We start from the raw sequence: 70,088 nt of genomic DNA on the forward strand, positions 1-70,088 counted from the left end.
GTTGCTCTGTTTTTTTTGTTTGTTTGTTTGTTTTTTTTGGTTGTTATTGTCTTTATTGTCTGTGTTCTTCTGTCCCGCTGTTTGTGAATGTGTAAAAAAATTTTGAAACTTGCATAAATAAATACATTAAAAAAAAAGAAAAAAAAAGAAAGAAGAAACGAGTCAGGGATGCATAGCAAGCACAACAAGACACCAGCAGCCCAGACCTTTCACCAACTGAAGACATTTGCAGCACCATAAAACATGACAGAGAAGAGCTGGGACTATGTGAAAGGGTGAAGTGCTGCAGTAAAGTTGCAATGGTCCTATCTTTTATACAGTCTATGGTTCACTCTATTCGATTACCCTTTTCTCATGTTTTTGTTAGTTAGGGAGATAAGACATTGTTATTTGGTTTTATTCTTTTCATAAATAAGTTTTGTACATCCTTTAGATACGGTCCCTTTTGTTTGTTGTTTTGGGGTCCACCCCGAAGCTGTAGTTCGCTCCTTTCCTTTGTTAGAATTCAATCACTGTGAAAAAAAATCACCATCAAAATTGTACTGGTTGTGTGATGTGCTGCTTGGGGTCAGACAGGGGTGGATCACCCTTATATTATGGTCTGGCCACCCTTAGACAGGCCATAACACTAACTAAAATGAAAATTAAAACTAGACTTATAACTGGCTGGCTGGTGTCCTTACCAGTGTCCTTGGGTCTGAACTGTGGGCTCCTCTTTCCAGGTGTTCGTACTGCCTGAGTGGCACCAAGGTGTGCTGTCTTGCCTCTTTTGGGTTTTCTGCATGTTTCTGGCTCAACATGCAAGTATCCACTTCTTGACGTTCGCTGTTGGTTGCAGCCACTTGAGGTTTTTGGGCTCATTTGGGTTCTCAACACTGGGCGACTTTGATGGGAGTGAAAGCATCCTCACAACATAAATCACCACACTACCTGCTTTTGTTTCAGGTTTTTTCTTTATCCTTGTTAACATGTTTGGGTACTGGGTTTACCTGTAATGCATTTTGTGCTCCAAAAGCTGTTATTTTGTGCAGCTGTGCTCCAAAAGCTGTAAGCATGACCTTTCTTATCATTAGATTGTGCCACACCAGCACCTGAGAGAAAAGCTTTGAGTTTGATTTTGTGTTTGTGTTTTGCAGGCACTCAGGAGAATAAGTCATGATGTTTCTTGTGTTTGTCATGTTAGTATCTCAGTGCTTGTCAATCACCAGTCAACAGTGTCACCACTGTGAACAACATCCTGCGACTGTTTGAGCCAAAACCTTCGAGAAGTCCCTGCAGCTGCTTCAAAACTCATCACTGAGCTCGATCTCTCTTTTAACACGCTGGAGACAACAATGAAAGATGACTTTCTTTCATATGCTGCTTTGAGGGCTTTGCTGATGAAGTTCAGCCAAAACAGGAAACATGCAGCAGGAGACAGTAACTTGTTAAAATGTTATAAAAGGTACAATTAAAGATTTTCACCCTACAGGGTTGTCAATGATCCAAGGATAAATGTCTAATTTGGTCAAAAGTTTATAAGCCATTTCTGGAGAGACTGCAGTGGAAATGTTGTCACTTTTGGACTTTGCTACCTGCAGCTAAACATTTGCAGCTAAATCATTTATTTAAAAGCAGAAGCTGCAACTGATCGAGTGAATGTTTGTCTGAAAACTTAAACTGAACTCCAAGCGTACCATTGCTCCAGCTTACCATCTTTACCTGAGTGAATCAGTTTGTTGAACAATCTAAATGATTCAGAAACTTCTGTGACATCAACTTAACTAAGGCTCATTACAAATTTCACAAAACACTGCTGAATACTTTTAATATTTTTTTTATTAGTTATTTTTGTTTTGTTGTTATTTTGATTTTAATAAAACAAAATAACATAAAGAATCAAATTGTTTCTTTGTTTTTTTAAATTTAATTTATTTTACAAATAAATTAATAATAATATTAATAATAATAACAACAAATTAGTGCTGTCAGCGTAAACGTCATTAGTTAAAATGACATTAACGCTGACAGCACTAATTTGTTGTTCCAGAGAGCAAGCCAAACACTGGTCTAGAAAAGGACGATCTCTAGTAGTGCTGCACTACTAGTAGATTTTGTTTTAACCTCCTAGGACCTGGTGTCCACATATGTGGACATAACATTTATGAGACCAAAATACAAAATTTTGCTCTTCAAAAACCTGATATCCACTTATGAGGGAGGACATTACACTGCCCCTGTTCAATCGAACTTTAAAATGAATGTCCTCATATGTGGATCTCATTTTTTTGAGAAACAAAAAAAAGATAGTCCGAATCTGATGTCTTTGTTTTCACATTCATCAGGTCCCAATCAACCCAAATGGCACAGAGAAATTAAAAATGCATGCCATGAAAGAGTTCAGGTCTTAGGATGTTAAAAATGTCCCTGCTGATGAGACCAGTGAATGTGGGGCGACAGTGGCAAGAAAAAACTCCCTCCTGGAGGAAGAAATCTTGGGAGGACCAGGCTCTCTGGGAGGACCCTCCCTCCTGAGGGCAATACTTACCAGTACTTGTCCTCCAGTGTGCGATGGTGGGCTGGGACGAGTGTTGTTTCTTCTCAGCATGATGATGACCTTCCTTCCATTTCCTGTTTCAGAACTGAGAATGAAGACAAAACTGGTTAACAAGGTAACAGGACATTTAAAAATTCTCTCACTTCAGGATGAGATGCTGTGTCTTCTTACGTTTCTCTTGTAAAACAGCATGTAGGCCGAGTGCTGCTGTTCCTCACAAGCTGCCGATCCGGTTGTGTGGAGCACCTGTGCGTCATTATAGGTGAGCCAGCGATCTGATGTAGAGTGCTGACTCTCCTCAGGATGGACAGAACTACAGATGTAGTGTCCTGAAATCACATTAAGACAAATGAATCCAACTTCTGGAAGTCAGCTGATTCAAGCAAACAGTGATTTTGACTTAGTGCGTCTTAGAACATCAAAAGCTTTTGTGTGTGAGTCCTTCACTGAAAAGTAGAAAGTTTTCATTTTCTGTTTGTAACAAGTCTGTTGTTTTACCTGACTCTGTGCCTCCATAATGATTGATGATGCTGACAAGACTATAACAGCCACCACCCTGAGAAGGAACAAATCCAAAGAGTGTTAGTTTCACAAAGTCTCACATCAGAGCCATAATTAAGCTGATTTGCTGAGGCTACGTCCACACTAATGCGTTTTCGTTTGAAAACACATCGTTTTCTCTCCGCTTTGACCTCCCGTCCACACTGAGATGGCGTTTTCCTCAAGGAAAAACACAGCATCTTGAAAACGCTCTCGAAAACGCACACATTTCAAAACGGAGTTGTCCCGTCGCAGTGTGGACACTCGAAAACGCAGACTTTCTAAAACGATGACGCATTTTAGTCATGTGATGCAGTCATGTGAGCAATTAAACAAAGATAGCCGAGTGCATTATACAGCGGTTGTTTTGATTGCTCTCAACTTTGACAGCCCTAAAAAAGATTAATATCAGTTTGTACATGCTCCGGATAGCTTTTCTTCAAATTCTGTAATCCTCACTCACTTTTGCGCATGCGCAGGACTGGAACGTAAGCGTTTTCGGCCGTTTCAATGCAGACGCACAACTATTTGAAAATGACTGAAAACACTAGTGTGGACACGGAGTTTTCAAATCTATCAGGGCTAGTGTGGACGTAGCCTGAGACGTTCTGCAGTCTGTTTTTACCTGATTGGATGGCACCACCAAGTCCCTCTGCAGCCTGACGGGGTCATCCACCTTCTTAATGTTGTAGGTTTGTGTAAAGCCAAACCTCTTCAGATGCAAGATCAGGACTCTGGCAGAAAAGAAAAAAAAAAAACACAAACAAGGTAGAAAATAAGAAGAATGAGTGTCAAACACAAACAGAAGATGGGAGAAAACGACTGCTCAAGTATTGTCTCGAAAAACTCTGATATTTGATGCGCCACAGTTTGGAAACCTGGTCAGTCGATCAATTCTGATGTGACCTTACTCACCTTGGCAGTGTATCAAAAGACGACTTCAGTTCTGAGGCCGTCCCTCCACAATCACAGCGAAATTCTATTTCTTGTTCCTGAACAACAGCACAGAGAAAACAGGCTTTATGGTAGAAAGAAATCTCAACATATGCACACACACATACGCACAAACACTAACAAAAAAGGTGTGTTAAGATCGCTGACACTACAACTCTATTGGAATTTGTGATCTTACCTTCAAGTATGTCTCTAACATGTTTATAATAGACCCCTCTGGAACAAGGTCAAGAGACAAGCTGGTGAAGTCCTCGTGCTGTGATGATTGGTGACCACAGCTACACATTTCAGGAGTAACGTAGTTAAAGTAAAGATCAGGTAGGTGGAAAAGAGGTATATGAAAATATTGCAACCAGCTCTGCGTTTCTGAAAGACAGGCTTACCTCTTGCATGTCCTCATGTTTTCCATTTTAAAAATGTGATGCTCTTCTACTGGGCAGGTATAACTTTGGCCCAGGAGAGCTGCGTTCCTCTCCAGGTGAGGTGCGAGCCTTTTGACCTCATTGAGGAACAATGTTAGGAATTCATGAGCGTCCTGAAAGAAAAGCAGAGAGATTTAAAACAGTACATCAAAATCAGAAGGTAAAGCAAAAAAACAAAATGTCCAAATAGCTGACGCACTTTCTGTGCACTGCCGGTGTATTCAGGAGCTTGACTGCTGAATGCCTTCTTAAAAGCTCTTAGGTGGTGATCTTTAAGGCCATAATCTGTTGACTCATGACAGTCCCTGACATCAATGAGCCTTCTGTAGAAAGGAAAGGGTAAACAGACATTTCTGCTGTTAGATCTCTTTGTTCTTCAGGTTTTTGAAGAAAGTAGAAGGTTGACGTAGCGCACCTTAAGAGCTGAGCTTCTGGATCTGTGCTCCACAAAACCTCCTGACGCCTGATGTCTCTTATGAACTCCTCAATGTTGAGGAGGCTCTGCAGGCAGGAGTTCATGTAGCAGGTGTTTCCGATGTTTGGAAACCTGACACACACGCACAACGTTTACAGTATCAGTGTAAAAGAATTCATTTTCTCCACTTTGACAAAGTGAGCTTTGGTCTTTGTGCACCACGTGTACTCACCCGAAGCAGTCTATAGTCCCAGTTTGACTTTCTATTATTTCTCCACCGCATGCTACACTGCTCCAAAAAGGTAAAAACACAAACACAAAATTAGGAAAGATGTCAGGATGCTGAGCAGTGTATGTGCATGGATGCATGAGCTTTGAAGTTGAAACATTTTGGAGGACGTCTTTCTCTTACCTGTTAAACACATGCTCCCATCCACTCTCTTGGTCCAGAAGCTCCATAATCCAAGTGTCCCAACTCAGGTCTGCTGGGATCGTTTCCGTGGTGCTTCTTACCTGATATAAATATATAGGACATAGCTGTGTGCCTCATTGCTCTTAATTGCTCTCATTTAACTGTGATGAGTAAATGCTTGATGACAGTGACTCTTTCCATAAAACATACCTTCCCGGATTTAAAAAGAGTCTTCACAGTGTTGCTCTCTGCCTCTGCATCGCTGTCAGTTTGCTGCAGAGGACGAACAAACATAAGTTTATTAAAAAGTACATTTTAAAGAGAATGTGTATTTCATATGTTTTGTGTAAAAGCAAACCGAGGAACAGCAGAAGATGTGTCTCCATTTTCTCTTCTTTTGGCCATTTTCAGGGTTAGCTGGTGTGGCAGCAACAGAAGCATCCGGGATGCTGATGAGGACAAAAGTGTAAATGTTGTGGAAATTTATAAGAAGGAGTACATTTTGCTAATATAGATTGCTAATAAAAGTGAATAACTGTAATGGAATACCAACATGAACAAAATCATGTATTTTATACATTTACACTCTACATTTTCAAACGCTAATCTCTGCATCCATATAAATTATAGACAAGACTAGAAGGAGTAAAAAAGATGTAAATACACAAGGTGGAAGAAAAATGCCAATAAAAGGGAAATAAAAGAGCTCCAACTCAACCACTGCTATAAATATCTCCAGCAGCATTAAAGACTGGCGCATTTCTTTACCTCTGATGAGACGTAGAAGGAATTTCCTTCTCTGCCACGTTTTGTTTGTGTAATTTCTGTTTAGAAACAAGAAAAGCAACATCAGTAATGGCATAAAACAAACATACCAAGTGGGTCTCTCCATGAAAAGTGTCCAGTTAGAGAATTTGGTATTATTTCATATTATTTATCACTTTAGTGAGCTGTCAGCTCATGAAGCAGATATAGGAATATCTTTAAATAAAATAAAAACAATTTATTCATGCCTTAAATTGAGTTTTAAAGTTTGTCCTATGAAATACAAAATCCTTCATTTGGTTCTGATCAAAATTCAGTTTTTACAGAAATCATCCATGAAGCTTCAAAAATGCTTATTCACCATAAAAAATATTTAGAGAAACATCCTGCAAGTCTCTTCGAACTTACCTTTCTGTGAAAAAAAAACGTTTAAACATCTTTGAACTTAATTTGAGGACATGGCTGTGTGCTAAATTGCTCTTAATTCTTCTCATTTAACTGTGATGAGTAAATGCTTGATGACAGTGACTCTTTCCATAAAACATACCTTCCAGAATTTAAAAAGAAACCAGCGACACTTTTTTTGTGTCTTCACAGTGTTGCTCTCTGCCTCTGCATCGCTGTCAGTTTGCTGCAGAGTACGAACAAACATACGTTTATTAAAAAAGTAAAGTCACTTTAAATTAACAAGTGCAATTTAAAGAGAATGTGCATTTCATATGTTTTGTGTAAAAGCAAACCGAGGAACAGCAGAGGTGTCTCCATTTTCTCTTCTTCTTTTGACCATTTTCAGTAACAGGAGCATCCGGGATGCTGATGAGGACAAAAGTGTAAATGTTATTTTTCAAAGTGCAAATTTTTAACAAGGAGTACATGCTGGAGATTGCAGATAAAAATTAATAACTGTAATGGAACAAAATCATGTATTTTGTACATTTACACTCTACATTTTCAAACGCTAATCTCTGAATCAATATAAATTATAGACAAGACTAGAAGGAGTAAAAAAGATGTAAATACACAAGGTGGAAGAAAAATGCCAATAAAAGGGAAATAAAAGAGCTCCAACTCAACCACTGCTATAAATATCTCCAGCAGCATTAAAGACTGGCGCATTTCTTTACCTCTGATGAGACGTAGAAGGAATTTCCTTCTCTGCCACGTTTTGTTTGTGTGATTTCTGTTTAGAAACAAGAAAAGCAACATCAGTAATGGCATAAAACAAAGTATATGGTATGAAAATACAAAATCCTTCATTTGGATTCAAAATTCAGTTTTTACAGAAATCATCCAAGAAGCTTCCTTAAAAGTTTCAAAAATGCTTGTTTACCATAAGAAAATATTCATAGAAATGTGCTGCGAGTCTCTTCAAACTTACCTTTCTGTGAAAAAGAAGTTTAAACATCTTTGGACTTGATGTGATCGCAGCCAAAATCTCCTCAGCTTTGCAAAAGTTCAACTGAAAACAAGCAGTCAAAGGTTGTATATTTATAAACTTTCAGCATAGAACGTTCATACCCTGAACAGCAAACATCATCATTATGATGTATGGGGCAAATTTGCATATTTTGGAATGTATGCTCATTTGAACTGTATGGTGCTCGTCTCCAAGCAACTGCTACACAAAACAGGTCAAGTCAAGTGGCTTTTATTGTCATTTTAACCACGTGCAGAGGTGCTGTACAGAGTGAAACGAGACAGCGTTCCTCCGAGACCCTGGTGCTATATATGACATATACGGACAAACCCAGGACTACATAAAGTGCAGTGTGCATAAATTGCAAAAATAAACAAGACAAAACAGTGCAAAACGTGACAGAACAGGACGAAACAGACACAAGACAATGGAAATGTGCAAAATGCTGAGTATTGTGCAAAAGTAACTTGGTGTCTGTATGTATGTATATGAGTGTGAGATACTGCAGATAAGTGCTTGGTAGTGACATGTGTGAAGGTGTGCGTGTGCCAGTGCAGTCACTGAGTGTTCAGGGGTCTGACGGCTTGTGGGAAGAAACTTTTCCGTAGTTTGGTAGCGAGGGCCCGGATGTTGTGGGACCTCTTTCCAGAAGGCAGCAGGGTGAAGAGTGTGTTTGAAGGCTGTGTGGGGTCCTCCAGCAAGCGGGTGTTATAAGGAGGGGAGAGGGGCTCCAATGACCTTCTTAGCTGCTCTCACAATCCGTTGTAGGGTACTGCGATCCAATACGCTGCAGTTACCATACCAGACAGTGATGCAGCTACTTAGGATGCTCTCATTAGTCCCACTGTAAAAGGTGGTGAGAATGGATGGTGGGAGATGGGCTTTCCTCAGCTTCTGCATGAAGTAGAGACGCTGCTGGGCCTTCTTGGTTATGGAGCTGGTGTTGAGGGAGCAGGAGTGGTTCTCCGCCAGGTGGACACCAAGAAATCTGGTGCTCTTGACGACCTCCACAGAGGATCCATTCATGTTAAGTGGGCAGTGATCCCACTGTGCTCTCCTGAAGTCAACGATCTCTTTTGTTTTGTTTTGGTGTGCTGGGGGAGCAGCACAGCAAAGAAGGACTCATCCAGGCTGGAGAAACTGATCAGGAGGGCTAGCTCTGTGGTCGGCATGAAGCTGGACACTCTGGTGACAGTGGCAGAGAAAAGGACATTAAAGAAACTGATGGACATTATGAACAATGCTGGGCATCCTCTGCACATGGCCATTAACAACCAGAAGAGTCTGTTCAGTGACAGGTTGCTTCTCCCAAAGACAAGAACTAACAGACTTAAAAACTCCTTTGTCCCACACGCCATCAGACTGTTTAACTCCTCTCTGGAGGGGAGAGGGAGGGGAAACAGGAGGACAAAGGAGGGGGGAACAACTAAGCTGTAGTGCCTCTTCACCTCACTGTGCAATACCTTTTGTGCAATACTTTTGTAAATAGTCAACAGTGCAATAGACTCAATACTTGAAATGTGCAATTCACTTGTATTTTTATTTTTTATTCCTATTTATTCTATTTATCCCCTTCGTATATGCTGCTGTTCCTCACAAGCTGCAGATCCAGTTGTGTGCAGCACCTGTGCATCATTATAGGTGAGCCAAGGATCTGATGTAGAGTGTGGACTCTCCTCAGGATGGACAGAATTACAGATGCAGCAGCTGTTTCCGATGTATGGAAACCTGACACACAAACAAAAGTTTACAGTATCAGTGTAAAATAATTCATTTTGTCCAGGTTGAGAAGGTGAGCTTTGGTCCTTGTGCACCACGTGTACTCACCTGAAGCCGTCTCTAGTCTGAATTTTATTTTCCATTATTTATCCACCGCCCAAATGTTTCACTACGCTACTGCAAAAAGGTAAAAACACAAACACACAATTAGACGCTGAGCACTAGATGTGCATGTATGCTAGTGATGTGTCGAGTAATGGAGGGGGCGTTTCCGCGATGCACGTATCGAGGCTTGCTTCATTTATGGGAGGAGCTGAAAATGATGACGTCCGAAGCCTCGCTGCCCGGCTGTACCACGTGACTGGTTCATGAAGTGGTTCGAACTTTGCCGCGAGATGTGACAGCGATACAAACCCCTCAGACTTCAATCAAAATGTGGGTGTTTGATGGAGAGCTGCGGTTAGTGAGAGTTGGAGACAGCTGGGAGGCAGTTTGGAGGTTTATGAGAGTGAGGAGAGAAACTCAGGAGAGAATGGAGCCAGCTAAGAAGAGGAGGATGTCCTCCCCTGTGTGGGAACATTTTGATCTTATTCCTCCCAACAAGGTATTTCTACAGAAGATGTATTTTCATAATACTGATGGTGCAATACAATTTAAGTTAAGCTGTATTTACTTTTGTACAAGGTGAAGTGTTTGCTATGTGCCAGGGAGCTGGGATATAACAACAACACCTCATCCATGCTTAGGCACTACAGAGCTTTGCATGAGAATAAGGGGAACAGCGATTGTTGAGCAAGACCAGGTGAGCCATCAAATGCCATGATAATAATAGCATGCCGTAATGTTACTAAATGATATAACAATATTATACAAACTGTAATAAGTTACGTGTGTGATATTTATATTTGTGCTTTGTTTTTATTGTCTTTCCTCAGGAGAACAATCTCAAATAGATGAAAACCTGGTTAGCATGGTGATTGAGGACTCCCAGCCATTTAGCATTGTGGAGGACAAAGGATTTATAAGATTTGTTAAATCATTAAATCCTAGCTATGTTCTCCCCACTAAAAAGGTCATAAAAGCAGTGAAAATTTAGTTTTTACTGAATAAAATATGGGCAGGACTGACGCCTCAGTGTGTAGCTGTCCATACCTCAACGTTACAAAAGCACAACCACTGTCCACACCCCAACCACACCTCACCTCACAGTAAATGATCATTTCCATTTTAAGCATTTCCAAATAATCATTTTCCATACTGCCAGTATAAATATACACAGTATACTGCATCACTACAATATACATGTTTTACACACTCCTTTTGTTGTTGACATTTACAGGCTGTGTGCAAAAGGCCACACTCTTCAAATTCATGCCAACTAATATTTTTACGTCCAGTAGGTGTCCTACTAGAGCAAATAAAGCTTCAAGAAGCTTTGCGCTGGGGTGAACCAATTGGATGAAAAGCTTCAATGCTTCATCTGCCCATCACTAATGTATGCATGAGCTTTGAAATGTAAACATTTTGGGGGACGTTATTCTCTTACTTATTAAACACATGCTCCCATCCACTCTCTTGGTCCAGAAGCTCCATAATCCAAGTGTCCCAACTCAGGTCTGATGGCATTTTTTCAGTGGTGTTTTTAACCTCTTGGGAACTTTCACTACATTCCTTACTTGATGCAGAAAGAAGAAACGAGTCCATATCCAACCTTCAGAGCAGAGGCGATTAAGATCGGTATGGGTGTCACAGGTGTACCAGTCCGCCTTTTCTTCCAGGGCGAGAGGGGTTGCCATTCTTGTTCGCAGAACTATTCCTTTTATATTCAAAACTCAGATATGTGATCCAGGTGGGAGGTTCATACTTGTTACAGGTACAGTCAACTCCACCCCTGTAGTCCTCTTGAACATCTATGCCCCTAATTTTGACAACCCTGACTTCTTTAGTAAAATATTCAATCTTGTCTCACAATACAATGACCATAATATCATTATCGGTGGTGATTTTAATTGTTATTTCGGTCCATTGTTGGATAGGTCTTCTGCGTCCCTGGCCCCAACCTTGAGAGCTGTTTCTGTACTCAATACTCTTACTAAATCTTTGGACTTGGTTGACATTTGGAGGCACCAGCATCCGTTAGAAAAGCAATACTCTTTCTTCTCCCCTGTCCATGGCAGCTTCAGTAGAATTGACTATTTTCTTATTGATTCCAGGCTTATTTCGAAAGTGGTTAGTTCCACTTATCACAGTATTTTAGTTTCGGACCACGCACCTCTCTCAACGGTAATTGACTTCAACCTATATACCCCCCAATACAATTGGAAATTTAACCCCTCTTTATATCTAAATGACTCTTTTACGGTTTACCTATCTACTAAAATCGCAGAATTTTTACAATTTAATGATAATGGTGTAGTTTCAGACTCTGTTTTGTGGGAGTCCTTTAAAGTCGTTATTAGAGGCCATATTATTGCTTATCAAGCTTCTCAGAAGAGGGACAAACTCAGGCTGCGTACTAATATTGAGGCAGAGCTGTCTGTGTTGGAGGAGAAGTATCGCGATACCGGGGCTGCTGACACACTTAATACCATTCTCAAATTGAAATATGACTACAACCACATGTTGGGGGAGCAGGTCATGAATTGTATTCGTCGATTAAAACAGAAGCATTTTGAGCTTGGTGAAAAGGCTGACAAGGTGCTTTCCAGACAGCTGAAGGGCATTCAAGCTGAAAGGGCGATACACAGAATTCTCTCTGCAACTGGCCAGTTGCTGTCCGATCACAAGCAGATAAATGACAGATTTCGCAGTTTTTATTGTCAGTTATACACATCTAGTACTACGGCCACAGTTGCTGAAATCACTAATTTTCTTAATGCTTTAGACATCCCGACTCTTCCTGAGGCTGCACGGGGCTTACTCGATGCAGACTTTACGCTGGAGGAAATTAGAAATGCAATCTGCTCCTTTCCTAATGGAAAAGCATGTGGTCCGGACGGTTTCGGGATAGAGCTTTATAAGACACATATTGACGTTATCGCTCCCCTGCTACTTCGGATGGTAAATTGCGCAGTGTTAAACGGCTCATTCCCTCATTCTTTCTACGATGCCCATATATGTCTCCTCCTGAAAAAAGACAGAGACGAAACTAATGTTTCTTCCTATCGTCCCCTAAGTCTTCTCAACTCAGACCAAAAGATAATTGCTAAAGTCCTAACCAACCGGTTAAATAAGCACATAGGCTCTATAATTCATCCTGACCAATCGGGTTTTATCCCCAATAGATTCTCTTTTTCTAATACTAGATGTCTCTTAAATGCGATGTACTCAACGACACTGCCCAATTCTGCGGTGATTTCACTCGATGCCCAGCAGGCTTTCGACCAAGTGGAATGGAGTTATTTGTTTGCTACTCTTGAAAAATTTGGTTTTGGGTCGAATTTTTTGAATATGATTAAGTTGCTTTACGCTTGCCCTCGTTCCTCGGTCCTTACCAACCATGAGAGGTCGCTCCCGTTCCTCTTACACCGTGGGACAAGGCAGGGTTGTTGCCTCTCTCCAATGCTTTTTGCTTTAGCTCTTGAGCCGTTGGCCATTGCCATCAGAGCCAATTCCCATATCTCTGGTATAAATTGTGGCACGTCAGAGTACACCATCGGTCTGTATGCAGATGATATCATATTGGCTCTTTCAGATTTAAAGATCTCCCTTCCTCCACTTCTTAAGCTGATTGACAGCTTTGGCCACCTATCAGGGTTCACCATAAATTGGAAGAAGTCTGTTCTTATGCCGCTGTCGTCTGGTCTGGGCCCTGATTTCCTGTCTAGTTTGCCCTTTAAGGTCTCCCAGGATTACTTTTCATACCTGGGTATTAACATCCCTAGGAACTCAAAACTCCTCTTCAGGCTTAATTATTCGGTTCTAACTGATGAGCTCAAGTGTAAACTTCTCCCACTTTCAATGATTGGCCGTATCAATATAATCAAAATGGTTGTGCTCCCTAAATTCATGTACCTATTCCAGAACGTTCCTATTTTTCTCAGGTCTTCCTTTTTCAAAGCGTTGGATGCCATTATCATGCCTTTCGTTTGGGCCTACAAGCCCCCCCGCATCTCGAAGTCTCACTTGCAAAAGCCCTCGGACGAGGGTGGTCTGGGCCTTCCAGTTTTCAGACATTATTACTGGGCCTGTAATGCCAGAGCCTGGGTCTTCTGGAATCTGCCTATAGTTGGTGATGCTGTGGGATGCAGGTCCAGCCCTAAATGGCTCGAATTGGAGCTTAGCACTGCTATCGAGCACACTGGAGCATCCTTGCCAGCTATCTTATTTTCAAAATCGGTTATTAAAAGTGCATGTGATGACTTTATTCTTTGCAACTCCGTAAAAATATTGAATCAAATTAAGAGAATCTTGAACCTCCCGGTAGTGTCAACTTTTGCCCCGATCTGCCACAATCCTAGCTTTACGCCTAGTACAATGGATGCTGCTTTCAAACAATGGCCTGTCAAAGGGTTAATTGCTATAAAGGATCTTTATATTGACAATCATTTTGCCTCTTTTGCTCAGCTTCAGACAAAGTACAATCTCCCTACAAGTCATTTTTTTCGGTACTTACAAATTAGGAATTATGTCAAGCAAGCATTCTCAAATTTAGATACCATCCCCATACAGCATGTCTTTTACAATATGATGAACGAACCTCCCACCTCAAAACACTTAATTTCTCGGCTTGTCAACCTTTTTTCTTCGGCAGCCCCCTCTTGCCATATTAAAGAGGCTTGGACAAGGGACACTGGTTTGGTTATCTCTGACGATCTATGGGCTGAAGTGTTAAGTCGGATAAAACTATGCTCTGTTAACGCCCGGCTTCAGTTAATTCAATTTAAGGTTGTCCATAGACTGCACTATTCCAAAACCAAATTGAACAAGATTTTTCCTAACGTTTCCCCCAAATGTGATAAATGTAAACTTGTGGACGGTACTCTTGGGCATCTTTTTTGGTCCTGTTCTACGCTTACAGCCTTTTGGACTAGTATTTTTAGTTTCTATAGCACTGTTTATGATAGGCAACTGTATCCTGACTGTCTTATGGTGATCCTGGGCTGCTCCGGCGACTCCTTGGCACTTCCCTTTGCTGTTCAACAGGCCCTCATGTTTGGTATGGTGATTGCCAAACGTTTGATTCTGGGGGAGTGGAAATCTGCCTCCCCTCCCTGCTTCAAGAGGTGGCTCGAGGAGATGGTCTCCTGTCTATACCTGGAAGAAATTCGGTTCTCTACGTCTGATTCCATGGAGAAGTTCAGGAAGATATGGGGGCCCTTTATAGACCACATTAAGAAGGACAGTCCACGCCCTGGGTCCTGACCACATTGTTTTAACTGCTTTCATTCTGAGCTGTTGCCCATAACTGTTTTTGCATGATTGTTATCAGCTCCTCCTAGCGATCTTTGGATTTGATCTTGTGGATTGGACTCACTAGATTGTGAGTTGTTTGACATGTATACCAGTTGCTTTGTTTGCTTCTCTGCTGTTTTTAATAAGTGCTGGCCTTGTACCCTGTTGTGTGGTTTGTTGCTCTGTTTTTTTTGTTTGTTTGTTTGTTTTTTTTGGTTGTTATTGTCTTTATTGTCTGTGTTCTTCTGTCCCGCTGTTTGTGAATGTGTAAAAAAATTTTGAAACTTGCATAAATAAATACATTAAAAAAAAAGAAAAAAAAAGAAAGAAGAAACGAGTCAGGGATGCATAGCAAGCACAACAAGACACCAGCAGCCCAGACCTTTCACCAACTGAAGACATTTGCAGCACCATAAAACATGACAGAGAAGAGCTGGGACTATGTGAAAGGGTGAAGTGCTGCAGTAAAGTTGCAATGGTCCTATCTTTTATACAGTCTATAGTTCACTCTATTCGATTACCCTTTTCTCATGTTTTTGTTAGTTAGGGAGATAAGACATTGTTATTTGGTTTTATTCTTTTCATAAATAAGTTTTGTACATCCTTTAGATACGGTCCCTTTTGTTTGTTGTTTTGGGGTCCACCCCGAAGCTGTAGTTCGCTCCTTTCCTTTGTTAGAATTCAATCACTGTGAAAAAAAATCACCATCAAAATTGTACTGGTTGTGTGATGTGCTGCTTGGGGTCAGACAGGGGTGGATCACCCTTATATTATGGTCTGGCCACCCTTAGACAGGCCATAACACTAACTAAAATGAAAATTAAAACTAGACTTATAACTGGCTGGCTGGTGTCCTTACCAGTGTCCTTGGGTCTGAACTGTGGGCTCCTCTTTCCAGGTGTTCGTACTGCCTGAGTGGCACCAAGGTGTGCTGTCTTGCCTCTTTTGGGTTTTCTGCATGTTTCTGGCTCAACATGCAAGTATCCACTTCTTGACGTTCGCTGTTGGTTGCAGCCACTTGAGGTTTTTGGGCTCATTTGGGTTCTCAACACTGGGCGACTTTGATGGGAGTGAAAGCATCCTCACAACATAAATCACCACACTACCTGCTTTTGTTTCAGGTTTTTTCTTTATCCTTGTTAACATGTTTGGGTACTGGGTTTACCTGTAATGCATTTTGTGCTCCAAAAGCTGTTATTTTGTGCAGCTGTGCTCCAAAAGCTGTAAGCATGACCTTTCTTATCATTAGATTGTGCCACACCAGCACCTGAGAGAAAAGCTTTGAGTTTGATTTTGTGTTTGTGTTTTGCAGGCACTCAGGAGAATAAGTCATGATGTTTCTTGTGTTTGTCATGTTAGTATCTCAGTGCTTGTCAATCACCAGTCAACAGTGTCACCACTGTGAACAACATCCTGCGACTGTTTGAGCCAAAACCTTCGAGAAGTCCCTGCAGCTGCTTCAAAACTCATCACTGAGCTCGATCTCTCTTTTAACACGCTGGAGACAACAATGAAAGATGACTTTCTTTCATATGCTGCTTTGAGGGCTTTGCTGATGAAGTTCAGCCAAAACAGGAAACATGCAGCAGGAGACAGTAACTTGTTAAAATGTTATAAAAGGTACAATTAAAGATTTTCACCCTACAGGGTTGTCAATGATCCAAGGATAAATGTCTAATTTGGTCAAAAGTTTATAAGCCATTTCTGGAGAGACTGCAGTGGAAATGTTGTCACTTTTGGACTTTGCTACCTGCAGCTAAACATTTACAGCTAAATCATTTATTTAAAAGCAGAAGCTGCAACTGATCGAGTGAATGTTTGTCTGAAAACTTAAACTGAACTCCAAGCGTACCATTGCTCCAGCTTACCATCTTTACCTGAGTGAATCAGTTTGTTGAACAATCTAAATGATTCAGAAACTTCTGTGACATCAACTTAACTAAGGCTCATTACAAATTTCACAAAACACTGCTGAATACTTTTAATATTTTTTTTATTAGTTATTTTTGTTTTGTTGTTATTTTGATTTTAATAAAACAAAATAACATAAAGAATCAAATTGTTTCTTTGTTTTTTTAAATTTAATTTATTTTACAAATAAATTAATAATAATATTAATAATAATAACAACAAATTAGTGCTGTCAGCGTAAACGTCATTAGTTAAAATGACGTTAACGCTGACAGCACTAATTTGTTGTTCCAGAGAGCAAGCCAAACACTGGTCTAGAAAAGGACGATCTCTAGTAGTGCTGCACTACTAGTAGATTTTGTTTTAACCTCCTAGGACCTGGTGTCCACATATGTGGACATAACATTTATGAGACCAAAATACAAAATTTTGCTCTTCAAAAACCTGATATCCACTTATGAGGGAGGACATTACACTGCCCCTGTTCAATCGAACTTTAAAATGAATGTCCTCATATGTGGATCTCATTTTTTTGAGAAACAAAAAAAAGATAGTCCGAATCTGATGTCTTTGTTTTCACATTCATCAGGTCCCAATCAACCCAAATGGCACAGAGAAATTAAAAATGCATGCCATGAAAGAGTTCAGGTCTTAGGATGTTAAAAATGTCCCTGCTGATGAGACCAGTGAATGTGGGGCGACAGTGGCAAGAAAAAACTCCCTCCTGGAGGAAGAAATCTTGGGAGGACCAGGCTCTCTGGGAGGACCCTCCCTCCTGAGGGCAATACTTACCAGTACTTGTCCTCCAGTGTGCGATGGTGGGCTGGGACGAGTGTTGTTTCTTCTCAGCATGATGATGACCTTCCTTCCATTTCCTGTTTCAGAACTGAGAATGAAGACAAAACTGGTTAACAAGGTAACAGGACATTTAAAAATTCTCTCACTTCAGGATGAGATGCTGTGTCTTCTTACGTTTCTCTTGTAAAACAGCATGTAGGCCGAGTGCTGCTGTTCCTCACAAGCTGCCGATCCGGTTGTGTGGAGCACCTGTGCGTCATTATAGGTGAGCCAGCGATCTGATGTAGAGTGCTGACTCTCCTCAGGATGGACAGAACTACAGATGTAGTGTCCTGAAATCACATTAAGACAAATGAATCCAACTTCTGGAAGTCAGCTGATTCAAGCAAACAGTGATTTTGACTTAGTGCGTCTTAGAACATCAAAAGCTTTTGTGTGTGAGTCCTTCACTGAAAAGTAGAAAGTTTTCATTTTCTGTTTGTAACAAGTCTGTTGTTTTACCTGACTCTGTGCCTCCATAATGATTGATGATGCTGACAAGACTATAACAGCCACCACCCTGAGAAGGAACAAATCCAAAGAGTGTTAGTTTCACAAAGTCTCACATCAGAGCCATAATTAAGCTGATTTGCTGAGGCTACGTCCACACTAATGCGTTTTCGTTTGAAAACACATCGTTTTCTCTCCGCTTTGACCTCCCGTCCACACTGAGATGGCGTTTTCCTCAAGGAAAAACACAGCATCTTGAAAACGCTCTCGAAAACGCACACATTTCAAAACGGAGTTGTCCCGTCGCAGTGTGGACACTCGAAAACGCAGACTTTCTAAAACGATGACGCATTTTAGTCATGTGATGCAGTCATGTGAGCAATTAAACAAAGATAGCCGAGTGCATTATACAGCGGTTGTTTTGATTGCTCTCAACTTTGACAGCCCTAAAAAAGATTAATATCAGTTTGTACATGCTCCGGATAGCTTTTCTTCAAATTCTGTAATCCTCACTCACTTTTGCGCATGCGCAGGACTGGAACGTAAGCGTTTTCGGCCGTTTCAATGCAGACGCACAACTATTTGAAAATGACTGAAAACACTAGTGTGGACACGGAGTTTTCAAATCTATCAGGGCTAGTGTGGACGTAGCCTGAGACGTTCTGCAGTCTGTTTTTACCTGATTGGATGGCACCACCAAGTCCCTCTGCAGCCTGACGGGGTCATCCACCTTCTTAATGTTGTAGGTTTGTGTAAAGCCAAACCTCTTCAGATGCAAGATCAGGACTCTGGCAGAAAAGAAAAAAAAAAAACACAAACAAGGTAGAAAATAAGAAGAATGAGTGTCAAACACAAACAGAAGATGGGAGAAAACGACTGCTCAAGTATTGTCTCGAAAAACTCTGATATTTGATGCGCCACAGTTTGGAAACCTGGTCAGTCGATCAATTCTGATGTGACCTTACTCACCTTGGCAGTGTATCAAAAGACGACTTCAGTTCTGAGGCCGTCCCTCCACAATCACAGCGAAATTCTATTTCTTGTTCCTGAACAACAGCACAGAGAAAACAGGCTTTATGGTAGAAAGAAATCTCAACATATGCACACACACATACGCACAAACACTAACAAAAAAGGTGTGTTAAGATCGCTGACACTACAACTCTATTGGAATTTGTGATCTTACCTTCAAGTATGTCTCTAACATGTTTATAATAGACCCCTCTGGAACAAGGTCAAGAGACAAGCTGGTGAAGTCCTCGTGCTGTGATGATTGGTGACCACAGCTACACATTTCAGGAGTAACGTAGTTAAAGTAAAGATCAGGTAGGTGGAAAAGAGGTATATGAAAATATTGCAACCAGCTCTGCGTTTCTGAAAGACAGGCTTACCTCTTGCATGTCCTCATGTTTTCCATTTTAAAAATGTGATGCTCTTCTACTGGGCAGGTATAACTTTGGCCCAGGAGAGCTGCGTTCCTCTCCAGGTGAGGTGCGAGCCTTTTGACCTCATTGAGGAACAATGTTAGGAATTCATGAGCGTCCTGAAAGAAAAGCAGAGAGATTTAAAACAGTACATCAAAATCAGAAGGTAAAGCAAAAAAACAAAATGTCCAAATAGCTGACGCACTTTCTGTGCACTGCCGGTGTATTCAGGAGCTTGACTGCTGAATGCCTTCTTAAAAGCTCTTAGGTGGTGATCTTTAAGGCCATAATCTGTTGACTCATGACAGTCCCTGACATCAATGAGCCTTCTGTAGAAAGGAAAGGGTAAACAGACATTTCTGCTGTTAGATCTCTTTGTTCTTCAGGTTTTTGAAGAAAGTAGAAGGTTGACGTAGCGCACCTTAAGAGCTGAGCTTCTGGATCTGTGCTCCACAAAACCTCCTGACGCCTGATGTCTCTTATGAACTCCTCAATGTTGAGGAGGCTCTGCAGGCAGGAGTTCATGTAGCAGGTGTTTCCGATGTTTGGAAACCTGACACACACGCACAACGTTTACAGTATCAGTGTAAAAGAATTCATTTTCTCCACTTTGACAAAGTGAGCTTTGGTCTTTGTGCACCACGTGTACTCACCCGAAGCAGTCTATAGTCCCAGTTTGACTTTCTATTATTTCTCCACCGCATGCTACACTGCTCCAAAAAGGTAAAAACACAAACACAAAATTAGGAAAGATGTCAGGATGCTGAGCAGTGTATGTGCATGGATGCATGAGCTTTGAAGTTGAAACATTTTGGAGGACGTCTTTCTCTTACCTGTTAAACACATGCTCCCATCCACTCTCTTGGTCCAGAAGCTCCATAATCCAAGTGTCCCAACTCAGGTCTGCTGGGATCGTTTCCGTGGTGCTTCTTACCTGATATAAATATATAGGACATAGCTGTGTGCCTCATTGCTCTTAATTGCTCTCATTTAACTGTGATGAGTAAATGCTTGATGACAGTGACTCTTTCCATAAAACATACCTTCCCGGATTTAAAAAGAGTCTTCACAGTGTTGCTCTCTGCCTCTGCATCGCTGTCAGTTTGCTGCAGAGGACGAACAAACATAAGTTTATTAAAAAGTACATTTTAAAGAGAATGTGTATTTCATATGTTTTGTGTAAAAGCAAACCGAGGAACAGCAGAAGATGTGTCTCCATTTTCTCTTCTTTTGGCCATTTTCAGGGTTAGCTGGTGTGGCAGCAACAGAAGCATCCGGGATGCTGATGAGGACAAAAGTGTAAATGTTGTGGAAATTTATAAGAAGGAGTACATTTTGCTAATACAGATTGCTAATAAAAGTGAATAACTGTAATGGAATACCAACATGAACAAAATCATGTATTTTATACATTTACACTCTACATTTTCAAACGCTAATCTCTGCATCCATATAAATAATAGACAAGACTAGAAGGAGTAAAAAAGATGTAAATACACAAGGTGGAAGAAAAATGCCAATGAAAGGGAAATAAAAGAGCTCCAACCAAACCACTGCTATAAATATCTCCAGCAGCATTAAAGACTGGCGCATTTCTTTACCTCTGATGAGACGTAGAAGGAATTTCCTTCTCTGCCACGTTTTGTTTGTGTAATTTCTGTTTAGAAACAAGAAAAGCAACATCAGTAATGGCATAAAACAAACATACCAAGTGGGTCTCTCCATGAAAAGTGTCCAGTTAGAGAATTTGGTATTATTTCATATTATTTATCACTTTAGTGAGCTGTCAGCTCATGAAGCAGATATAGGAATATCTTTAAATAAAATAAAAACAATTTATTCATGCCTTAAATTGAGTTTTAAAGTTTGTCCTATGAAATACAAAATCCTTCATTTGGTTCTGATCAAAATTCAGTTTTTACAGAAATCATCCATGAAGCTTCAAAAATGCTTATTCACCATAAAAATATTTAGAGAAACATCCTGCAAGTCTCTTCGAACTTACCTTTCTGTGAAAAAAAAACGTTTAAACATCTTTGAACTTAATTTGAGGACATGGCTGTGTGCTAAATTGCTCTTAATTCTTCTCATTTAACTGTGATGAGTAAATGCTTGATGACAGTGACTCTTTCCATAAAACATACCTTCCAGAATTTAAAAAGAAACCAGCGACACTTTTTTTGTGTCTTCACAGTGTTGCTCTCTGCCTCTGCATCGCTGTCAGTTTGCTGCAGAGGACGAACAAACATACATTTATTAAAAAAGTAAAGTCACTTTAAATTAACAAGTGCAATTTAAAGAGAATGTGCATTTCATATGTTTTGTGTAAAAGCAAACCGAGGAACAGCAGAGGTGTCTCCATTTTCTCTTCTTTTGACCATTTTCAGTAACAGGAGCATCCGGGATGCTGATGAGGACAAAAGTGTAAATGTTATTTTTCAAAGTGCAAATTTTTAACAAGGAGTACATGCTGGAGATTGCAGATAAAAATTAATAACTGTAATGGAACAAAATCATGTATTTTGTACATTTACACTCTACATTTTCAAACGCTAATCTCTGAATCAATATAAATTATAGACAAGACTAGAAGTAGTAAAAAAGATGTAAATACAAAACACCAATAAAAGGGAAATAAAAGAGCTCCAACTCAACCACTGCTATAAATATCTCCAGCAGCATTAAAGACTGGTGCATTTCTTTACCTCTGATGAGACGTAGAAGGAATTTCCTTCTCTGCCACGTTTTGTTTGTGTGATTTCTGTTTAGAAACAAGAAAACCAACATCAGTAATGGCATAAAACAAAGTATATGGTATGAAAATACAAAATCCTTCATTTGGATTCAAAATTCAGTTTTTACAGAAATCATCCAAGAAGCTTCCTTAAAAGTTTCAAAAATGCTTGTTTACCATAAGAAAATATTCATAGAAATGTGCTGCGAGTCTCTTCAAACTTACCTTTCTGTGAAAAAGAAGTTTAAACATCTTTGGACTTGATGTGATCGCAGCCAAAATCTCCTCAGCTTTGCAAAAGTTCAACTGAAAACAAGCAGTCAAAGGTTGTATATTTATAAACTTTCAGCATAGAACGTTCATACCCTGAACAGCAAACATCATCATTATGATGTATGGGGCAAATTTGCATATTTTGGAATGTATGCTCATTTGAACTGTATGGTGCTCGTCTCCAAGCAACTGCTACACAAAACAGGTCAAGTCAAGTGGCTTTTATTGTCATTTTAACCACGTGCAGAGGTGCTGTACAGAGTGAAACGAGACAGCGTTCCTCCGAGACCCTGGTGCTATATATGACATATACGGACAAACCCAGGACTACATAAAGTGCAGTGTGCATAAATTGCAAAAATAAACAAGACAAAACAGTGCAAAACTAGACAGAACAGGACGAAACAGACACAAGACAATGGAAATGTGCAAAATGCTGAGTATTGTGCAAAAGTAACTTGGTGTCTGTATGTATGTATATGAGTGTGAGATACTGCAGATAAGTGCTTGGTAGTGACATGTGTGAAGGTGTGCGTGTGCCAGTGCAGTCACTGAGTGTTCAGGGGTCTGACGGCTTGTGGGAAGAAACTTTTCCGTAGTTTGGTAGCGAGGGCCCGGATGTTGTGGGACCTCTTTCCAGAAGGCAGCAGGGTGAAGAGTGTGTTTGAAGGCTGTGTGGGGTCCTCCAGCAAGCGGGTGTTATAAGGAGGGGAGAGGGGCTCCAATGACCTTCTTAGCTGCTCTCACAGTGTAGCTGTCCATACCTCAACGTTACAAAAGCACAACCACTGTCCACACCCCAACCACACCTCACCTCACAGTAAATGATCATTTCCATTTTAAGCATTTCCAAATAATCATTTTCCATACTGCCAGTATAAATATACACAGTATACTGCATCACTACAATATACAGTTGTGTGCAGCACCTGTGCATCATTATAGGTGAGCCAAGGATCTGATGTAGAGTGTGGACTCTCCTCAAGATGGACAGAATTACAGATGCAGCAGCTGTTTCCGATGTATGGAAACCTGACACACAAACAACAGTTTACAGTATCAGTGTAAAAAAATGTCCTTTGACCTTTACTTTTGTCAAACAGCGGCCATATGGACTTGTACTGAACATCGACAGCACGAGAGGTAACGTGGCAAAGTAACAGAATAACCGATTAAACAAAGATGCGCCAATACAATACGAGGAATAAAATAAATGAAATGAAATACAAAAAACAAAAATACGGCAGTGGCCCCTGTCTGTGCAGAACAAAATACAAAGAACTAAATCACACAAGGCTCCTTTAAAAAATGTGGAAGTGTTACATACATTTTTATAAATACTTACATTCCACAGAAATCTCAGCTCACTTGCAATACTGCAGCACACAGACGATCTCGCAGCTTATCCCTTGCATGGAGAAAATGGCCGCTCCACACTGCACATACAGGTCCTTTGCATCATACATTTAAGAAATACATCATCTTGTTAAAATACTGACGTTTTGCCACTGCACTACAATTATAACAATATGTTTCAATGAGTTATGTGCATATTTAACAATTCCCTACCAACAATTTAACTCCTTCACAACATTCCCGTTCCACATCCACAACAAAAAGAAAGGTAAACAGGAAGTCCCAAGATGCATTTCTTGTTAAGTTTTTTTGGAAAACTGCAGTTAACCCTTAAGCACTGCCCCCCCCCCCCCCCCCCCCCCCCCCCAGTGACCACAATATGCAACTACACAAACCTATAACATTAACAGCTTCAAGTGCACACAACATGCAGATAACCCAAGAAATAGCACAAGCAATAACATTAAATTACCCAACAACATTCTTGTCTTACCATACATGGAAACAAAGAAAAACATTTTAAGACCCCTTTTTGAACCTTAAATGGATATTTGGTTAACTGAAATGGAAAATATTATTAATTTACCACTCGGCTACACTCGCCCCTGCAATCAGTCAATGCCCTCGGTGGCTACTAAACCTCGACTGAATGGAAACCCCCCCCGCAGTGTTGTTTTTCTTTTTTTCTAAACAGAGCTGCCCCTAGACTTGTTCAAATCTGAGATGCCATGTCAGTGCTAATTGCTACAGCATTGCAGGCAGATTTGGGCAAATGAAACAGGTTTGAATGTGACCCTGCAGTACTGCAGATTTGACCTAAGGTGTCCACAGTCGTAAATTCCAGCAGAGATGCCAGAGGGATCAATTGCAACCCAACCAGTGAACCTGCAAATTGGTTTTGTATGGTTTTTTTGGCTTTTTCTCTACTCATTTTTTGTCATGTTGGATTATAGAATCAAGAACATTTGAATTCCCAGTCAACACAGAACACAGAAATAAGTGCATCTCTAGGCCTGGATGTGCCTTTCTCCTTCAAACGATCAAAACAAAATCAGCATTAGCTCAGAGTAGGTTGATTGGATAAGCATAGTTCAAGTGATTTAACTGATTATTATTTAGTTTTATTTCATTTAGCTTTTTTTCCTGCCAAACTGCTTTAATAAAATATCCTGTAATAGGTCCAAATGGTGGATATTCACTTTTTAAACTTTTGTTAAGCAGTGCAGGTAAAAATCCGAGTATTTATCCTTATTAGTGCAAATAGCTTTTACAGGTTACTCCAGCCCTTTAAATACTGTCCAGGCCCGTAAAATTGACCATGTTATTAAGAAGTGCACCAATCTAGAGGGGAGCTGTCATAACAGGTGGGACTGGTAGGATTTGACCTGCAAGGCTACTCAGGTTTTGCTTATCTCATCAGGGGAAGCAGGGAGGACGTGCCGACTTCAACGTATTTAGAGCTGGGCGAGTCCCCCCACCCACATCAGCTCCATCTGAATTGTGCATTTCCTTCTGGGTAAGACCCATAGGATCAGAGATTGCAACCTTTTAACCACAGAGCTGATCCAGGCTTCCTGTATTTGTGGTGCCGGTCCTGCTGATCCTACTGGAAGAGTTTTACAATAGAAAAACTGTCAAGTGCTGCTCTCTTGTGGTTAAAAGTGAGACTATCAGTAGCCATGTGACTGGCTTTTACTCTGCAGGAGACTAAATAAATAAAACAAAACTAACTGATGAATGAATGAATAATCTAAGAGTTCAAATAGATCGTGGCTTTTATTGGTCATATTCTTTTTTTCACTCTGAGACTGCCATTAAAATGTATATTCACAAATTACACTGTTTGCCAAATTTGTGTCAGTAAAACCAAACCATAGCAGGTCTCACATTCACTCCTCATGCTATCCCTTTGTCACAAATCACCCTTCACAGTGGTCTTCACACACTCCAACCTGCCTGCATTATTTTCTTCACCTCTCTGCATTGCCCGTTGTTTTGAATGGCACGCACCAGATACATAACACAGCTACCTTCACTACTTATACTTCTGCAGCTCTGTTGTTACACCTTTCTCCCACTCATTCACAAGTATTCTGTCTTCCTTCTACTGACTTTTATACCTCTTCTCTCCAGAGCACACATCCACCTGCTCCCTGCTCTCACAATGTCGCTTGCAAACATCAGTTCATGGAGACTCCAGCCTGACCCCATCAGTAAACCTACCCACCACTATTGCAAACAAGAAGAAGCTCAGAGTCAATCACTGATGTAATTCCACCCTCACCTTAAACCCATCTGGGACTCGTACTGAAAATCTCACCACTCTATCAAGGTACAACTCCTGACAAAGTCTCCTCTCAAAGCAAACATTCCTCTCAGTGCAGGTGATATGAAGAAGACACTGCTGAAAATAGCCCAGTAACCTGAAAAAGTGGGGAAACAATGCCTAGGAAATATGCTCACAAAACCCTAAATCAAAACAAATCTCACTGTATGAAAGTGCAAGCAGGTTTTTATTGACAGCAATGACAAATGAGTTTAATCCAGAACATACTGTACACTCTCCCCTTTGAACAATAAAGATCTTGCAGCATTTACTTAAACCAGATATACTGTTTGTATGTGTGTGCGTGTGTGTGTTTGTGTGTGTGTGTGTTTCATTGAATATTTTTCATTGAATGTTTTTTTTATTATATACCTCAGATTACTGTTCTTATATTCCAGAGCACAGAGCACAAATTATGGAGAAGGTTTGGAATTAACAATAATAAAGCATACAAGCCAAGAAACAAACAAACAAACAAAACTACAACTGTTTCAAAACATGTCTGTTATTTCCATTCTAATAAATGACTGGGTGTGTAAAGCGCTTTGGGGTCCCTAGGGGGACTAGTAAAAGCGCTATACAAATACAGGCCATTTACCAATAAACAGTCTAACCAGTTATCATCCAGTCTCATCTCCACTTTCAGAACTCTAATTACATCAGTTATTTATATGCGACTGTTATCAAATCAACATTAATAAACCATGTGAGATATCTGCATGTAGAAATATAAACCACTCATCCCCATCCCCACCCTCCCACCCATCTTCGGTGGTTTTTGGCCACAAGTGTGTTTCACATGTCCTCGCATGCACCCTCCAAGTTATAATACATAAACAAGAAACACTCACCACGTGTTCATTTGTGCTAAACTAACAGATGAATAATCAGGCTGCTGATGTTTATTATGGTGTCTGAGGTCTAGGTCCACACAAGCAACAACCCAAACCTATCCCTATGATATCACAATATATATTTATGCTTTTTTCAAATGCCCTCTCAATTCTCGAATAATCAGGGAACAGAGGCAATGCAACACTATGAATGGTCACTTTGAGTGCATCATTGTGATTTATATCACTTCAAAAACAAAAATCAACCAAAAGCAGTGAAACAAAAGAAGAAGAAAAAACACCCCATCAACAGCTTCAAAAGAAACCCTCCAGAAGTGAATAATATTCGACTACATATCTAAACAAGCTCATAGGGGTTTTGTGTTGGCTGCTCTGGAGCTGCTGCTGGGCACCTGTTGGTCTTCATCATAACTTCATACACATAATCATTGGATCCTTGCAGGGAAGGTCTTGCTTTTCTTTCATGGCTTTTCATTTTTCTCGCCTGTCAATAGTAAAATACCACTGTATCAGTTTTCTGTATAAATAGTATGATGGTTTAAGCAGATTTCAAAAAAGTACATCCAGTTAACTTCTAGAAAGTTTTCATTTTTGACAAATGATTTGACACATGGTAAAACAATAAAACAGTGCTCACAGTGGGTACAAAGCCAAGTGGAGTTCTTAAGAAGTGGAGTTTACAGAGGACAGGTGTGTTAGTGTATTATTAACGTTGGGTTTTGTAACAAAGAAAAATTATTTTCATCTTGAGCTAACAGAGCGAAAGACGTGAACAGTGTGATGCACTTTCCAAGGAGCTGCAGCCCTTTCACAGCTGCACTTCAAGATCCAAACAGATAATTCAGTGGTTTCTGATATAATCAGCAAGTCAGCGCAAGAGCGTTTACAGTGTTTACAGCAGTCATACTTGGTTGCGGTGAGGCTAATAAATGTGTACATTTACATGTCTGCAGACAGAAGATAACCACTGCTGCACACCATAGCTGCAGGGCTGGATTACATAACAGTACCTTACATAGAAAGCTTTAAGTAGAAAGAACTGAACTCACCTTCTGGATCATCAGTAGGATTAAGATTATGATGAACAGCAGGATGATGGTGGAAATACTGATGATTAACACCAGAGGTAGATGTCTCTCCTCTGCAGTGGACAAGAGCGCTTTTTGTCTGGAACATGGTTCTGTGTGAAATACAGGGAAACACAAGTGATGTCTTCATTCAGCTACATAAGAAGTTTACCATCCTGGTGCACTCCTTTAATTACACTGTTCTAACTTTAAATTTGCAATGTAATACAGAATTCTCCAAAAGAAAACTCAAGAAGAGCTCATCTAAAAATAAAAGGAAGATTGCTCTTCTCTTTGTATATCATATAGGAAGAGGAAAAGTAATTAAAAGTAATTAAAATCTGTGTTGTCACTGTTTGTTTAAAAAAAACAATAGCCTTTTATATTACTTTTATTCAGCATTACTGTTGAGGGTGTCACCAAGCCCAAATGGCACATCAGTAATTGTGAATTATGGTCTATTGTGTTTTATATCTACTGTAAGTTGAGTTCAGCCCTACTGAAGACCACAACCATAAGAGATATCACAATTGTAAAACTTAACATAAAATCGTTTTCTTTGTTATTGCTACTTCTTTTTTTTATAGCTTCATAAAGTGTGCAAGCTAATTTGTGGCAATGGAAGCATCTGTATGCAGTGCACCTCACTTGGCTGATAACAGCACTGGGAGTTAACAGACAGGCTGTTAGTTGAGAGAATCAAACTGACCTTTGGGATGCTCGGTAGTATTATGCTCACGATTACCACCAGGTAGACGTCTCTTCTCTGTGGTCGTCTGGAGCTCTCTGTTAGGTTTGTTTGTTATTTCTGTATGGAAAAAAATGTAAATACAAATTTAGAATAGCTTTAACTGTACTTTAACAGCAAAAAATTTTTTGATACAAAACCCTTCATAGTCAGGAAGGACAACAGAAAATTGGTATTTTTTGTATATGTCACCTTGACAAGAAAAGTGGATTAGGTCACATCATTTACAAGCTGGAGTAATGAAACATATAGAAGACACATTAAACAGGAGCCCTGTGTTTGTATACGACCAAAGAAGTTGTGTAAAGTGTAAATTAAAACTGAATGTAATGATCTGCAAATCTCATAAACACAGAAAACATGTCAAATATTTAAATTGTGAAATTTTACTTTTTCATGAAAAATATTAAGTCATTTTTCATTTGATGGCAGCAGTTTGTCTCAAAATGATGGTGGAGGGCAAAAAAAGACTGTAAAATAAAGTAGTAGCAAAAACAAAGCCCTGCAGGAACACTTCACCTCTTGCTAATTAGGTTAATTGGCAGGAAGTCAGCGTTATAACAAAGTACAAAAAGAGCATTGTAGCGAGGCAGAGTTTCTAAGAAGTAAAGATGGGCAGAGGGCCATTAATTGGTAAAAACTATAATGTTCCTCAATGTAAAACCATTAAGACTGAATATCTCATCATCTGTATTACATAATATCAAAAGATTCAGAGAATTAGTATTGGATGCCAGTGATCTTTGGGCCTTCAGGTGGTAGTTCAGTAAAAACAGGTATGATTTTACCTTGGAAATCATTGCATGGTTTCAGGAACACAGCCATAAATCACTGCCTGTGTTAGTTGACCATGCCATCCTCAAAAGGAGGTTAAAGCTTTATCATGCAAAGAAGCCATATGTGTATGTGATCTAGAAACAGTGCCATCTTCTCTGGGCCAAAGTTAGTTTTAAATGAAGTCGAAAACTGTTCTGTGGACAAAAAACCCGAAATTTGAAATACTTCTTGGAAAACTTGGACTCTTTCAGACTAAAGAAGAGAGGGACCATTAGTGAGGATGCATTAGTGCCTGTGGAACTGAAAGCCTGTACATTTGGCACCATCGATTTTGAAAGGTATATGCAGGTTTTAGAGCAACAAACAGTAGGTTCCAATCTGGACAACACGGTGCCGAGCTCTTCAGCCTGTATTCCAAACTTTCACCAACTGAAAACATTTGGTGCATCATAAAAAGAAAAACATGGCAAGGAAGACCCTGGACTGTTGAGCAGCTAGAGTGCTATTGGACAAAAATGGGACATTACTTTCCTAAAAGTCCAGCAACTGATCTGTTGTTTAAAAAAAAGTAGGTATGCTGCACAGTACTAAATGTGACCCTGTCCTAATGTTTTGTAGATGTGTTGACCTAATTTTTTTCTTTAAATTGTATATATTTTCAGTTTAAATATTCTGTTATGAATAAAATGTGGGTTTATGAGATTTGCAAATCACTGTGTGCTGTTTTTAGTAACATTTTACAGTGAATTTTTTTTTAAAAATGAGGTTATATTTTACAGATTCAGAAGTGCAAAAGTATTAAACTGAAACAGTTGTTGCTGGTACAATAACTTTCTTAAATATATTTTTCAGCAACAGTGGTGTTTATAGAGTGCTATCCTGCCTAAATACTTCATAAAAATACTACATATTGGAGTTTAGGGTTATAAAAAGCTGACTTTCCTGGAGCCCAAATAACCACATCCATGTGTAATGTCACCACTGTGTAGGTAAATATAAACCAACTTCCTATACTGTTGCTACTTCGTAATGTAAAAATCACATCCTGAATTTGTAACTGTGTACTGTACATTTACAGTACACTGTCTTTAGCCCCTCTAAAGTCTTTTAGTTACTGGACAAGATTTTGGAGTTAAATGGAAGAAAACACTCACCTCTTACAAAAACTGTGTAGACTTTGCACTCAACACTTTTGTCTACTGATTCTTTGTAGACACAAGTGTAGACACCAGAATCATCCACAGTCAGATTGGTCATGGTGATGCTGTGGTTCATGGGAGCTCCGTTTGACTCAATCCTGCCTTTGTATCTCGATCGCACAGCGACTTTGCTGTTTACATGGTTTCTATAGTAATACACCTCATTCTGTTCAGTAAACCTATGATACAGATACATCCCAACATATCGACCATTGTTTTTGGGGCATTCTTCTGAGGAACACTTCAAAGTGATGCTCTCACCAGGCTCTGTGATGATTATAGTGCCTTCTGTTATAAAAGAGACAAAGTCTCTGATTAAAGACATGTCAAAGACACCTGCATTAACAGTGGCTGAATACCAGTTGTTCTGGAAGCACTTTAGACACATATCAAAATGTAATGTGACATTAATTTAAACCAGAAACAAATTAAGAAATGGTAAAAAAGTCCTCTCTCAGCTAGTGTTATTTCATGCAGACATAAACAAAATGAAAACCTCAGAATAGGAAAGTAAATGAACATACCTGAAGTGGAATAAGAAAAAATCAGTACTAGGGCCCAACACAGTCGCATCATCTCTGCAGCAGTGGCAGCATAAACTGCTTGTGTTTCTAATGCTCTCTCTCTATTTACAAACACACACACAGATAAAAGAGACAGTGAGTAGTGTTTCCTGTATGTATGGTCTGGACTGATGATTAGCGCATCTTGTAGGATAAAATCACTGGTTTCAGTTTTAGATAGTGAAGTTGTGTTTAGCTTTTAAATCTCGATGCAAATGTGTTCATGAGAAAAAATACAGTACAAGTATGTCAATAACTTCTTTAAAATGACTCAGATTTACCATTTAAAAGCAAAAAGCAGATTGCCATGCGCAATCTGACAATGAAGAATAAGACAGCAATAAAAAAAAACCCAACTCATTTCTGTGCTTTACTAACAAAGACACAATGTCTGTTTTTTTAAAAATTACATTTTTTTAAAGCATATAACCTAGTTTACCTCAATATTTTGTAAATAATGTAGATGTAAATCAAATCACCTTTTACAAAAGTTGACAACAGACAATAGCAGTAGATTTTCAACTGGTCTCACGGTTCACATTCCTGCTCATCATCAGAGTATCATAAGTATTAAGGAATATATAACATACCGTAAGATGAAGAAATACTGTTAAGGTCAAGGTGCCTCAACCAGATGATCCACTATGAGTCTCTGATTGTTGGACTTAGACCTACACAAAAGCCAATTTTGGCTTCTGATAAATGAAGGCTGGGATGTATTAAAGAAGCATAGTTAATATGTAATGATTGGGAAGTATGGACAGTTATTTCATTCAGTTATTTTTTGGCTATATTACATAAATGTTTGGAGATGTTTCCCTTCCACACTGCAACATTTGAGAAGTGAAATGTTCACTTTAAGCAAGTCCGAATGTCTGTAAAACTTCTTTATTATTTTGGGGATTTCAGAACCATCTGTAACATCTGTGTGTTGCCATATTGTAGTTACTTCACGCAGGTAATGAAACGGCAGCTTTTTTTTCCAGCCACTCCATTTAGGAATCAACATAGTGGGACATCTGCCTCCATCTCACCCATCCTCCACTGTCACATCGCCCTTCTGCATGTCCTCCATCACAACAACCATGAAGGTTCTGTGTGTTCTTCCTTGCTTTAAAGCTGGTGTGCTCCAAATGGCAGCAAAACTATGACTTTGTGGAAAGGCTTAGGGTACTACTGTTGTTCCATGTGCATTAATGTGGAAAACTCTGATGCTTTGGGGATACTCCCAGAGATCTTGGGTCCGTATCCAAAGTTCTTGAGCTGCAGGGATTTATGACTTTCAGAAGAAATAATCTTAATTGAGAGCAGCCTAAGCTCACATGCAGTTGTATACAAACAAAAGCCATGTGCTGCTCAAACCCAGTCTGCCACAATACGCTAAGCAACAACTCAGGTTACTTCCTTCTTAGACAGGTGTGTAGCTTGGTACGGCTGTGGCTGCTCTGTGGTCTCTGTGTCTCAAAATTTCAGCCTGCTAAGTAAAAAGGAATGGCTGATTAGAAGATATGCAGCAGCTGTACCATTCAGCTCAAGCTGGCACTGCTCTCTGAAATGCTCTGCCCCACCTCTGCAGCTAAGCTAAAACCACAGTGTACATCTACAACATTTTGTGTGGTAGTGGGATGTGGCTGTCTTGTCAAAAGACAAAACACCAAATGTTCTTCTCACAGTCACAATCAGAGAAATAAAAGTTTTCCAGGTGTGTGAAAGCACACCAGTGGTTATGTGGGTGCACAAACTGCAATAAAGCTTTTATTTTTAATATTTCCCTGATGTCATTTAAGATGTGTGACATTATTGTATACAACACACACAGCAAAATGTATCGTGCCTACTGCATGTTACAGGCTGGGAGGATGCACAGTCATGCACATTAACCAGCTATGTGGTAACTAAGAGTTCTGTAAAAAAAAAAAAGAAAAGGGAAGTTAAATTTGATTTCAAATAATATTTGTTTGTTCTTCCTTCATCAGACAGTCTGTCGTTAACGAGCTAACTGCGCTAACGCACTAGTTCCCACCATTTGAGCATTGCGTGGCACATCCGACATACTGTTTTACTTTTGTCCATGACGCGCTTACCATCAGGGTCATGCTTCACATGAAAACCAAAATAGTTCCAAACGGCAGATCTGAATGAGGGTGGGGGCCGTTCAATTTCGGGTAGCGTTGAGGCAGTTGCCATGTTACAATGAGCTTAGCTTCTGTCTTGCTAGCTTGTGCTGCGACAGTGCAGCCTAGGCGGAGTAGTTGAACGCAGATCCACTGAGCGCTCGACACAGACAGCATCGTCAGAAGAAAAGTTGATAAAATAAATAAAAAATGTGTATTGTTCAATACATATGCATACCGAACCGAAAGCACTGTATCGAACGGTTCAATATCGATACGAGTATTGTTGCACCCCTAATATAATATATTAGCACAGGTATCAATAAAGGACTACCGTATTAAACACTTTTACTAACCGCAGGAAGACAGACATTGGTGTTTAGGCGGGCGATGCTGGGACCCACGCGGGACAGCAGCTCCTCAAACTGGGCAAGGGAAAGACGGTGGTACCGCTGAAAGCGGCCATCATCCATATGCAGCTCCTGGAGCAAGTGGTGAAACTCACCAAACTGCTCATGCTTCTAGAGGACCAGATGGACCCAGGTACGGCGAGGACATCCTTTACGCCGCTGCTCTGCTCTCCACAGTAAATAGAGAAGGAGACTCTCTCTTCAAACGCTAGATTGACAGCTGCCATCTTGCAAACATACCGTCTGGCACTACTTCCTCCCACATTTCCGCTTCACACGCGTGAAAATTGCATATTTTGAAGCGCGACCAATTCGTGTTGGTCCCGCGTCGAGGTGCAAATGTGCACGCGACCAGCTAGGGGCGGTCTGGTATGGCAAGCCAATAGTATGGCAAGCCGTTAGAGCCATAAATCGCCACTTTCCTAACCCGTTTGGTTAAGAAATGGCGTAAAAAACGCCGTTTAATTATTCAAAACGCCGAAAAAAACGGCGTTCTGTTCCGACAAACGCCGCTTTTCCCGCCACTCGGATGGCGCCCTGAACGCACCATCCGAGTGACGTAAAAAGCGGCGTTCAAAGACAGACGGAAACGCCGTTTTTTACGCTACTCGGCACAAAACGCCGTTTTTATGCATCTTTGAACGGCGTTTTTTACGGCGTTCTCTGCCAGCTGTAACGGCGTTTAAAACGGCGTTTTGTTGAAATTATGCAGGGCACTCCCCATGGTTCCCTCATCCAATTACTTTCAACTCATTTCACCCAATCAAAGAAGAGGAAGTGCAGACCACACTAATGCATCACCGATTCACCTTGCTGCTAAGTGATTGCCTATTCAGTACCAGTGCTTGTCACAGTATTCACTTGTATTATAATCCCACTATGCATTTTGATGTGTTTAAGGCATGATCGAGCAAACAAACGACAGAATACTTTTTCTGAAACCTTAACTGTGTTACCTGTTATGGCAGCTAACAGGTAATGAGCTGAGCTTCTTTCTTATTTTCCTCTTTACTTCTCTTAACCTTAAACTTATGTCTTAGCAATCAGATCCTGCCATCTTGCATTACCGCTTCGTGCTAGTTATGTTGACTTTTCTCTTCTTTTTACTCCACTTTTTTCACCCGTGTTTGGACACTCGGGGCATGGCTCCTTTGTTTACATTAGGGATCAGCTGATAGCGCTGCGCCCTGCAGCTGCGCTACCGGCAGACAGACCCTACATCCCCAGTGAGGGAAGAAACGGGGGTGATGTCTCCCGAGGACACCTCACACACCATCTCTCCTTCCTGTAATCACTTTAAATGTGAGATCGCTCCCTGATATGATTGAGGAGCTAATGACGCTAACCCGGTCACAGTGGCAGTATCCCGGCACTGCCTCTGTGAGTAGGCTGCCCGGCTTCCAGCTGCTGCGGGCGGACAAGACGAGAGACAGCGGTGAGAGGAAAGGAGGGGGGCTGGCGGTGTTTGTTAAAGACGGTTGAGGTATCTCTGGGCACATCGCTGTGAAAGAACAACTCTGCAACACAGACATTGCCATTAGCGTTAGCCGTTAGCATCCGTGGAGGTAGCCTGTGACTCTGTGGTCCGCAGACTGCAAACGCAATCTCCGAGAGCTCTTCTTCTAATATCAGGGGACTTTAATCATGTCTCGCTGGACTCCACACTGCCCACCTTCACCCAGTATGTGACCTGCCCCACCGTAGGCAATAAAACATTGTACTTAATGTATGCCAATGAAAAAGTGGCATACAGTTCATCACCTCCCCCTGCCCAGGGAAGATCCGATCGTAACCGAGTGCGTCTTGTCCCTGTGTGCAGCCCTTACTGTGCAGGGAGCCACTAATCACCCACGCAGTGCAGAGATGGTCCGCGGAGGGCATATAAATAAATAATAAAAGCAAGTAAATGACAGTATGCTCTTTCTGAAACAAACGGAGACCTTAACTTTTATCAAAATACCGTTTTACTCAGTTTAAAGTAATACCACTGTATAATAGCCTTCAAATTTAATAATGTTAACAGTATCTCAGGAATATTTTTGCCCTTTCAACATGCATTAAAAAAATAGATATACAGTTTTGAATCAGACCTGTATGTACGTTTTCTCAAAAGTGATGTAAATAATCTCAAGAACCTGAAATAATAGTTTCCCATGTAAACTGGAGATGTCCTTGTCAATGTCATCAGAGTACTCTGGATGTCTTACACGAATTTGAAACATAAAACCAGAGTGGCACATGACAGTGTTGCACATAACATAACTAGTTTATATGACATGAAGTTATAAAAAAAAAAAGAATCCATGTAACATGGTAATGACATCTTTCTGATAACTGTCGGCTGCAGTGTGCATTATCTTGACAAAAGTATAAGATACTGAACCCACTGATATCATGTGGTGGAGGAGCACAAATACCTGGACACCCACATATATACATTTGCTGAACTGGAAGATCAAAACAGAAGCTGTACACAAGCAGTGTATGGGCAGGCTATTTTTTGTGAGCAAGCTTGTGCAGTGCACTTTGATGTGTTCTTCTTGGATCAGGAGAGCAAGCTCTGTGATTGGCTGCACTTCGGAAGCTGTGGTGGAGAGGAAGTGAGTGAACAAACTGCCATGCATCATGGATATTCCTCTCAATCCACCTCACCAGGTACTTCTCTAAAAGTGTGACTCAGGTCTGTTGCCCCAAAGGATACAGGAAATGCACTGATTTCCATGACAGAATTCACAACAACACAGACACAGGTCGGTTCTTTGAAACGGGCGTTTATTACTTGGGCCTTCTCTCCTCGGCTTCACCATCACCAGTACGCCGATACACCATGAGAACTGGTCACAAGCGAACAGTACAAATCAATTAGCAACTTTAGAGTACACATATTAAGTCCAAACACAAATAACAACATTTCTCAAATGACAAATACCTCGTTGGCTGCTTGTCCTGAAAAGAGGTCCTTATGTCCTTGTGTTGCTTTTTCTTTTAGTAAACTTTTAACTTAAAATCGCTTCATGAGAGACATCTGCTCCCTCGCAGTCCATGCAAAGTCTCGTGTACTCTCGTTAAGGGTATTCTCACGAGACACTAGCTCTTACACTTTACACATGTACATTTCAAATAAAGACATTTCAACACAAACTATATATATTCATGATATTATGTAACTTATTATAAATCAGTCATCTACATCATGAAATCCACACAGAACATTTTAACAGCATTTACACCACTACTCAATGGTACATAGTAAACACGTATCATAACTTTTCACATTGTATGTATCCAGTCACCTAGTTATTTTGAAGTCTTTCCACTTGCTGCTATTATGTTTCAGTCATTAATTGAACTGTCTCAGTGATATGTGGAGTCCAGAAAGTATATTAAGCCAGTGATGAGCTCAATACCATGACTCCCTCTGGTGCCACTTAGTGGATTAAACAGTTCTACCACTTGCTCCATCACCATTCCGTCCAGAGTAAATTCAATGTCTGGCACAGTAATCCTCTCAGGCCAGTCGACCAGCAATCCCAGCTCATCTGTACCATGAGCAGCAGCACCACCACCAGAATCTGCACCTGAGCCCTGAGCAGCAGTCGTCTCACTCTCAGTGGCTGTCACACCACCATCAGCTGTCCCACCAATAGTCCCATCAGCAGCAGCTGCTCTGGTCTGAAAGATGTCCTGCATGGCAGTTGAGAATCGGCCCTGTTGCTGGAGGCTGCCTCGGACAAAAATCTGTAATGGGCTCAAGTGTCTCTCTGTCCGCAAGCCATGATTGTTCCACTGTTGAGTGAAGTCTTTCAAATCTCTGTTGATCCTTGGGAGATAGATGTAATGGAGAGCCCAAAGGTGCATTTCATTGTCAATGTCAATGATGCCTTCCTCCTCCAGGTGGTGAAATAAATCACAGTACACATTGGTCATTCCTCGCCACAGATCACCCCAGAGCCTCTCAATTCTCTGATTATGGGTACTCCTTCCTCTTAGGGCACTTCCACGATCAAAGCCTCTGAAAATGTTCATCATCAGGCAGACAGCATTGTTTTCCCCTCCTCTGTCTGTCCGGACCCTCGAGGGTACACCATAGGATACCACGGCTCTGATGAAACTTGATAAAACAGTACTGCTTGTTTGAGGCATGAAGGAAGACCACAAGACGACTGTATCCATCAATAGCCCCATGAATGACTATCCTCCACCTAAAACCGTGGTCCATAAGAAGAAAAATCTTATTTCTGCTTTGTTATTGAAACAATGGAAACACACACTCTTAATTGATTTACATGGCACTATTGCATGTCAAGTTTGTCTGTACGTTGCTTGCGATGTCTGTGTTCTCTCATTTTCCCCTTTAAACATAACCAGTTGTGTTAGAGGACTGCCCATCCCAGGGCCTGGCTCTATTGGATGTGTCTTACTGTTCAACAGTTATATTTGATGTAATGCTGAATTTCACTTTGGTCAAAATAGGTGTTCAACAAATCAGTGTGCTTGGTTACCTTATCAGCTTGTGATTTCCATCAATGTGCCACAATGAGTTTGGACCTGCAACCTGATATGTTCTTCGTTCTGGTCTCCGCAAAACTGCTCTTATGGCAGCTGCTCCAGGATTTATCCGTAGCATGCTTGCTCGAACCCTCCTTCGCTGTACACGTAGTCCACGTACTCGCAGGGAGGCTCTGACAGCCTCAGGACCAATTTGTTCATTGCCAGCGACAATGTCCTGCACATGTTCATCCAGCGCACTGTCAGTCAGTTCCGCATACATTGATGCACGGGTGAAATGATACTGTCTGAAATCAGACAAAAAGAACACGAGTATTTTATCACTGCCATAACAACACACATCATTACTTGACTAGTTAGTGCACATTCAAATATACTAATTTTTACAATTTCACAATACCATTTAATTTGAATAAACAGTGGGTGTGTGTCACAAAAGAACTGAAAGTCACACTGGTTTCAAAAGTCACTGACCGCAGACGTCTTCGAATTGTACGAAGTGAAACATTCAAAATATCAGCCATCTGAGGTGCAGTGAATCCACATGACTTCAGGAATGAAAGCTGTTCCCGAGTGATAAGGTAAAGGGATCTGCCTCTACCTCTGTTGAAAACCACTGGTGCCTGGTATCCAAAAGAGCCTGAAAATATATAAGCGTTTGGTGTATTTGGAAAATAGGTTAAGACAGAGTCATAATTTATTTCACACTTTTGATCAGTCAAGGAATCGACACAATATGTGCTTACCTTGTTGGCCATGCTGAGTAGACAGTTCGACCTCCTGAATCAATTCAGCCAAGTCACGCAGAAGTTGATCTGCTGCAGTTACACTGATCAGTCTTCCTCTTGCCCACCGAAGGCTTCTCTGCATTGTCTCCAACCTCAAAGACATCAAAAAATTACTTCTTAATTCATGTTATATTTTCAGGCCATATTCCCCTTAAACATTTTATGCAAGTTAAAATGTTAAATGTTTTCCATCATGCTTTCATCATACCTCCTTAACGCTAACTGTAGCACATCTGGCCCAACATCGTCCATCAGCAGCCGCCGTGTACAGTCATTATGAATGTTCTTGCACCTTGAGATGAAAATCCTCCAGGCCATACTTTGTACTGTGATTCTACAAAGACAAAAATTTAAATTATTGCTTTCAACAGGTTTATATATTTAAATAAATCAAAAAATTTCATGTTAGTCTTCTGAAAATTGTGACTGAGCACTTTTGGAAACACTCTGTCATCACTAAGTATTGGGACTGTGAACAGTTACAGAATGCATCTGAAATAAATGTCACATTCTAACAGGTTATAGTTCTGTTAATAGAGCTTTTGAATCTACGTTTCATACATATTCCTATCTTTAATAGCAGTATGTCAACGATGTCAACCAATATTTTCATATTTCAAACACACACCCAAGTTAAAAATTTGAATCTCCGCATCTTCTACTCAGCATATCTGAAAAATCATTTTTGATAATGTTCCAATTCCATTGTCAAATGTTCCCATCCATGTTATTCATCTTTGTTTATTTTAAATGCTGTCATTAGTTGTTTTTTTTTCCAACTAATTACCAAAATGAACATGGTCTACATTGTTTTGCTCACTTAAATAAAACGACATTTTTGTATTGTACCCTGGGTTCATGAAGACCATGCTGTCTTTTAACTTTATTATTTATTTTCTGCATATACTGACTGTTCTTTATTCATTTCTTTACTTTCTCCTCTCTTCTTCTTCTTCAGTCAAGTTTAACGGCAGCTTGCATCCACTTTCTCCTCTCAATTCCGCTGAGATTAATTCCCGCTCTACTGTACAAGACTTGTGAATGGTTACCTGGAGGGATGTACCACTGTGAGAGGGGTGATACGGAACAGTCCAGGTGATCGCTGCTTTAATTTACCGGTCAGATATACCTAAATTGCACGTCGACATAGCTAGTGAACTGTAACTAGACCATAAATCAGTGATAACAAAAGAACATTCAATCTACTTTCTCCGGTACTTTATAGAAAAAATCAACATCAATTCAATGTCGTCTTGCTATCTGGGATGGCAGTGCAGTACCGTGTAGCCTAATCCGGCTAATGTAACAAGTGATATAAAACCGTATTTTAAATAATATAAAGTGGCTAAACGGAGTACCATATTAAAGACCTTATTAACATGCCTCACCTAAAATGGCATGTTGACAACATTCCTAACGGACAAAGGTTAGCATGACTTGTCTGTGAAGGTTCTCAGCATGACTTTTTTTTCCGCCTACTACAATACAAAGCTAACATATAACATGTGCTTAAAAGGACAAAGCAATGTTTTTGAATCATCGCTTCGCTTTTAGTTAGCAAAGTCGAACAATAATTGAGATTAACTAGGGTACTTACGGTGTTTTTTGTTGGCGCAGAGATTTCGCATGCATTCATCTGTATGTAGTTTGTCGCACATAGCTTGATTGAGACAACACAAATATGAGGTTGACTGTGATTGGTTAACACAAATTCTGATCACAGGTTGTGGTAAGGGGTGGATTAAAAAAAAACACAACCTTCAGTCTTGCTGATCCAATCACAAACAATGTACCTTCTCCCGCCGTACTTTGAATTTTAGGGATGCTATATATATATATCTGCCCAGCCTTTTGGCGAACTTTTTGTGGACAGTCATGTCCGAACGGAGCGCTGCATTTCGACGGAGAGTCACTGATATCAGAGACAGAATGAATGCCCAATTTAACCGGCTACTGAATCAAGATGACAGTGAAGAGGGGACATCTCTTCTACAAAGGTGAAATGCTTTGGTGGTGGTTACTCTATTGGCAAGCTTTTAGCTTTGCGCCTTTTTTGTTTTTGCAAAAGGAAATAACTTTTACATTTTTAAATAATAAATGGCTCGTTTACTAATTATCTGTTACAATTCAACAACAAATTCTGTAATCATAAATGTCTATCCTAGATTGACGACTTCAAATGACAGTCATTTTAATCCCTGTTATGTGCATTTATGCATAAAGATTTTAGTTTATAAATGTAGCATATCCCATATTTTCAGGGAGCATTTAATTTGCGAGACAATCGAAAAATGCATGCAATAAACACCGATGTGTTGAACACTCATTCCTTACTCTGAGTGTGTTGGGTGGTTTTGTTTTTTTTTCCTTTTTTTTCTTGGGGGGGGGGGTGTCTCTGTCATTAGTTTGACTAAAATTATCTCATGGTCTAATGATAGCTTTGGAGTTTTCCGCCAACAGCACGGAGGTGGGCCAGTGCGCAGACCAAGAGGCGGGAGAACCAGACATCGCCAGTTAACGTTTAAGGTGTCAGTACTAAGGAATCCCACACTGACACACTACCGATCTCATAGGGGTAATCAATATTTATATTAATATTAATTATTTGGAGTGATGGGTTTGAAAAATGAGAATTACATCATGGTGTCAGTTGTTTACAAATTGTAGAATTTGGCATTAGATTTTTAGCACCTTTGTAATCTTTATTTCCTTGCACCAATAAGTTGATGTTGAGACACTACAATGTGACAATTTACCCTTTTCCGTTTTTAGGGAAAGCTAATTTGGTTTAAATTTGATTACAGATGCCACTCCTGCTACTCGGGTGGTCGTTCCTGTAAACCTAAATGCAGCTGAATTCAGGCAGGCACTACGGGACAATATTGCAGACATACCCTTGCAGTTCGATCTATGCAAAGTGAATGGTCAGCGGCTCATTCTTCCTCTTTTTTTTTTTTTTTTTTTTTTTTTGTGTCCCGTTTGGATCTATAGCCATCAGAATTGTTGTCTTGAGGCCAAGAAAGATCCCAAGCGGATTTATTTTACCAAGTGGATCATCATGGCCTTGCCATATTGGTCCATTTGATTGACCTTTATTATAATTATGAATTTATTTTATTTTCAGTTGCAAACGGGACAGACATAACTGTGGGATAGGACAGGGGGAAAGAATGAAAGAAAGAGGGGGAGAGAAAGAAAGAAAACCAAAGGGGAGAAGAGACGGTGAGAAGGGGGGGAAGAGAGAAAAAAAACAAAACAAAAAACTCCTGGGTCACCTGTATGGAGAAAAAAAAAACAGAGGAGACAGCAAACAACAAAGAGCAACATAATAATAGAAAAAAAAAAGCACCATCACAATAAACTAGCTAGCAGTAGATATCAATAGTTACTAAATAATAAACGATATTGTGCAACACGCAAGATGGACAGCGCACAATGTGCCAAGGCACTTGGCACTAATTTGTTGTTATTATTATTAATATTATTATTAATTTATTTGTAAAATAAATTAAATTTAAAAAAACAAAGAAACAATTTGATTCTTTATGTTATTTTGTTTTATTAAAATCAAAATAACAACAAAACAAAAATAACTAATAAAAAAAATATTAAAAGTATTCAGCAGTGTTTTGTGAAATTTGTAATGAGCCTTAGTTAAGTTGATGTCACAGAAGTTTCTGAATCATTTAGATTGTTCAACAAACTGATTCACTCAGGTAAAGATGGTAAGCTGGAGCAATGGTACGCTTGGAGTTCAGTTTAAGTTTTCAGACAAACATTCACTCGATCAGTTGCAGCTTCTGCTTTTAAATAAATGATTTAGCTGCAAATGTTTAGCTGCAGGTAGCAAAGTCCAAAAGTGACAACATTTCCACTGCAGTCTCTCCAGAAATGGCTTATAAACTTTTGACCAAATTAGACATTTATCCTTGGATCATTGACAACCCTGTAGGGTGAAAATCTTTAATTGTACCTTTTATAACATTTTAACAAGTTACTGTCTCCTGCTGCATGTTTCCTGTTTTGGCTGAACTTCATCAGCAAAGCCCTCAAAGCAGCATATGAAAGAAAGTCATCTTTCATTGTTGTCTCCAGCGTGTTAAAAGAGAGATCGAGCTCAGTGATGAGTTTTGAAGCGGCTGCAGGGACTTCTCGAAGGTTTTGGCTCAAACAGTCGCAGGATGTTGTTCACAGTGGTGACACTGTTGACTGGTGATTGACAAGCACTGAGATACTAACATGACAAACACAAGAAACATCATGACTTATTCTCCTGAGTGCCTGCAAAACACAAAATCAAACTCAAAGCTTTTCTCTCAGGTGCTGGTGTGGCACAATCTAATGATAAGAAAGGTCATGCTTACAGCTTTTGGAGCACAGCTGCACAAAATAACAGCTTTTGGAGCACAAAATGCATTACAGGTAAACCCAGTACCCAAACATGTTAACAAGGATAAAGAAAAAACCTGAAACAAAAGCAGGTAGTGTGGTGATTTATGTTGTGAGGATGCTTTCACTCCCATCAAAGTCGCCCAGTGTTGAGAACCCAAATGAGCCCAAAAACCTCAAGTGGCTGCAACCAACAGCGAACGTCAAGAAGTGGATACTTGCATGTTGAGCCAGAAACATGCAGAAAACCCAAAAGAGGCAAGACAGCACACCTTGGTGCCACTCAGGCAGTACGAACACCTGGAAAGAGGAGCCCACAGTTCAGACCCAAGGACACTGGTAAGGACACCAGCCAGCCAGTTATAAGTCTAGTTTTAATTTTAATTTTAGTTAGTGTTATGGCCTGTCTAAGGGTGGCCAGACCATAATATAAGGGTGATCCACCCCTGTCTGACCCCAAGCAGCACATCACACAACCAGTACAATTTTGATGGTGATTTTTTTTCACAGTGATTGAATTCTAACAAAGGAAAGGAGCGAACTACAGCTTCGGGGTGGACCCCAAAACAACAAACAAAAGGGACCGTATCTAAAGGATGTACAAAACTTATTTATGAAAAGAATAAAACCAAATAACAATGTCTTATCTCCCTAACTAACAAAAACATGAGAAAAGGGTAATCGAATAGAGTGAACTATAGACTGTATAAAAGATAGGACCATTGCAACTTTACTGCAGCACTTCACCCTTTCACATAGTCCCAGCTCTTCTCTGTCATGTTTTATGGTGCTGCAAATGTCTTCAGTTGGTGAAAGGTCTGGGCTGCTGGTGTCTTGTTGTGCTTGCTATGCATCCCTGACTCGTTTCTTCTTTCTTTTTTTTTCTTTTTTTTAATGTATTTATTTATGCAAGTTTCAAATTTTTTTTACACATTCACAAACAGCGGGACAGAAGAACACAGACAATAAAGACAATAACAACCAAAAAAAACAAACAAACAAACAAAAAAAACAGAGCAACAAACCACACAACAGGGTACAAGGCCAGCACTTATTAAAAACAGCAGAGAAGCAAACAAAGCAACTGGTATACATGTCAAACAACTCACAATCTAGTGAGTCCAATCCACAAGATCAAATCCAAAGATCGCTAGGAGGAGCTGATAACAATCATGCAAAAACAGTTATGGGCAACAGCTCAGAATGAAAGCAGTTAAAACAATGTGGTCAGGACCCAGGGCGTGGACTGTCCTTCTTAATGTGGTCTATAAAGGGCCCCCATATCTTCCTGAACTTCTCCATGGAATCAGACGTAGAGAACCGAATTTCTTCCAGGTATAGACAGGAGACCATCTCCTCGAGCCACCTCTTGAAGCAGGGAGGGGAGGCAGATTTCCACTCCCCCAGAATCAAACGTTTGGCAATCACCATACCAAACATGAGGGCCTGTTGAACAGCAAAGGGAAGTGCCAAGGAGTCGCCGGAGCAGCCCAGGATCACCATAAGACAGTCAGGATACAGTTGCCTATCATAAACAGTGCTATAGAAACTAAAAATACTAGTCCAAAAGGCTGTAAGCGTAGAACAGGACCAAAAAAGATGCCCAAGAGTACCGTCCACAAGTTTACATTTATCACATTTGGGGGAAACGTTAGGAAAAATCTTGTTCAATTTGGTTTTGGAATAGTGCAGTCTATGGACAACCTTAAATTGAATTAACTGAAGCCGGGCGTTAACAGAGCATAGTTTTATCCGACTTAACACTTCAGCCCATAGATCGTCAGAGATAACCAAACCAGTGTCCCTTGTCCAAGCCTCTTTAATATGGCAAGAGGGGGCTGCCGAAGAAAAAAGGTTGACAAGCCGAGAAATTAAGTGTTTTGAGGTGGGAGGTTCGTTCATCATATTGTAAAAGACATGCTGTATGGGGATGGTATCTAAATTTGAGAATGCTTGCTTGACATAATTCCTAATTTGTAAGTACCGAAAAAAATGACTTGTAGGGAGATTGTACTTTGTCTGAAGCTGAGCAAAAGAGGCAAAATGATTGTCAATATAAAGATCCTTTATAGCAATTAACCCTTTGACAGGCCATTGTTTGAAAGCAGCATCCATTGTACTAGGCGTAAAGCTAGGATTGTGGCAGATCGGGGCAAAAGTTGACACTACCGGGAGGTTCAAGATTCTCTTAATTTGATTCAATATTTTTACGGAGTTGCAAAGAATAAAGTCATCACATGCACTTTTAATAACCGATTTTGAAAATAAGATAGCTGGCAAGGATGCTCCAGTGTGCTCGATAGCAGTGCTAAGCTCCAATTCGAGCCATTTAGGGCTGGACCTGCATCCCACAGCATCACCAACTATAGGCAGATTCCAGAAGACCCAGGCTCTGGCATTACAGGCCCAGTAATAATGTCTGAAAACTGGAAGGCCCAGACCACCCTCGTCCGAGGGCTTTTGCAAGTGAGACTTCGAGATGCGGGGGGGCTTGTAGGCCCAAACGAAAGGCATGATAATGGCATCCAACGCTTTGAAAAAGGAAGACCTGAGAAAAATAGGAACGTTCTGGAATAGGTACATGAATTTAGGGAGCACAACCATTTTGATTATATTGATACGGCCAATCATTGAAAGTGGGAGAAGTTTCCACCTATCTATCATACACTTGAGCTCATCAGTTAGAACCGAATAATTAAGCCTGAAGAGGAGTTTTGAGTTCCTAGGGATGTTAATACCCAGGTATGAAAAGTAATCCTGGGAGACCTTAAAGGGCAAACTAGACAGGAAATCAGGGCCCAGACCAGACGACAGCGGCATAAGAACAGACTTCTTCCAATTTATGGTGAACCCTGATAGGTGGCCAAAGCTGTCAATCAGCTTAAGAAGTGGAGGAAGGGAGATCTTTAAATCTGAAAGAGCCAATATGATATCATCTGCATACAGACCGATGGTGTACTCTGACGTGCCACAATTTATACCAGAGATATGGGAATTGGCTCTGATGGCAATGGCCAACGGCTCAAGAGCTAAAGCAAAAAGCATTGGAGAGAGGCAACAACCCTGCCTTGTCCCACGGTGTAAGAGGAACGGGAGCGACCTCTCATGGTTGGTAAGGACCGAGGAACGAGGGCAAGCGTAAAGCAACTTAATCATATTCAAAAAATTCGACCCAAAACCAAATTTTTCAAGAGTAGCAAACAAATAACTCCATTCCACTTGGTCGAAAGCCTGCTGGGCATCGAGTGAAATCACCGCAGAATTGGGCAGTGTCGTTGAGTACATCGCATTTAAGAGACATCTAGTATTAGAAAAAGAGAATCTATTGGGGATAAAACCCGATTGGTCAGGATGAATTATAGAGCCTATGTGCTTATTTAACCGGTTGGTTAGGACTTTAGCAATTATCTTTTGGTCTGAGTTGAGAAGACTTAGGGGACGATAGGAAGAAACATTAGTTTCGTCTCTGTCTTTTTTCAGGAGGAGACATATATGGGCATCGTAGAAAGAATGAGGGAATGAGCCGTTTAACACTGCGCAATTTACCATCCGAAGTAGCAGGGGAGCGATAACGTCAATATGTGTCTTATAAAGCTCTATCCCGAAACCGTCCGGACCACATGCTTTTCCATTAGGAAAGGAGCAGATTGCATTTCTAATTTCCTCCAGCGTAAAGTCTGCATCGAGTAAGCCCCGTGCAGCCTCAGGAAGAGTCGGGATGTCTAAAGCATTAAGAAAATTAGTGATTTCAGCAACTGTGGCCGTAGTACTAGATGTGTATAACTGACAATAAAAACTGCGAAATCTGTCATTTATCTGCTTGTGATCGGACAGCAACTGGCCAGTTGCAGAGAGAATTCTGTGTATCGCCCTTTCAGCTTGAATGCCCTTCAGCTGTCTGGAAAGCACCTTGTCAGCCTTTTCACCAAGCTCAAAATGCTTCTGTTTTAATCGACGAATACAATTCATGACCTGCTCCCCCAACATGTGGTTGTAGTCATATTTCAATTTGAGAATGGTATTAAGTGTGTCAGCAGCCCCGGTATCGCGATACTTCTCCTCCAACACAGACAGCTCTGCCTCAATATTAGTACGCAGCCTGAGTTTGTCCCTCTTCTGAGAAGCTTGATAAGCAATAATATGGCCTCTAATAACGACTTTAAAGGACTCCCACAAAACAGAGTCTGAAACTACACCATTATCATTAAATTGTAAAAATTCTGCGATTTTAGTAGATAGGTAAACCGTAAAAGAGTCATTTAGATATAAAGAGGGGTTAAATTTCCAATTGTATTGGGGGGTATATAGGTTGAAGTCAATTACCGTTGAGAGAGGTGCGTGGTCCGAAACTAAAATACTGTGATAAGTGGAACTAACCACTTTCGAAATAAGCCTGGAATCAATAAGAAAATAGTCAATTCTACTGAAGCTGCCATGGACAGGGGAGAAGAAAGAGTATTGCTTTTCTAACGGATGCTGGTGCCTCCAAATGTCAACCAAGTCCAAAGATTTAGTAAGAGTATTGAGTACAGAAACAGCTCTCAAGGTTGGGGCCAGGGACGCAGAAGACCTATCCAACAATGGATCGAAATAACAATTAAAATCACCACCGATAATGATATTATGGTCATTGTATTGTGAGACAAGATTGAATATTTTACTAAAGAAGTCAGGGTTGTCAAAATTAGGGGCATAGATGTTCAAGAGGACTACAGGGGTGGAGTTGACTGTACCTGTAACAAGTATGAACCTCCCACCTGGATCACATATCTGAGTTTTGAATATAAAAGGAATAGTTCTGCGAACAAGAATGGCAACCCCTCTCGCCCTGGAAGAAAAGGCGGACTGGTACACCTGTGACACCCATACCGATCTTAATCGCCTCTGCTCTGAAGGTTGGATATGGACTCGTTTCTTCTTTCTGCATCAAGTAAGGAATGTAGTGAAAGTTCCCAAGAGGTTAAAAACACCACTGAAAAAATGCCATCAGACCTGAGTTGGGACACTTGGATTATGGAGCTTCTGGACCAAGAGAGTGGATGGGAGCACGTGTTTAATAAGTAAGAGAATAACGTCCCCCAAAATGTTTAAATTTCAAAGCTCATGCATACATTAGTGATGGGCAGATGAAGCACTGAAGCTTTTCATCCAATTGGTTCACCCCAGCGCAAAGCTTCTTGAAGCTTTATTTGCTCTAGTAGGACACCTACTGGACGTAAAAATATTAGTTGGCATGAATTTGAAGAGTGTGGCCTTTTGCACACAGCCTGTAAATGTCAACAACAAAAGGAGTGTGTAAAACATGTATATTGTAGTGATGCAGTATACTGTGTATATTTATAGTGGCAGTATGGAAAATGATTATTTGGAAATGCTTAAAATGGAAATGATCATTTACTGTGAGGTGAGGTGTGGTTGGGGTGTGGACAGTGGTTGTGCTTTTGTAACGTTGAGGTATGGACAGCTACACACTGAGGCGTCAGTCCTGCCCATATTTTATTCAGTAAAAACTAAATTTTCACTGCTTTTATGACCTTTTTAGTGGGGAGAACATAGCTAGGATTTAATGATTTAACAAATCTTATAGATCCTTTGTCCTCCACAATGCTAAATGGCTGGGAGTCCTCAATCACCATGCTAACCAGGTTTTCATCTATTTGAGATTGTTCTCCTGAGGAAAGACAATAAAAACAAAGCACAAATATAAATATCACACACGTAACTTATTACAGTTGTATAATATTGTTATATCATTTAGTAACATTACGGCATGCTATTATTATCATGGCATTTGATGGCTCACCTGGTCTTGCTCAACAATCGCTGTTCCCCTTATTCTCATGCAAAGCTCTGTAGTGCCTAAGCATGGATGAGGTGTTGTTGTTATATCCCAGCTCCCTGGCACATAGCAAACACTTCACCTTGTACAAAAGTAAATACAGCTTAACATAAATTGTATTGCACCATCAGTATTATGAAAATACATCTTCTGTAGAAATACCTTGTTGGGAGGAATAAGATCAAAATGTTCCCACACAGGGGAGGACATCCTCCTCTTCTTAGCTGGCTCCATTCTCTCCTGAGTTTCTCTCCTCACTCTCATAAACCTCCAAACTGCCTCCCAGCTGTCTCCAACTCTCACTAACCGCAGCTCTCCATCAAACACCCACATTTTGATTGAAGTCTGAGGGGTTTGTATCGCTGTCACATCTCGCGGCAAAGTTCGAACCACTTCATGAACCAGTCACGTGGTACAGCCGGGCAGCGAGGCTTCGGACGTCATCATTTTCAGCTCCTCCCATAAATGAAGCAAGCCTCGATACGTGCATCGCGGAAACGCCCCCTCCATTACTCGACACATCACTAGCATACATGCACATCTAGTGCTCAGCGTCTAATTGTGTGTTTGTGTTTTTACCTTTTTGCAGTAGCGTAGTGAAACATTTGGGCGGTGGATAAATAATGGAAAATAAAATTCAGACTAGAGACGGCTTCAGGTGAGTACACGTGGTGCACAAGGACCAAAGCTCACCTTCTCAACCTGGACAAAATGAATTATTTTACACTGATACTGTAAACTTTTGTTTGTGTGTCAGGTTTCCATACATCGGAAACAGCTGCTGCATCTGTAATTCTGTCCATCCTGAGGAGAGTCCACACTCTACATCAGATCCTTGGCTCACCTATAATGATGCACAGGTGCTGCACACAACTGGATCTGCAGCTTGTGAGGAACAGCAGCATATACGAAGGGGATAAATAGAATAAATAGGAATAAAAAATAAAAATACAAGTGAATTGCACATTTCAAGTATTGAGTCTATTGCACTGTTGACTATTTACAAAAGTATTGCACAAAAGGTATTGCACAGTGAGGTGAAGAGGCACTACAGCTTAGTTGTTCCCCCCTCCTTTGTCCTCCTGTTTCCCCTCCCTCTCCCCTCCAGAGAGGAGTTAAACAGTCTGATGGCGTGTGGGACAAAGGAGTTTTTAAGTCTGTTAGTTCTTGTCTTTGGGAGAAGCAACCTGTCACTGAACAGACTCTTCTGGTTGTTAATGGCCATGTGCAGAGGATGCCCAGCATTGTTCATAATGTCCATCAGTTTCTTTAATGTCCTTTTCTCTGCCACTGTCACCAGAGTGTCCAGCTTCATGCCGACCACAGAGCTAGCCCTCCTGATCAGTTTCTCCAGCCTGGATGAGTCCTTCTTTGCTGTGCTGCTCCCCCAGCACACCAAAACAAAACAAAAGAGATCGTTGACTTCAGGAGAGCACAGTGGGATCACTGCCCACTTAACATGAATGGATCCTCTGTGGAGGTCGTCAAGAGCACCAGATTTCTTGGTGTCCACCTGGCGGAGAACCACTCCTGCTCCCTCAACACCAGCTCCATAACCAAGAAGGCCCAGCAGCGTCTCTACTTCATGCAGAAGCTGAGGAAAGCCCATCTCCCACCATCCATTCTCACCACCTTTTACAGTGGGACTAATGAGAGCATCCTAAGTAGCTGCATCACTGTCTGGTATGGTAACTGCAGCGTATTGGATCGCAGTACCCTACAACGGATTGTGAGAGCAGCTAAGAAGGTCATTGGAGCCCCTCTCCCCTCCTTATAACACCCGCTTGCTGGAGGACCCCACACAGCCTTCAAACACACTCTTCACCCTGCTGCCTTCTGGAAAGAGGTCCCACAACATCCGGGCCCTCGCTACCAAACTACGGAAAAGTTTCTTCCCACAAGCCGTCAGACCCCTGAACACTCAGTGACTGCACTGGCACACGCACACCTTCACACATGTCACTACCAAGCACTTATCTGCAGTATCTCACACTCATATACATACATACAGACACCAAGTTACTTTTGCACAATACTCAGCATTTTGCACATTTCCATTGTCTTGTGTCTGTTTCATCCTGTTCTGTCACGTTTTGCACTGTTTTGTCTTGTTTATTTTTGCAATTTATGCACACTGCACTTTATGTAGTCCTGGGTTTGTCCGTATATGTCATATATAGCACCAGGGTCTCGGAGGAACGCTGTCTCGTTTCACTCTGTACAGCACCTCTGCACGTGGTTAAAATGACAATAAAAGCCACTTGACTTGACCTGTTTTGTGTAGCAGTTGCTTGGAGACGAGCACCATACAGTTCAAATGAGCATACATTCCAAAATATGCAAATTTGCCCCATACATCATAATGATGATGTTTGCTGTTCAGGGTATGAACATTCTATGCTGAAAGTTTATAAATATACAACCTTTGACTGCTTGTTTTCAGTTGAACTTTTGCAAAGCTGAGGAGATTTTGGCTGCGATCACATCAAGTCCAAAGATGTTTAAACTTCTTTTTCACAGAAAGGTAAGTTTGAAGAGACTCGCAGCACATTTCTATGAATATTTTCTTATGGTAAACAAGCATTTTTGAAACTTTTAAGGAAGCTTCTTGGATGATTTCTGTAAAAACTGAATTTTGAATCCAAATGAAGGATTTTGTATTTTCATACCATATACTTTGTTTTATGCCATTACTGATGTTGCTTTTCTTGTTTCTAAACAGAAATCACACAAACAAAACGTGGCAGAGAAGGAAATTCCTTCTACGTCTCATCAGAGGTAAAGAAATGCGCCAGTCTTTAATGCTGCTGGAGATATTTATAGCAGTGGTTGAGTTGGAGCTCTTTTATTTCCCTTTTATTGGTGTTTTGTATTTACATCTTTTTTACTACTTCTAGTCTTGTCTATAATTTATATTGATTCAGAGATTAGCGTTTGAAAATGTAGAGTGTAAATGTACAAAATACATGATTTTGTTCCATTACAGTTATTAATTTTTATCTGCAATCTCCAGCATGTACTCCTTGTTAAAAATTTGCACTTTGAAAAATAACATTTACACTTTTGTCCTCATCAGCATCCCGGATGCTCCTGTTACTGAAAATGGTCAAAAGAAGAGAAAATGGAGACACCTCTGCTGTTCCTCGGTTTGCTTTTACACAAAACATATGAAATGCACATTCTCTTTAAATTGCACTTGTTAATTTAAAGTGACTTTACTTTTTTAATAAACGTATGTTTGTTCGTCCTCTGCAGCAAACTGACAGCGATGCAGAGGCAGAGAGCAACACTGTGAAGACACAAAAAAAGTGTCGCTGGTTTCTTTTTAAATTCTGGAAGGTATGTTTTATGGAAAGAGTCACTGTCATCAAGCATTTACTCATCACAGTTAAATGAGAAGAATTAAGAGCAATTTAGCACACAGCCATGTCCTCAAATTAAGTTCAAAGATGTTTAAACGTTTTTTTTTTCACAGAAAGGTAAGTTCGAAGAGACTTGCAGGATGTTTCTCTAAATATTTTTTATGGTGAATAAGCATTTTTGAAGCTTCATGGATGATTTCTGTAAAAACTGAATTTTGATCAGAACCAAATGAAGGATTTTGTATTTCATAGGACAAACTTTAAAACTCAATTTAAGGCATGAATAAATTGTTTTTATTTTATTTAAAGATATTCCTATATCTGCTTCATGAGCTGACAGCTCACTAAAGTGATAAATAATATGAAATAATACCAAATTCTCTAACTGGACACTTTTCATGGAGAGACCCACTTGGTATGTTTGTTTTATGCCATTACTGATGTTGCTTTTCTTGTTTCTAAACAGAAATTACACAAACAAAACGTGGCAGAGAAGGAAATTCCTTCTACGTCTCATCAGAGGTAAAGAAATGCGCCAGTCTTTAATGCTGCTGGAGATATTTATAGCAGTGGTTGAGTTGGAGCTCTTTTATTTCCCTTTTATTGGCATTTTTCTTCCACCTTGTGTATTTACATCTTTTTTACTCCTTCTAGTCTTGTCTATTATTTATATGGATGCAGAGATTAGCGTTTGAAAATGTAGAGTGTAAATGTATAAAATACATGATTTTGTTCATGTTGGTATTCCATTACAGTTATTCACTTTTATTAGCAATCTATATTAGCAAAATGTACTCCTTCTTATAAATTTCCACAACATTTACACTTTTGTCCTCATCAGCATCCCGGATGCTTCTGTTGCTGCCACACCAGCTAACCCTGAAAATGGCCAAAAGAAGAGAAAATGGAGACACATCTTCTGCTGTTCCTCGGTTTGCTTTTACACAAAACATATGAAATACACATTCTCTTTAAAATGTACTTTTTAATAAACTTATGTTTGTTCGTCCTCTGCAGCAAACTGACAGCGATGCAGAGGCAGAGAGCAACACTGTGAAGACTCTTTTTAAATCCGGGAAGGTATGTTTTATGGAAAGAGTCACTGTCATCAAGCATTTACTCATCACAGTTAAATGAGAGCAATTAAGAGCAATGAGGCACACAGCTATGTCCTATATATTTATATCAGGTAAGAAGCACCACGGAAACGATCCCAGCAGACCTGAGTTGGGACACTTGGATTATGGAGCTTCTGGACCAAGAGAGTGGATGGGAGCATGTGTTTAACAGGTAAGAGAAAGACGTCCTCCAAAATGTTTCAACTTCAAAGCTCATGCATCCATGCACATACACTGCTCAGCATCCTGACATCTTTCCTAATTTTGTGTTTGTGTTTTTACCTTTTTGGAGCAGTGTAGCATGCGGTGGAGAAATAATAGAAAGTCAAACTGGGACTATAGACTGCTTCGGGTGAGTACACGTGGTGCACAAAGACCAAAGCTCACTTTGTCAAAGTGGAGAAAATGAATTCTTTTACACTGATACTGTAAACGTTGTGCGTGTGTGTCAGGTTTCCAAACATCGGAAACACCTGCTACATGAACTCCTGCCTGCAGAGCCTCCTCAACATTGAGGAGTTCATAAGAGACATCAGGCGTCAGGAGGTTTTGTGGAGCACAGATCCAGAAGCTCAGCTCTTAAGGTGCGCTACGTCAACCTTCTACTTTCTTCAAAAACCTGAAGAACAAAGAGATCTAACAGCAGAAATGTCTGTTTACCCTTTCCTTTCTACAGAAGGCTCATTGATGTCAGGGACTGTCATGAGTCAACAGATTATGGCCTTAAAGATCACCACCTAAGAGCTTTTAAGAAGGCATTCAGCAGTCAAGCTCCTGAATACACCGGCAGTGCACAGAAAGTGCGTCAGCTATTTGGACATTTTGTTTTTTTGCTTTACCTTCTGATTTTGATGTACTGTTTTAAATCTCTCTGCTTTTCTTTCAGGACGCTCATGAATTCCTAACATTGTTCCTCAATGAGGTCAAAAGGCTCGCACCTCACCTGGAGAGGAACGCAGCTCTCCTGGGCCAAAGTTATACCTGCCCAGTAGAAGAGCATCACATTTTTAAAATGGAAAACATGAGGACATGCAAGAGGTAAGCCTGTCTTTCAGAAACGCAGAGCTGGTTGCAATATTTTCATATACCTCTTTTCCACCTACCTGATCTTTACTTTAACTACGTTACTCCTGAAATGTGTAGCTGTGGTCACCAATCATCACAGCACGAGGACTTCACCAGCTTGTCTCTTGACCTTGTTCCAGAGGGGTCTATTATAAACATGTTAGAGACATACTTGAAGGTAAGATCACAAATTCCAATAGAGTTGTAGTGTCAGCGATCTTAACACACCTTTTTTGTTAGTGTTTGTGCGTATGTGTGTGTGCATATGTTGAGATTTCTTTCTACCATAAAGCCTGTTTTCTCTGTGCTGTTGTTCAGGAACAAGAAATAGAATTTCGCTGTGATTGTGGAGGGACGGCCTCAGAACTGAAGTCGTCTTTTGATACACTGCCAAGGTGAGTAAGGTCACATCAGAAGTGATCGACTGACCAGGTTTCCAAACTGTGGCGCATCAAATATCAGAGTTTTTCGAGACAATGCTTGAGCAGTCGTTTTCTCCCATCTTCTGTTTGTGTTTGACACTCATTCTTCTTATTTTCTACCTTGTTTGTGTTTTTTTTTTCTTTTCTGCCAGAGTCCTGATCTTGCATCTGAAGAGGTTTGGCTTTACACAAACCTACAACATTAAGAAGGTGGATGACCCCGTCAGGCTGCAGAGGGACTTGGTGGTGCCATCCAATCAGGTAAAAACAGACTGCAGAACGTCTCAGGCTACGTCCACACTAGCCCTGATAGATTTGAAAACTCCGTGTCCACACTAGTGTTTTCAGTCATTTTCAAATAGTTGTGCGTCTGCATTGAAACGGCCGAAAACGCTTACGTTCCAGTCCTGCGCATGCGCAAAAGTGAGTGAGGATTACAGAATTTGAAGAAAAGCTATCCGGAGCATGTACAAACTGATATTAATCTTTTTTAGGGCTGTCAAAGTTGAGAGCAATCAAAACAACCGCTGTATAATGCACTCGGCTATCTTTGTTTAATTGCTCACATGACTGCATCACATGACTAAAATGCGTCATCGTTTTAGAAAGTCTGCGTTTTCGAGTGTCCACACTGCGACGGGACAACTCCGTTTTGAAATGTGTGCGTTTTCGAGAGCGTTTTCAAGATGCTGTGTTTTTCCTTGAGGAAAACGCCATCTCAGTGTGGACGGGAGGTCAAAGCGGAGAGAAAACGATGTGTTTTCAAACGAAAACGCATTAGTGTGGACGTAGCCTCAGCAAATCAGCTTAATTATGGCTCTGATGTGAGACTTTGTGAAACTAACACTCTTTGGATTTGTTCCTTCTCAGGGTGGTGGCTGTTATAGTCTTGTCAGCATCATCAATCATTATGGAGGCACAGAGTCAGGTAAAACAACAGACTTGTTACAAACAGAAAATGAAAACTTTCTACTTTTCAGTGAAGGACTCACACACAAAAGCTTTTGATGTTCTAAGACGCACTAAGTCAAAATCACTGTTTGCTTGAATCAGCTGACTTCCAGAAGTTGGATTCATTTGTCTTAATGTGATTTCAGGACACTACATCTGTAGTTCTGTCCATCCTGAGGAGAGTCAGCACTCTACATCAGATCGCTGGCTCACCTATAATGACGCACAGGTGCTCCACACAACCGGATCGGCAGCTTGTGAGGAACAGCAGCACTCGGCCTACATGCTGTTTTACAAGAGAAACGTAAGAAGACACAGCATCTCATCCTGAAGTGAGAGAATTTTTAAATGTCCTGTTACCTTGTTAACCAGTTTTGTCTTCATTCTCAGTTCTGAAACAGGAAATGGAAGGAAGGTCATCATCATGCTGAGAAGAAACAACACTCGTCCCAGCCCACCATCGCACACTGGAGGACAAGTACTGGTAAGTATTGCCCTCAGGAGGGAGGGTCCTCCCAGAGAGCCTGGTCCTCCCAAGATTTCTTCCTCCAGGAGGGAGTTTTTTCTTGCCACCGTCGCCCCACATTCACTGGTCTCATCAGCAGGGACATTTTTAACATCCTAAGACCTGAACTCTTTCATGGCATGCATTTTTAATTTCTCTGTGCCATTTGGGTTGATTGGGACCTGATGAATGTGAAAACAAAGACATCAGATTCGGACTATCTTTTTTTTGTTTCTCAAAAAAATGAGATCCACATATGAGGACATTCATTTTAAAGTTCGATTGAACAGGGGCAGTGTAATGTCCTCCCTCATAAGTGGATATCAGGTTTTTGAAGAGCAAAATTTTGTATTTTGGTCTCATAAATGTTATGTCCACATATGTGGACACCAGGTCCTAGGAGGTTAAAACAAAATCTACTAGTAGTGCAGCACTACTAGAGATCGTCCTTTTCTAGACCAGTGTTTGGCTTGCTCTCTGGAACAACAAATTAGTGCTGTCAGCGTTAACGTCATTTTAACTAATGACGTTTACGCTGACAGCACTAATTTGTTGTTATTATTATTAATATTATTATTAATTTATTTGTAAAATAAATTAAATTTAAAAAAACAAAGAAACAATTTGATTCTTTATGTTATTTTGTTTTATTAAAATCAAAATAACAACAAAACAAAAATAACTAATAAAAAAAATATTAAAAGTATTCAGCAGTGTTTTGTGAAATTTGTAATGAGCCTTAGTTAAGTTGATGTCACAGAAGTTTCTGAATCATTTAGATTGTTCAACAAACTGATTCACTCAGGTAAAGATGGTAAGCTGGAGCAATGGTACGCTTGGAGTTCAGTTTAAGTTTTCAGACAAACATTCACTCGATCAGTTGCAGCTTCTGCTTTTAAATAAATGATTTAGCTGCAAATGTTTAGCTGCAGGTAGCAAAGTCCAAAAGTGACAACATTTCCACTGCAGTCTCTCCAGAAATGGCTTATAAACTTTTGACCAAATTAGACATTTATCCTTGGATCATTGACAACCCTGTAGGGTGAAAATCTTTAATTGTACCTTTTATAACATTTTAACAAGTTACTGTCTCCTGCTGCATGTTTCCTGTTTTGGCTGAACTTCATCAGCAAAGCCCTCAAAGCAGCATATGAAAGAAAGTCATCTTTCATTGTTGTCTCCAGCGTGTTAAAAGAGAGATCGAGCTCAGTGATGAGTTTTGAAGCAGCTGCAGGGACTTCTCGAAGGTTTTGGCTCAAACAGTCGCAGGATGTTGTTCACAGTGGTGACACTGTTGACTGGTGATTGACAAGCACTGAGATACTAACATGACAAACACAAGAAACATCATGACTTATTCTCCTGAGTGCCTGCAAAACACAAACACAAAATCAAACTCAAAGCTTTTCTCTCAGGTGCTGGTGTGGCACAATCTAATGATAAGAAAGGTCATGCTTACAGCTTTTGGAGCACAGCTGCACAAAATAACAGCTTTTGGAGCACAAAATGCATTACAGGTAAACCCAGTACCCAAACATGTTAACAAGGATAAAGAAAAAACCTGAAACAAAAGCAGGTAGTGTGGTGATTTATGTTGTGAGGATGCTTTCACTCCCATCAAAGTCGCCCAGTGTTGAGAACCCAAATGAGCCCAAAAACCTCAAGTGGCTGCAACCAACAGCGAACGTCAAGAAGTGGATACTTGCATGTTGAGCCAGAAACATGCAGAAAACCCAAAAGAGGCAAGACAGCACACCTTGGTGCCACTCAGGCAGTACGAACACCTGGAAAGAGGAGCCCACAGTTCAGACCCAAGGACACTGGTAAGGACACCAGCCAGCCAGTTATAAGTCTAGTTTTAATTTTAATTTTAGTTAGTGTTATGGCCTGTCTAAGGGTGGCCAGACCATAATATAAGGGTGATCCACCCCTGTCTGACCCCAAGCAGCACATCACACAACCAGTACAATTTTGATGGTGATTTTTTTTCACAGTGATTGAATTCTAACAAAGGAAAGGAGCGAACTACAGCTTCGGGGTGGACCCCAAAACAACAAACAAAAGGGACCGTATCTAAAGGATGTACAAAACTTATTTATGAAAAGAATAAAACCAAATAACAATGTCTTATCTCCCTAACTAACAAAAACATGAGAAAAGGGTAATCGAATAGAGTGAACTATAGACTGTATAAAAGATAGGACCATTGCAACTTTACTGCAGCACTTCACCCTTTCACATAGTCCCAGCTCTTCTCTGTCATGTTTTATGGTGCTGCAAATGTCTTCAGTTGGTGAAAGGTCTGGGCTGCTGGTGTCTTGTTGTGCTTGCTATGCATCCCTGACTCGTTTCTTCTTTCTTTTTTTTTTCTTTTTTTTTAATGTATTTATTTATGCAAGTTTCAAAATTTTTTTACACATTCACAAACAGCGGGACAGAAGAACACAGACAATAAAGACAATAACAACCAAAAAAAACCAAACAAACAAACAAAAAAAACAGAGCAACAAACCACACAACAGGGTACAAGGCCAGCACTTATTAAAAACAGCAGAGAAGCAAACAAAGCAACTGGTATACATGTCAAACAACTCACAATCTAGTGAGTCCAATCCACAAGATCAAATCCAAAGATCGCTAGGAGGAGCTGATAACAATCATGCAAAAACAGTTATGGGCAACAGCTCAGAATGAAAGCAGTTAAAACAATGTGGTCAGGACCCAGGGCGTGGACTGTCCTTCTTAATGTGGTCTATAAAGGGCCCCCATATCTTCCTGAACTTCTCCATGGAATCAGACGTAGAGAACCGAATTTCTTCCAGGTATAGACAGGAGACCATCTCCTCGAGCCACCTCTTGAAGCAGGGAGGGGAGGCAGATTTCCACTCCCCCAGAATCAAACGTTTGGCAATCACCATACCAAACATGAGGGCCTGTTGAACAGCAAAGGGAAGTGCCAAGGAGTCGCCGGAGCAGCCCAGGATCACCATAAGACAGTCAGGATACAGTTGCCTATCATAAACAGTGCTATAGAAACTAAAAATACTAGTCCAAAAGGCTGTAAGCGTAGAACAGGACCAAAAAAGATGCCCAAGAGTACCGTCCACAAGTTTACATTTATCACATTTGGGGGAAACGTTAGGAAAAATCTTGTTCAATTTGGTTTTGGAATAGTGCAGTCTATGGACAACCTTAAATTGAATTAACTGAAGCCGGGCGTTAACAGAGCATAGTTTTATCCGACTTAACACTTCAGCCCATAGATCGTCAGAGATAACCAAACCAGTGTCCCTTGTCCAAGCCTCTTTAATATGGCAAGAGGGGGCTGCCGAAGAAAAAAGGTTGACAAGCCGAGAAATTAAGTGTTTTGAGGTGGGAGGTTCGTTCATCATATTGTAAAAGACATGCTGTATGGGGATGGTATCTAAATTTGAGAATGCTTGCTTGACATAATTCCTAATTTGTAAGTACCGAAAAAAATGACTTGTAGGGAGATTGTACTTTGTCTGAAGCTGAGCAAAAGAGGCAAAATGATTGTCAATATAAAGATCCTTTATAGCAATTAACCCTTTGACAGGCCATTGTTTGAAAGCAGCATCCATTGTACTAGGCGTAAAGCTAGGATTGTGGCAGATCGGGGCAAAAGTTGACACTACCGGGAGGTTCAAGATTCTCTTAATTTGATTCAATATTTTTACGGAGTTGCAAAGAATAAAGTCATCACATGCACTTTTAATAACCGATTTTGAAAATAAGATAGCTGGCAAGGATGCTCCAGTGTGCTCGATAGCAGTGCTAAGCTCCAATTCGAGCCATTTAGGGCTGGACCTGCATCCCACAGCATCACCAACTATAGGCAGATTCCAGAAGACCCAGGCTCTGGCATTACAGGCCCAGTAATAATGTCTGAAAACTGGAAGGCCCAGACCACCCTCGTCCGAGGGCTTTTGCAAGTGAGACTTCGAGATGCGGGGGGGCTTGTAGGCCCAAACGAAAGGCATGATAATGGCATCCAACGCTTTGAAAAAGGAAGACCTGAGAAAAATAGGAACGTTCTGGAATAGGTACATGAATTTAGGGAGCACAACCATTTTGATTATATTGATACGGCCAATCATTGAAAGTGGGAGAAGTTTCCACCTATCTATCATACACTTGAGCTCATCAGTTAGAACCGAATAATTAAGCCTGAAGAGGAGTTTTGAGTTCCTAGGGATGTTAATACCCAGGTATGAAAAGTAATCCTGGGAGACCTTAAAGGGCAAACTAGACAGGAAATCAGGGCCCAGACCAGACGACAGCGGCATAAGAACAGACTTCTTCCAATTTATGGTGAACCCTGATAGGTGGCCAAAGCTGTCAATCAGCTTAAGAAGTGGAGGAAGGGAGATCTTTAAATCTGAAAGAGCCAATATGATATCATCTGCATACAGACCGATGGTGTACTCTGACGTGCCACAATTTATACCAGAGATATGGGAATTGGCTCTGATGGCAATGGCCAACGGCTCAAGAGCTAAAGCAAAAAGCATTGGAGAGAGGCAACAACCCTGCCTTGTCCCACGGTGTAAGAGGAACGGGAGCGACCTCTCATGGTTGGTAAGGACCGAGGAACGAGGGCAAGCGTAAAGCAACTTAATCATATTCAAAAAATTCGACCCAAAACCAAATTTTTCAAGAGTAGCAAACAAATAACTCCATTCCACTTGGTCGAAAGCCTGCTGGGCATCGAGTGAAATCACCGCAGAATTGGGCAGTGTCGTTGAGTACATCGCATTTAAGAGACATCTAGTATTAGAAAAAGAGAATCTATTGGGGATAAAACCCGATTGGTCAGGATGAATTATAGAGCCTATGTGCTTATTTAACCGGTTGGTTAGGACTTTAGCAATTATCTTTTGGTCTGAGTTGAGAAGACTTAGGGGACGATAGGAAGAAACATTAGTTTCGTCTCTGTCTTTTTTCAGGAGGAGACATATATGGGCATCGTAGAAAGAATGAGGGAATGAGCCGTTTAACACTGCGCAATTTACCATCCGAAGTAGCAGGGGAGCGATAACGTCAATATGTGTCTTATAAAGCTCTATCCCGAAACCGTCCGGACCACATGCTTTTCCATTAGGAAAGGAGCAGATTGCATTTCTAATTTCCTCCAGCGTAAAGTCTGCATCGAGTAAGCCCCGTGCAGCCTCAGGAAGAGTCGGGATGTCTAAAGCATTAAGAAAATTAGTGATTTCAGCAACTGTGGCCGTAGTACTAGATGTGTATAACTGACAATAAAAACTGCGAAATCTGTCATTTATCTGCTTGTGATCGGACAGCAACTGGCCAGTTGCAGAGAGAATTCTGTGTATCGCCCTTTCAGCTTGAATGCCCTTCAGCTGTCTGGAAAGCACCTTGTCAGCCTTTTCACCAAGCTCAAAATGCTTCTGTTTTAATCGACGAATACAATTCATGACCTGCTCCCCCAACATGTGGTTGTAGTCATATTTCAATTTGAGAATGGTATTAAGTGTGTCAGCAGCCCCGGTATCGCGATACTTCTCCTCCAACACAGACAGCTCTGCCTCAATATTAGTACGCAGCCTGAGTTTGTCCCTCTTCTGAGAAGCTTGATAAGCAATAATATGGCCTCTAATAACGACTTTAAAGGACTCCCACAAAACAGAGTCTGAAACTACACCATTATCATTAAATTGTAAAAATTCTGCGATTTTAGTAGATAGGTAAACCGTAAAAGAGTCATTTAGATATAAAGAGGGGTTAAATTTCCAATTGTATTGGGGGGTATATAGGTTGAAGTCAATTACCGTTGAGAGAGGTGCGTGGTCCGAAACTAAAATACTGTGATAAGTGGAACTAACCACTTTCGAAATAAGCCTGGAATCAATAAGAAAATAGTCAATTCTACTGAAGCTGCCATGGACAGGGGAGAAGAAAGAGTATTGCTTTTCTAACGGATGCTGGTGCCTCCAAATGTCAACCAAGTCCAAAGATTTAGTAAGAGTATTGAGTACAGAAACAGCTCTCAAGGTTGGGGCCAGGGACGCAGAAGACCTATCCAACAATGGATCGAAATAACAATTAAAATCACCACCGATAATGATATTATGGTCATTGTATTGTGAGACAAGATTGAATATTTTACTAAAGAAGTCAGGGTTGTCAAAATTAGGGGCATAGATGTTCAAGAGGACTACAGGGGTGGAGTTGACTGTACCTGTAACAAGTATGAACCTCCCACCTGGATCACATATCTGAGTTTTGAATATAAAAGGAATAGTTCTGCGAACAAGAATGGCAACCCCTCTCGCCCTGGAAGAAAAGGCGGACTGGTACACCTGTGACACCCATACCGATCTTAATCGCCTCTGCTCTGAAGGTTGGATATGGACTCGTTTCTTCTTTCTGCATCAAGTAAGGAATGTAGTGAAAGTTCCCAAGAGGTTAAAAACACCACTGAAAAAATGCCATCAGACCTGAGTTGGGACACTTGGATTATGGAGCTTCTGGACCAAGAGAGTGGATGGGAGCATGTGTTTAATAAGTAAGAGAATAACGTCCCCCAAAATGTTTAAACTTCAAAGCTCATGCATACATTAGTGATGGGCAGATGAAGCACTGAAGCTTTTCATCCAATTGGTTCACCCCAGCGCAAAGCTTCTTGAAGCTTTATTTGCTCTAGTAGGACACCTACTGGACGTAAAAATATTAGTTGGCATGAATTTGAAGAGTGTGGCCTTTTGCACACAGCCTGTAAATGTCAACAACAAAAGGAGTGTGTAAAACATGTATATTGTAGTGATGCAGTATACTGTGTATATTTATACTGGCAGTATGGAAAATGATTATTTGGAAATGCTTAAAATGGAAATGATCATTTACTGTGAGGTGAGGTGTGGTTGGGGTGTGGACAGTGGTTGTGCTTTTGTAACGTTGAGGTATGGACAGCTACACACTGAGGCGTCAGTCCTGCCCATATTTTATTCAGTAAAAACTAAATTTTCACTGCTTTTATGACCTTTTTAGTGGGGAGAACATAGCTAGGATTTAATGATTTAACAAATCTTATAAATCCTTTGTCCTCCACAATGCTAAATGGCTGGGAGTCCTCAATCACCATGCTAACCAGGTTTTCATCTATTTGAGATTGTTCTCCTGAGGAAAGACAATGAAAACAAAGCACAAATATAAATATCACACACGTAACTTATTACAGTTGTATAATATTGTTATATCATTTAGTAACATTACGGCATGCTATTATTATCATGGCATTTGATGGCTCACCTGGTCTTGCTCAACAATCGCTGTTCCCCTTATTCTCATGCAAAGCTCTGTAGTGCCTAAGCATGGATGAGGTGTTGTTGTTATATCCCAGCTCCCTGGCACATAGCAAACACTTCACCTTGTACAAAAGTAAATACAGCTTAACATAAATTGTATTGCACCATCAGTATTATGAAAATACATCTTCTGTAGAAATACCTTGTTGGGAGGAATAAGATCAAAATGTTCCCACACAGGGGAGGACATCCTCCTCTTCTTAGCTGGCTCCATTCTCTCCTGAGTTTCTCTCCTCACTCTCATAAACCTCCAAACTGCCTCCCAGCTGTCTCCAACTCTCACTAACCGCAGCTCTCCATCAAACACCCACATTTTGATTGAAGTCTGAGGGGTTTGTATCGCTGTCACATCTCGCGGCAAAGTTCGAACCACTTCATGAACCAGTCACGTGGTACAGCCGGGCAGCGAGGCTTCGGACGTCATCATTTTCAGCTCCTCCCATAAATGAAGCAAGCCTCGATACGTGCATCGCGGAAACGCCCCCTCCATTACTCGACACATCACTAGCATACATGCACATCTAGTGCTCAGCGTCTAATTGTGTGTTTGTGTTTTTACCTTTTTGCAGTAGCGTAGTGAAACATTTGGGCGGTGGATAAATAATGGAAAATAAAATTCAGACTAGAGACGGCTTCAGGTGAGTACACGTGGTGCACAAGGACCAAAGCTCACCTTCTCAACCTGGACAAAATGAATTATTTTACACTGATACTGTAAACTTTTGTTTGTGTGTCAGGTTTCCATACATCGGAAACAGCTGCTGCATCTGTAATTCTGTCCATCCTGAGGAGAGTCCACACTCTACATCAGATCCTTGGCTCACCTATAATGATGCACAGGTGCTGCACACAACTGGATCTGCAGCTTGTGAGGAACAGCAGCATATACGAAGGGGATAAATAGAATAAATAGGAATAAAAAATAAAAATACAAGTGAATTGCACATTTCAAGTATTGAGTCTATTGCACTGTTGACTATTTACAAAAGTATTGCACAAAAGGTATTGCACAGTGAGGTGAAGAGGCACTACAGCTTAGTTGTTCCCCCTCCTTTGTCCTCCTGTTTCCCCTCCCTCTCCCCTCCAGAGAGGAGTTAAACAGTCTGATGGCGTGTGGGACAAAGGAGTTTTTAAGTCTGTTAGTTCTTGTCTTTGGGAGAAGCAACCTGTCACTGAACAGACTCTTCTGGTTGTTAATGGCCATGTGCAGAGGATGCCCAGCATTGTTCATAATGTCCATCAGTTTCTTTAATGTCCTTTTCTCTGCCACTGTCACCAGAGTGTCCAGCTTCATGCCGACCACAGAGCTAGCCCTCCTGATCAGTTTCTCCAGCCTGGATGAGTCCTTCTTTGCTGTGCTGCTCCCCCAGCACACCAAAACAAAACAAAAGAGATCGTTGACTTCAGGAGAGCACAGTGGGATCACTGCCCACTTAACATGAATGGATCCTCTGTGGAGGTCGTCAAGAGCACCAGATTTCTTGGTGTCCACCTGGCGGAGAACCACTCCTGCTCCCTCAACACCAGCTCCATAACCAAGAAGGCCCAGCAGCGTCTCTACTTCATGCAGAAGCTGAGGAAAGCCCATCTCCCACCATCCATTCTCACCACCTTTTACAGTGGGACTAATGAGAGCATCCTAAGTAGCTGCATCACTGTCTGGTATGGTAACTGCAGCGTATTGGATCGCAGTACCCTACAACGGATTGTGAGAGCAGCTAAGAAGGTCATTGGAGCCCCTCTCCCCTCCTTATAACACCCGCTTGCTGGAGGACCCCACACAGCCTTCAAACACACTCTTCACCCTGCTGCCTTCTGGAAAGAGGTCCCACAACATCCGGGCCCTCGCTACCAAACTACGGAAAAGTTTCTTCCCACAAGCCGTCAGACCCCTGAACACTCAGTGACTGCACTGGCACACGCACACCTTCACACATGTCACTACCAAGCACTTATCTGCAGTATCTCACACTCATATACATACATACAGACACCAAGTTACTTTTGCACAATACTCAGCATTTTGCACATTTCCATTGTCTTGTGTCTGTTTCGTCCTGTTCTGTCACGTTTTGCACTGTTTTGTCTTGTTTATTTTTGCAATTTATGCACACTGCACTTTATGTAGTCCTGGGTTTGTCCGTATATGTCATATATAGCACCAGGGTCTCGGAGGAACGCTGTCTCGTTTCACTCTGTACAGCACCTCTGCACGTGGTTAAAATGACAATAAAAGCCACTTGACTTGACCTGTTTTGTGTAGCAGTTGCTTGGAGACGAGCACCATACAGTTCAAATGAGCATACATTCCAAAATATGCAAATTTGCCCCATACATCATAATGATGATGTTTGCTGTTCAGGGTATGAACATTCTATGCTGAAAGTTTATAAATATACAACCTTTGACTGCTTGTTTTCAGTTGAACTTTTGCAAAGCTGAGGAGATTTTGGCTGCGATCACATCAAGTCCAAAGATGTTTAAACTTCTTTTTCACAGAAAGGTAAGTTTGAAGAGACTCGCAGCACATTTCTATGAATATTTTCTTATGGTAAACAAGCATTTTTGAAACTTTTAAGGAAGCTTCTTGGATGATTTCTGTAAAAACTGAATTTTGAATCCAAATGAAGGATTTTGTATTTTCATACCATATACTTTGTTTTATGCCATTACTGATGTTGCTTTTCTTGTTTCTAAACAGAAATCACACAAACAAAACGTGGCAGAGAAGGAAATTCCTTCTACGTCTCATCAGAGGTAAAGAAATGCGCCAGTCTTTAATGCTGCTGGAGATATTTATAGCAGTGGTTGAGTTGGAGCTCTTTTATTTCCCTTTTATTGGTGTTTTGTATTTACATCTTTTTTACTACTTCTAGTCTTGTCTATAATTTATATTGATTCAGAGATTAGCGTTTGAAAATGTAGAGTGTAAATGTACAAAATACATGATTTTGTTCCATTACAGTTATTAATTTTTATCTGCAATCTCCAGCATGTACTCCTTGTTAAAAATTTGCACTTTGAAAAATAACATTTACACTTTTGTCCTCATCAGCATCCCGGATGCTCCTGTTACTGAAAATGGTCAAAAGAAGAGAAAATGGAGACACCTCTGCTGTTCCTCGGTTTGCTTTTACACAAAACATATGAAATGCACATTCTCTTTAAATTGCACTTGTTAATTTAAAGTGACTTTACTTTTTTAATAAACGTATGTTTGTTCGTCCTCTGCAGCAAACTGACAGCGATGCAGAGGCAGAGAGCAACACTGTGAAGACACAAAAAAAGTGTCGCTGGTTTCTTTTTAAATTCTGGAAGGTATGTTTTATGGAAAGAGTCACTGTCATCAAGCATTTACTCATCACAGTTAAATGAGAAGAATTAAGAGCAATTTAGCACACAGCCATGTCCTCAAATTAAGTTCAAAGATGTTTAAACGTTTTTTTTTTCACAGAAAGGTAAGTTCGAAGAGACTTGCAGGATGTTTCTCTAAATATTTTTTATGGTGAATAAGCATTTTTGAAGCTTCATGGATGATTTCTGTAAAAACTGAATTTTGATCAGAACCAAATGAAGGATTTTGTATTTCATAGGACAAACTTTAAAACTCAATTTAAGGCATGAATAAATTGTTTTTATTTTATTTAAAGATATTCCTATATCTGCTTCATGAGCTGACAGCTCACTAAAGTGATAAATAATATGAAATAATACCAAATTCTCTAACTGGACACTTTTCATGGAGAGACCCACTTGGTATGTTTGTTTTATGCCATTACTGATGTTGCTTTTCTTGTTTCTAAACAGAAATTACACAAACAAAACGTGGCAGAGAAGGAAATTCCTTCTACGTCTCATCAGAGGTAAAGAAATGCGCCAGTCTTTAATGCTGCTGGAGATATTTATAGCAGTGGTTGAGTTGGAGCTCTTTTATTTCCCTTTTATTGGCATTTTTCTTCCACCTTGTGTATTTACATCTTTTTTACTCCTTCTAGTCTTGTCTATTATTTATATGGATGCAGAGATTAGCGTTTGAAAATGTAGAGTGTAAATGTATAAAATACATGATTTTGTTCATGTTGGTATTCCATTACAGTTATTCACTTTTATTAGCAATCTGTATTAGCAAAATGTACTCCTTCTTATAAATTTCCACAACATTTACACTTTTGTCCTCATCAGCATCCCGGATGCTTCTGTTGCTGCCACACCAGCTAACCCTGAAAATGGCCAAAAGAAGAGAAAATGGAGACACATCTTCTGCTGTTCCTCGGTTTGCTTTTACACAAAACATATGAAATACACATTCTCTTTAAAATGTACTTTTTAATAAACTTATGTTTGTTCGTCCTCTGCAGCAAACTGACAGCGATGCAGAGGCAGAGAGCAACACTGTGAAGACTCTTTTTAAATCCGGGAAGGTATGTTTTATGGAAAGAGTCACTGTCATCAAGCATTTACTCATCACAGTTAAATGAGAGCAATTAAGAGCAATGAGGCACACAGCTATGTCCTATATATTTATATCAGGTAAGAAGCACCACGGAAACGATCCCAGCAGACCTGAGTTGGGACACTTGGATTATGGAGCTTCTGGACCAAGAGAGTGGATGGGAGCATGTGTTTAACAGGTAAGAGAAAGACGTCCTCCAAAATGTTTCAACTTCAAAGCTCATGCATCCATGCACATACACTGCTCAGCATCCTGACATCTTTCCTAATTTTGTGTTTGTGTTTTTACCTTTTTGGAGCAGTGTAGCATGCGGTGGAGAAATAATAGAAAGTCAAACTGGGACTATAGACTGCTTCGGGTGAGTACACGTGGTGCACAAAGACCAAAGCTCACTTTGTCAAAGTGGAGAAAATGAATTCTTTTACACTGATACTGTAAACGTTGTGCGTGTGTGTCAGGTTTCCAAACATCGGAAACACCTGCTACATGAACTCCTGCCTGCAGAGCCTCCTCAACATTGAGGAGTTCATAAGAGACATCAGGCGTCAGGAGGTTTTGTGGAGCACAGATCCAGAAGCTCAGCTCTTAAGGTGCGCTACGTCAACCTTCTACTTTCTTCAAAAACCTGAAGAACAAAGAGATCTAACAGCAGAAATGTCTGTTTACCCTTTCCTTTCTACAGAAGGCTCATTGATGTCAGGGACTGTCATGAGTCAACAGATTATGGCCTTAAAGATCACCACCTAAGAGCTTTTAAGAAGGCATTCAGCAGTCAAGCTCCTGAATACACCGGCAGTGCACAGAAAGTGCGTCAGCTATTTGGACATTTTGTTTTTTTGCTTTACCTTCTGATTTTGATGTACTGTTTTAAATCTCTCTGCTTTTCTTTCAGGACGCTCATGAATTCCTAACATTGTTCCTCAATGAGGTCAAAAGGCTCGCACCTCACCTGGAGAGGAACGCAGCTCTCCTGGGCCAAAGTTATACCTGCCCAGTAGAAGAGCATCACATTTTTAAAATGGAAAACATGAGGACATGCAAGAGGTAAGCCTGTCTTTCAGAAACGCAGAGCTGGTTGCAATATTTTCATATACCTCTTTTCCACCTACCTGATCTTTACTTTAACTACGTTACTCCTGAAATGTGTAGCTGTGGTCACCAATCATCACAGCACGAGGACTTCACCAGCTTGTCTCTTGACCTTGTTCCAGAGGGGTCTATTATAAACATGTTAGAGACATACTTGAAGGTAAGATCACAAATTCCAATAGAGTTGTAGTGTCAGCGATCTTAACACACCTTTTTTGTTAGTGTTTGTGCGTATGTGTGTGTGCATATGTTGAGATTTCTTTCTACCATAAAGCCTGTTTTCTCTGTGCTGTTGTTCAGGAACAAGAAATAGAATTTCGCTGTGATTGTGGAGGGACGGCCTCAGAACTGAAGTCGTCTTTTGATACACTGCCAAGGTGAGTAAGGTCACATCAGAAGTGATCGACTGACCAGGTTTCCAAACTGTGGCGCATCAAATATCAGAGTTTTTCGAGACAATACTTGAGCAGTCGTTTTCTCCCATCTTCTGTTTGTGTTTGACACTCATTCTTCTTATTTTCTACCTTGTTTGTGTTTTTTTTTTTCTTTTCTGCCAGAGTCCTGATCTTGCATCTGAAGAGGTTTGGCTTTACACAAACCTACAACATTAAGAAGGTGGATGACCCCGTCAGGCT

At 40.5% G+C, this 70,088-nt stretch overlaps 5 protein-coding genes, 1 long non-coding RNA gene and 1 pseudogene across 6 annotated transcripts in view; 2 read left to right on the forward strand and 5 right to left on the reverse strand.

Moving 5' to 3' along the window:
• Window positions 1–2,615: 2,615 nt before the first annotated feature.
• Window positions 2,616–7,449, reverse strand: LOC146630761 (ubiquitin carboxyl-terminal hydrolase 12-like). The gene is made up of 18 exons (XM_085356614.1): window positions 7,423–7,449; window positions 7,169–7,224; window positions 6,785–6,857; window positions 6,592–6,675; window positions 6,048–6,103; window positions 5,638–5,728; window positions 5,490–5,552; window positions 5,280–5,380; window positions 5,100–5,156; window positions 4,868–4,999; window positions 4,652–4,775; window positions 4,414–4,565; window positions 4,209–4,308; window positions 3,992–4,068; window positions 3,702–3,810; window positions 3,035–3,092; window positions 2,708–2,865; window positions 2,616–2,621 (listed from the first exon to the last, which is right to left on the reverse strand). The coding sequence occupies exons 1-18, from the start codon at window positions 7,447–7,449 to the stop codon at window positions 2,616–2,618; spliced, it is 1,524 nt and encodes a 507-aa protein (XP_085212740.1).
• A 9,916-nt stretch (window positions 7,450–17,365) lies between these two features.
• Window positions 17,366–22,182, reverse strand: LOC146630762 (ubiquitin carboxyl-terminal hydrolase 12-like). The gene is made up of 18 exons (XM_085356615.1): window positions 22,156–22,182; window positions 21,902–21,957; window positions 21,534–21,603; window positions 21,341–21,424; window positions 20,798–20,853; window positions 20,388–20,478; window positions 20,240–20,302; window positions 20,030–20,130; window positions 19,850–19,906; window positions 19,618–19,749; window positions 19,402–19,525; window positions 19,164–19,315; window positions 18,959–19,058; window positions 18,742–18,818; window positions 18,452–18,560; window positions 17,785–17,842; window positions 17,458–17,615; window positions 17,366–17,371 (listed from the first exon to the last, which is right to left on the reverse strand). Exons 1-18 carry the CDS (start codon window positions 22,180–22,182, stop codon window positions 17,366–17,368), a joined length of 1,521 nt encoding a protein of 506 aa, XP_085212741.1.
• A 4,894-nt stretch (window positions 22,183–27,076) lies between these two features.
• On the reverse strand, window positions 27,077–33,580 carry LOC146630763 (uncharacterized). Its single transcript, XM_085356084.1, has 6 exons — window positions 33,564–33,580; window positions 31,055–31,155; window positions 30,486–30,818; window positions 28,516–28,614; window positions 27,789–27,919; window positions 27,077–27,223 (listed from the first exon to the last, which is right to left on the reverse strand). The coding sequence occupies exons 1-6, from the start codon at window positions 33,578–33,580 to the stop codon at window positions 27,077–27,079; spliced, it is 828 nt and encodes a 275-aa protein (XP_085212210.1).
• Window positions 33,581–36,971: 3,391 nt separating this feature from the next.
• On the reverse strand, window positions 36,972–38,388 carry LOC146630764 (uncharacterized; annotated as a pseudogene).
• Window positions 38,389–38,398: 10 nt separating this feature from the next.
• LOC146630765 (uncharacterized) lies at window positions 38,399–39,170 on the reverse strand. The gene is made up of 4 exons (XR_014906259.1): window positions 39,123–39,170; window positions 38,873–39,006; window positions 38,601–38,766; window positions 38,399–38,413 (listed from the first exon to the last, which is right to left on the reverse strand). It is a non-coding gene; the product is annotated as an uncharacterized LOC146630765 (long non-coding RNA).
• A 12,469-nt stretch (window positions 39,171–51,639) lies between these two features.
• LOC146630766 (ubiquitin carboxyl-terminal hydrolase 12-like) lies at window positions 51,640–56,456 on the forward strand. Its single transcript, XM_085356616.1, has 18 exons — window positions 51,640–51,666; window positions 51,865–51,920; window positions 52,219–52,288; window positions 52,398–52,481; window positions 52,971–53,026; window positions 53,346–53,436; window positions 53,522–53,584; window positions 53,694–53,794; window positions 53,918–53,974; window positions 54,075–54,206; window positions 54,299–54,422; window positions 54,509–54,660; window positions 54,766–54,865; window positions 55,006–55,082; window positions 55,262–55,370; window positions 55,980–56,037; window positions 56,207–56,364; window positions 56,451–56,456. The coding sequence occupies exons 1-18, from the start codon at window positions 51,640–51,642 to the stop codon at window positions 56,454–56,456; spliced, it is 1,521 nt and encodes a 506-aa protein (XP_085212742.1).
• Window positions 56,457–66,387: 9,931 nt separating this feature from the next.
• Window positions 66,388–70,088, forward strand: part of LOC146630767 (ubiquitin carboxyl-terminal hydrolase 12-like) — a 4,818-nt gene continuing 1,117 nt past the window's right edge. The window contains exons 1-15 of the mRNA XM_085356617.1: window positions 66,388–66,414; window positions 66,613–66,668; window positions 66,967–67,036; window positions 67,146–67,229; window positions 67,719–67,774; window positions 68,094–68,184; window positions 68,270–68,332; window positions 68,442–68,542; window positions 68,666–68,722; window positions 68,823–68,954; window positions 69,047–69,170; window positions 69,257–69,408; window positions 69,514–69,613; window positions 69,754–69,830; window positions 70,011–70,088. The exon at window positions 70,011–70,088 is cut by the window's right edge and continues 31 nt beyond it. Of these exons, the coding sequence (XP_085212743.1) occupies window positions 66,388–66,414; window positions 66,613–66,668; window positions 66,967–67,036; window positions 67,146–67,229; window positions 67,719–67,774; window positions 68,094–68,184; window positions 68,270–68,332; window positions 68,442–68,542; window positions 68,666–68,722; window positions 68,823–68,954; window positions 69,047–69,170; window positions 69,257–69,408; window positions 69,514–69,613; window positions 69,754–69,830; window positions 70,011–70,088 (1,268 nt within the window). The remainder of the gene's footprint in view (window positions 66,415–66,612; window positions 66,669–66,966; window positions 67,037–67,145; window positions 67,230–67,718; window positions 67,775–68,093; window positions 68,185–68,269; window positions 68,333–68,441; window positions 68,543–68,665; window positions 68,723–68,822; window positions 68,955–69,046; window positions 69,171–69,256; window positions 69,409–69,513; window positions 69,614–69,753; window positions 69,831–70,010) is intronic.

Source organism: Diplotaxodon limnothrissa, linkage group LG6 (assembly GCF_057381915.1).
Source record: "Diplotaxodon limnothrissa isolate DT_005_m linkage group LG6, D_limnothrissa_male_GT1.1, whole genome shotgun sequence".
Taxonomy (NCBI): Eukaryota; Metazoa; Chordata; class Actinopteri; order Cichliformes; family Cichlidae; genus Diplotaxodon; species Diplotaxodon limnothrissa.

Bases quoted from the DNA above. Each gene is read 5' to 3' on its own strand.
- LOC146630761 (XM_085356614.1), bottom strand. From the start codon at position 7,449: ATGTTTAAACTTCTTTTTCACAGAAAG. The intron at 6,104-6,591 runs GTATGTTTTATG...GTTTCTAAACAG, and splicing joins TTCTTTTTAAATTCTGGAAG to AAATTACACAAACAAAACGT. The intron at 4,069-4,208 runs GTAAGATCACAA...GCTGTTGTTCAG, and splicing joins TGTTAGAGACATACTTGAAG to GAACAAGAAATAGAATTTCG.
- LOC146630762 (XM_085356615.1), bottom strand. From the start codon at position 22,182: ATGTTTAAACTTCTTTTTCACAGAAAG. The intron at 19,750-19,849 runs GTGAGTACACGT...CGTGTGTGTCAG, and splicing joins GGGACTATAGACTGCTTCGG to GTTTCCAAACATCGGAAACA. The intron at 18,561-18,741 runs GTGAGTAAGGTC...CTTTTCTGCCAG, and splicing joins TCTTTTGATACACTGCCAAG to AGTCCTGATCTTGCATCTGA.
- LOC146630763 (XM_085356084.1), bottom strand. The intron at 28,615-30,485 runs GTGAGTGTTTTC...TTTTCCATACAG, and splicing joins CTACACAGTTTTTGTAAGAG to AAATAACAAACAAACCTAAC. The intron at 27,920-28,515 runs GTCAGTTTGATT...TATTTCACACAG, and splicing joins TACTACCGAGCATCCCAAAG to AACCATGTTCCAGACAAAAA.
- LOC146630766 (XM_085356616.1), top strand. From the start codon at position 51,640: ATGTTTAAACTTCTTTTTCACAGAAAG. The intron at 53,975-54,074 runs GTGAGTACACGT...CGTGTGTGTCAG, and splicing joins GGGACTATAGACTGCTTCGG to GTTTCCAAACATCGGAAACA. The intron at 54,866-55,005 runs GTAAGATCACAA...GCTGTTGTTCAG, and splicing joins TGTTAGAGACATACTTGAAG to GAACAAGAAATAGAATTTCG.